Here is a 72,089-nt window from a genome sequence, read left to right as displayed (position 1 = left end):
GCTTGATAGTTTTTATTTACTTTTTATCAGTTTGTTAAGCTCTATTATTTAATATTACCCAACTTATTTCAAATATATAATATTTTGTTTTACAGGAAAAATCCCAGAGGAGTTCTTATATCACCTGGACCTGGTAAGATCATGGTCGTGCAATTGCGATGGGACCCTAATGTTTTATCGTAATTGTATCAATCTGCTACATAACGCTGGTGCGGTGGTTCCGGTGGTGTAGGGCGGATGACGGAGTGGTGGATTCCAGTTCCAGTTCGACTGAGAAGGGGGTCTTGGCTCATTAAAAGAAAAGCTAAAAATCTTTGGGATACTGAGCAGGGTAAAATATATTGTTGCGGGAAATGAAGAGCCCGCCGGAGAAGATGACCGGAAAACATGGGGGTGTGGGAAAGATGAAGCCTTCAAACTTTGTAAAGTGGGTCCCACCTTTAATTGTTTTGATTTATTTTTTAAAACAAAATAACTAAGGTGAAATACCAATAATACCCTTGCATTAAATAAACTTAACAAAATTATTTAACTCAGTTTGGTGTAAAGGACATAAAGTGATATAAACATGTGTTTTTTGGACATAAACTGAAACTAAAACTTTTATAGGGCACGTTTCAAAATTCAGGTAATACGAAACTCAGTTTGGTATACTTATTCCCTTTTTATTCAATTCCTTTCTTCTTTAATTACACATAATGAACTGTTGGGCTGTTTAAACCAAAAACTCATAACTTAGTAACAATGGAGTTTTGTCTGCATACACAATCCACTTTTGAGTTCTCTCAATCCAATGCAAAATTTACACATTTGAGTTTGTTGTTAATGAGAAGGAAATTTATTATAAATATGAACTTAGAAGTTCTGTTCTTATAAATTTGAGTTAATGGATTTAAACACCCCTAACTATTGTCATTTGGTCGCTGGCACTCTCAACTTTGACTTTGGCTCACACCACTCCCAACTTAACATTTGGGTTGCTGTGTCACCTTGTCGTTAAATAAACACTAACTGGATTAATTATTTTTGCTGACGTGACCATTTTATCCAATGTGGCATGATGACATGGCCTGTTTTTATGAGGTGATGTATATTTTCAAATTATTAGCAATCAAAAGAACAAATATCATCTCCTTCCTCAACATTTCACCACTGCCAACATCAGCCAACATCATCTCCTTCCCCCTTTCTCACCACCGCCACAATCAACCCAACCACCACCTCCTTCTCCCTTTCTTACCACCGCCACAACCAACCCGGTCATCTTCTCGGTTACCGGCGACGAAACCTCCGACACCCACACACCCCCAACCACCTTTCACCTCCACCTTCATGTTGCAGATCGGAAGGTTATCAATTCAATAGCGTTGCTATAGTTTATGTGCTCCGTAACACCACTGGCATGTGCAGCAAGGTCACGTGCCATCATCGTTCGTCTTCCCGCACCACCGCCACTGTCCCCACCACCACCACCGTTACTAAAACAAAGATTTCTCCACCGGATTCGAACGTGCTTTTGGGTATGGAAGACTTCGTCGAGAATGGCGTTGATTTGTTTGTCACTGAATTTGACTCTAGGGTTTACAAAGACAACGAGTTCAGCCATTTTGTGTCGATTGAGACCATCGTCGTTGTTTGAATCGAATTGGTTGAAGATCCTCTTTACCTTTTTCCGATCTGGTTCCTCTGGTACCCATTTGGTTGTTGTTATGCGATTTTGGGTTTGTGGGTGTTGATAAAGATGAGAACTTTAACTGCAAGAAAGGGATTTAAGGTGCTGATTTGATGGATGAAGATGGGTGTTTTGAGATTTAGGTGAAAAGTAGTGTATTTTAGGGCAAAAAGATCAAGATTGATGGAAGAAAAATGTGTGAAATTATAGAGGAAAATGAGAGAGTTTTATCTCTGAAGCTTGTTCTTGTTGTTGAGTTTGGTGTGAGGATGGAGATGGGTGAGTAAAGTGATAAAATAGCAATAGATATTTGAAAATAAAAAGAAAATTACAAATCAACATGTCACATCGGATAAAATAGCCACGTTGGATAAAAAACTAACTGAGTTAGTGGTTGGTTAACTCCGGGGTGACATAACGTACGAAATGTTAACTTGGGAGTGGCAGGAGTCAAAGTGAAAGTTGAGAGTGCCAACGGCCAAACGCCAATAGTTGAGGGTGATAAAATCTATTAACCCTATAAATTTATTAGAAACAAGGATTGTAATGTTCCTAGTTATATGCGTAACATTGCTTGTTACATACTTTATTATGTATGTAATTATGATTGTTACATATGTAAGCATATGTAGGCATAAATGTTAAATGTATGTACATCACCAGTACCATATTTATTGATAAGTTTTTGAATCAGAATATGTTATAGAAAGTTTGGGTAAGGTTTTTTTTTTTTTTTTTTTTTATGGTTTCCTATATCAAATATGAAAGAAAGCATACATTTATTTTATTCGAGTGATATTGATGGAACTCTGTCCTAATTCATATACTGTCGGTATCGTTTGCGGTCCTCGGAGTTGCAGGTTTCCGGCGACGGTTTGCACTCTGTGGTTCCCTCGGACTCGGAACTGTGGTTGTGGTGGTGAATGGAGGTGGCAGAGGTGGCAGTCGTTGGAGAATATGACGGAGTTGCAGGTTTCCGGTGACGGAAGTAGTGGTGGTGTTATATATGAAAGGGATATTAAGTTGTGGTGGTGGCTAGAGGTGGCAGTGGTGGTTGTGGTGGTGAATGGCGGTGGCAGTGGCGGCAGCGGGTAATATCACAGGAGTGCACAAAACACAGGGGGTAATATGAAAGGGCATTATAGTCATTTCAAGTTATAGTCAACAGATTAGTCAACAAATTTGAAGCCGGGGGTAAGGTTGCAACACAACAGCAAACAGGGGGGGGTAAAATCGCAATTATTTCCTTAGGGGGTAAGGGTGTCAATGACCCCTAACCTTAGGGGGTAAAATTGCAGTTTACTCTATAATTAGTTATATATAAATATGTACTCGGAAAGAGTGACAAAATTTACAATTTACAATGATTAAAGAACATAGAAAGCTTGGTTTTGTTTCTAAAACACATCAACTTTGGATCCCAACTTTATACAAGCCATTTTGACAACTACCAAAAGAAAAACAAAAACAAAATCAAAATCAAAACCTTAAAACTCAATGTTCAACTTCAAAGAATAAAAAAAAAACAACAACCTGGGCTCCTAAAAACCTTAAATCTTCAATCAAATTAGCAGCACCCAATTTCACAAAGCCTGAATTGAAAAACAACCTCAATCAATCAAAGAAAACCCACATTACATAAGGAAGAACTGAGAAAAAAGTAACTAACCCTAATTTCTAAATTTGACCCAAATAATCAAACCAAACCAAATAATAAAAACAAAATGCAAGATAAAAAATCAAAATCAAACAAAACGTTTTAGAATAATTAGGGTTCAGGTGAGTCTTACCCATCATCATCATAACCACACTTTTGTATATCTCAGATGATGGTTACATCATCCTCATCGATTTCGCAAACCAAAAAGAACCCTGATGAATTAGTGTCATCATCATTGGTTCAAGCAACAATAACTCGACATCGTAGCATCGAAGCAACCCAAAAAATCAGGAATTTCAAGAACCATCATAATAAAACAAACTTAATCCGGCGGCCACACAGAGGCTACCACCAAGGCTTACATCCAAGAACAACATCGATTATACTTCATCGAGTATAACACAAGAGAGAGAGAGAGAGAAAGAATGCTACACATGTTCGCCGCCGCCATAGACAGCCGGAAAGTTGCCGTTAACAGCAGCGTCGTTTCTCTCTCTATAAACCCCGTATTCTCTCTGCAAAATCAGACCTTAGTAGGTCCGTAAATGGTCGTTTGTCGGAAAAAAATAGACATAGGAGAACGCACAGGTGCGTAGCTGCCATGGACGGCCGGAAAGCCGCCGAGAACCAGTGGCGGACCCAGGATTTTTTTCCAATGGGGTCCAGTTTTTTCGATACTTGGATTTTTTACACCCAAACGATAGAATTTTCGGGTCGGCCGTCGTTTGGGTCGGGTCGGGGTGATTTATTGAGCTTGGAACCTTTAAAAAAAGATAAATAAATAACAAAACAACACATGTCTAAGCACAAAGGCATAAATTGCGTAAATTTTCATTCATTTTAACATTTTAAAGTGTATTTTAACAAAAAATCGGCTGGTATTAGACTTGAACCCGTGACCTCTTTGTTAGCAAACAAGGGATTAACCACCACAACAACTTTGCTTTTGATACTATGGGGTCCAACTAAATATTTTTATGGGGTCCTTACAAAAATTAATATACCAAATCTACTAATTTTTTAAAAAAGATTGGGGTCCGTGGACCCCGACCCACTCAACGTGGGTCCGCCCCTGCCGAGAACATCAAGACAACCCCCATCTCTCTCTAGGAATCCCATCAACACGCGTAAAATGATCAGGCAAAAACTCGTCGAAAAATGTCTACAACTAAGAGAGTTTCAAAGAGAGATGTCTGGGTTTTAAAAAGCCAAAGGACAGATGTCAAACAAATATAAATGCTGGATAAAAAACAAATACATGGCTGGCAATATTGAATCGGAACACTGGTATTGCAACGTGAACAACTCGCGTATGTGTATACCTGTTGTAACTTACTAAATTATTTAAGATTAACCTGACATCAAAACTACCTTTTGATCCTTTAAACTAAAAACATGATACATTACATATGACCTATGAAATAATTGCTTAATTTCTTTAAGTTCTTTACAAAAGAAATACATGATAAAAAAAAATATTATTGTGAAACAAATGAAAGATAAATAATTGAGAATTAATTTTGTCACAATATGTAATTTGCATTTTGTTAATTTATTATGTTGATATTATATAATAGACTAAATTGCATAAATCAACCTTTTATGTTATAACTAAACTGCATTGTGAACCATGGCGAGATCTCATCGGTACCATCGTCATGGTCACTGTCGCATCCTCCGGCACATAAAGGTTGTAGAATCATCACCGCCGCTCGTCGAGTCGACCGCCTTAAGGCTCTGTGCGATGAAATCAACAGATTACGTGTTTCCGATACTCATTCAAACCGAACTCAAACCATAAACGATGACGTATTAGCGGTTGCAGTGGAGCTTGACGTCAGGGGTATTAATGGTGCCTGCGTCGCCATGTACTAATTTATTTCGTTTTCTTCTCCTTCACGTAAGCAGGGGCGGACCCAAGTTATGGGGTGGGTGGGCGGCCGCACCCCTTGAAAAAAAAATTTAGTGGTATTTTGCGCGAAAAATCCAGACCGCACCCCTTGGAAATTTTCGTCCGCACCCCTTGAAAAATTCCGACCGCACCCCTTAGTAAAAAAAATTGTGAACACGGATTGAAACCCGAACAAATTATGTAAAAAAGTTAGCCTACTAACCCCTTTAATAAAACTTAAATTCAATCCATCAAGCCCAATAACTTAATACCCATTCAAGCCCAACCCAACTACTAGTTTTGTTAAACAAATCAGTCCACATAATAAAAAAAAAAAAAAACCCAAATCGCTGCCACTTGCCAGCGACTCTCGCCCTCCCTCTGCCTCACTTCAGCGCCCAGCGACATCATAATTCCGGCCGGCGACTACAAAATTTCGGTTGCAAAGTGGTTAATTCAGGCCGCCCCTGACAAGTACATGTTTTTTACTCTGGCTTATATGTGATAGGATTAGGAATGAACAACGAGTAGGGAACTTATGCCGCGATTTCTTAAGAGGAAAGGGGTTGAACCACTTTTTTTTCGCCGGATTATTCTAATTAAAGACCAAGATATGTTATAGATAAGTTTTTTTTGTTCTTTTATTGAATGATTAAGAGAAATAAAAGTAGGGATAGTTTGAACTTTGATGTTTTTTTGTTTGTTAATGTGATAGGAAGTTATGAACTAGGGTTTGATTGTTTGAGAATTGAAATGGACCCGACCCGATCTGATTCGACCCGCTATGAAACTTTGTTTGTTTGTTTTTACTTGTTTTACATGACCCGATCCGATCCGACCCGATATGAACCGATTCTTTTATATAGCTAGGGGTCTAAAATCTTTAAAAAATTTCTGCACCCAAAAAAAAAAAAATCCTGGGTCCGCCACTGCACGTAAGCCTAAATTCTGTTACATCACTTAATCGGTAGTTTTGTAGTGATTTTATTCTGATTTTTATCATTCAGATTCAACTGTTGCTAACTTATTTCAACTTTGTTTCTTCACGTTTAGATCTTTTTTACTTCGTCAAGTAATAACTTATTTCGTGTTTTTTTCTCTTTACATAGACCAAAATTCTCCCCCGATTTGCAACGTTGTATCACTTGGTGTTTAAAAATTACTATAAAATTTGTTGATTTAGAGGTTTTCGTGTAGATTTGGTTATTTCAATTTAGTTTAGTTCGTATCAGTGTAAACAAGATTTTAAACTGTTTTCAAGTTGTACAAAACCTCAAATTCGTGTAAGTGTGTAAACGAGTAATTTTAAAGTTGCCGATGTTCTTGATGTTTTTGATCCAGTTCAAGGGTGGAGGTTGTTACGTGTTGAGTAGAAACCATCATTAATGGTGCCTGCGTCGCCGTTCGTTTTTTTTTAAGAACTTGCAATATGCTCCCTTATTTATAGAATACTTACCATTTGTAGTTTATTTAAAAAACCAATTTTAAAAGAAGTAAAATGACTAAAAAGCCCTCACATGCAAAGTATGTGACGTAACTTAACTGAGTTTTTGGACGACGTTAGTTGTAAAGGTTATAGAATATAACAAAACATGAATATAAAGGTTGGGTTTTGCCGATTTCATAGTTAAAGGTATAAAGTGCAGTTTAGGTATAACATAAAGGTTGATTTATGCAATTTAGCCTAATATGAAGTAAATTCGTTTTTGACTTCTAGCATTTGCAATCGCTTGTTTTTTGCGTTACAGACAACAAATGTAGAAACGAGGGGGAAGAGACGCTGCAAACCTGAAAAGGAGAGAGGGAGGGTGTGATTTATGGCCATAATTATCTTTAAGAGACGAAGCCAATTTACATAGGAGGGGAAAGAAAGAGTAAGTTACATACGTGTTTGTGAAGGGGGTGGGGGGTTGCAAACGTTTTGAGGAGAGAGTGAAGGTGGATCCATAGATCGTAACTATGGATTGTCCATTGGAGAAGAAGTCAAATATCGTAACAGAGGCTAAAGTAATAGAATATGTGTATATTAGGAAACGATTGTAAATAGTTAATTGTAAATATTGCCTCTAGTTTAGGCGATTTTGTTTTGTACCTTATATATTGGATTGGTGATAATGAGAAAGTCAAGAGATTAAGATTCTATCATGGTATCATCCTTCCTCTCCTAGATACTGACCTAATTTTTACTTCTCTTCCCTGCCGCCATCCTCAAAGCCGCAGGTCCCACCCCTCTTTCGACTTCTTCTTCACCAATCTTCTCTCATGGATTTAAAACTCCATCCCGCCCTCACTGTCTCAAACATCAAGACCCATTTAAATTCTCTTTTAACCGAGCCAAGGTTCACTGCCAAATTTATAATGTCCTAGATCACCTCTCCCCAAAACCCCCCGTCGGTTCTTCTTCCTCGGACACAACAGCCGCTGACAAGGCCGAAGCGGCGGCTGCCGACGCCCTGTGGTCCCGTCTGGATGCTCTTGTACTCTAGTGGATTTACGCCACAATATCCCCTGCTCTTCTGCATATTATCCTCAAACCCGGACAGACTACTCATGCTGCCTGGACTTCGGTTGAAAGCGAATTTAACGACAACAAGAATACCCGGGCAGTTTTCCTAGGCCAAGAATTTGCTAACCTGTGCCTTGAGAATTTTCCGTCCATTGCAGACTACTGTCAGCAGGCCAAGCATCTGGCCGATCAACTCGATAGTGTTGGCTCATCGGTTGATGATCGCATGCTTGTTCTCAAAATCCTGACCGGCCTCACTGAGCAATACGACGGGATATCTACAGTGCTCCAGAATCGTGGCCCGTTACCGGACTTTAATGAAGTTCGCTCTCGCCTGACCATTGAAGAAAGTAAGAAAAAGAGACAAGCCACTCGGGCCGCTCAGTCTTTCGCCACTGCCCTTGCCGCCACTTTTACCACTAGGGTTATAAACGAGCCAGGCCGAGCCCAAGCTCGACCAGGCTTGAGCTCGGCTCGTTAGGTTTTTATGAAGCTCGAGCTCGAGCTTGGCTCGGTTCAAGCCTACTTCTTTGAGCTCGACCTCGTCTCGCGAGTAAAACCCAAAGCTCGAGCTCGGCTCGAACTATTTTGAGAACAACCTTAAACGAGCTAAAAGTTCGGCTCGAGCTCACTTCAACTTTGCTTAAACGAGCCAAAGCTCGGCTCTAGCTCGGTTCATCAATGTTATCATCATTATTAATATATTATATTAGGCTCGAGCTCGGGCTCGATAACAAAACGAGCTCTATTTCAGGCTCGAGCTCGGGCTCGGGCTCGTTAAAGCTCGGCTCGTTCGAGCTTTTAACCGAGCCGATCACGAGTAGCTCTCGAGCCTCTGGGCTTGTTTACACCCCTAGTTACCACTCCTACACAAAGCTCCACTCAACCGGCCTCCTCCTATGCCTCATCCGATCATAGCCGCGGTCGGGCTCGAGGACGTGGACGTGGTCGGGGCCGTGGTTCTTCCACCCGTGGCCGCGGGTATGCTCAGCAACCTCACAACCCCTCTCACCCCTACATTGTCTTTCCCAGCAGTTGGGCCGCCTCTCAGTGGGCCGGCCTGCTACAAAACCACCATACACCACCCTCATCGGCCCAACCCCTTGACCTTACCCCTCTAGGCCCAGTACTACCAACTCACAAGGCATCCTTGGCCCATGTCCTGATCAGGCTTACAACACGGGTTACACTCTCACAGACATTGAGCAGACTCTCTACATAATGGCTCTAAACCCCCCGGATCATGGCGTCATGGACACGGGCGCAACGACACATTCAGAATGAGCAAGGTATATATTCCCCGTCTAATTTTAATAAATGCACTAATAAAAATATTATTGTTGGTAATGGCATGACTATCCCCGTAGTGGCACAAGGCAACCAAGTTTTACCACCACCGTTTCCACCTTTAAAACTCAACAATGTCTTGTTTACCCCAAATATTATCATGAACCTAATCTTTGTCCGTCGCCTTACCACTGATAACTTAGTTTCTATTGAATTTAACACATTTGGTTTTCTTGTGAAGAATCTCAAAACTCGGGCTCCTATCCTACAATGCAATAGTACCGGCGATCTTTACCCGCTCACTCAACCTCTCCCGCTCAACCTCAATCAACCTTCTACATTCGTTGCTGTTTCTGAAGATCGCTGGTACCAACGCTTGGGACATCCCGGCAACACTTTATTGCATTCGTTAAAACATCTTCTTTTATTGATTGTGGGAAAATTAATAAAACTCGTTGTGAACCTTGCATATTTGGGAAAAGTATTAAATTGCCTTTTTATGATTCTACTAATTGTACTCACTTACCGTTTGACACTATTCACAATGACCTTTGGACCTCCCCGGTCCTTAGCACCGCGGACCACCGCTACTACATCCTATTTTTGGATGACTTTTCCAATTTTTATGGACCTTCCCCATCTTAAATAAATGACAGGTCTTTGGCATATTTGCTAAATTTCATAACCTTATCTACACTCAGTTTGAACGTAAAATTAAACGATTTCAGTGTGATAACGGTAAAGAATATGCCAACCAATGTTTTTACAATTTTTGTAACCACAATGGCATGCAATTTCGGTTTTCGTGCCCCTACCCCTCCTCCCAAAATGGCAAAGCCGAAAGAAAGATTCGCACCATCAATAACATGCTCCGTACCCTCTTGGCCCAGGCGTCCCTCCCCCTAATTTCTGGCACCATGCTCTCGAAACCGTCACCTACCTTCTAAATATTTTACCTAGCAAAAATCACAACTTTCGCTCCCCCACCTCCTTGCTATACCGTTGTATACCCGAGTATGATCACCTACGCGTACTTGGCTGTCTTTGCTACCCTCTCATACCACCAACCACCATAAATCGTCTCACTTTTTGTTCCAAACCTTGTGTCTTTCTCGGCTATCCTCCCAACCACCGCGGTTACAGGTGTCTAGATCTCTCCACACATCAAATAATTATTTCACGCCATGTCCACTTTGAAGTGTCCATATTTCCCTACAAAATTCAAACCCCAACACCCCCACCCTCTTATGATTTCTTAAATTCTTCCCTCCATCCACTGTTTTGGGACAACAAGATAACCCCACAATTTCCTCTCGGTCTCGCATCCACATCGCCCAACTCCACTTCCTCTAGCCCAACTACAATCACCTCTACAGCCCACCTACACTCACTCCCACTTCCGGCCCAATCGACCCCTCGGCCCAACAGTCCTTCCCTCCCACTTCCGGCATCAACCCCTCGGCCCAACAGTCCAACCTCACTAATCCAAGTACCTCGAACCCTCCCCAACCCACCTCCTCACCACCCGCCCACGGTCCAAACCAACCTTACCCCCACCTCTTCAGCAATTCCTTCCCATCCGTCCCCACCTCCTCCTCTCACGACTCGCACCATTCACACGAGATCTATGAGTGGCATCACTAAACCTAAACAGCTCTTTAACTTGCATACCACCACTATTGTCCCTGTTCCCAAAAACCCTCGGGTTGCCTTATCTACTCCGGAGTGGTATAATGCCATGACTAACGAATTTAGTGCACTTATTAAAAACAAGACCTGGGAACTTGTACCCAGACAACCCAATATGAACATAATTCGTAGTATGTGGTTCTTCAAGCATAAGTACATGTCTGACGGCAGTTTGGAGCGATATAAAGCACGGTTGGTTTGTGATGGTCAAAATCAATAGACTAGTATCGATTGTGGTGAGACTTTTAGCCCGGTGGTCAAACCGGCCACTATTCAGATGGTTCTCTCTCTCGAGTTAGCCAAATCCTGGCAGATCAATCAGCTGGACGTAACCAATGCCTTTCTACATGGTAACTTGGAGGAAACTATCTACATGTACCAACCCATGGGCTTTCATCATAAAGATTACCTAAATCATGTTTGTTGCCTAAAGAAATCCCTGTACGGCCTCAAACAAGCACCCAGGGCTTGGTACCAGCGGTTCACTGATTTTGTCACTCTTTAGGGCTTCCGCCAAAGTAAATCCCGACTCTCTGTTCGTCTACAAACATGGACATGATGTGGCGTATCTTCTCATCTACGTTGATGATATTATTCTCACCATCTCCTCGGATGTACTTCGACATCGGCTTATGTGTGCTCTATCTGGGGAATTTTCCATGAAGGATTTGGGTTCTCTGTCTGATTTTTTGGGTATCCAGGTTAAACGGGATGACAACCACATGTTTCTCTCTCAAGACGCTCATGTTCGTGATATTATTCATCGTGCTTCTATGGATTCTTGTAAGCCAGTTGCCACTCCCGTTGACACACAGACGAAACTATCCGCACCTCTGGCCCGTTACACGATGATCCTACTACCTATCGGAGTTTAGTCTGGGGCCCTACAGTATCTGACCTTCACTAGACCAGATATATTATACGCGGTTCAGCAGGTATGCATGCACATGCATTCTCCTCGTGTTGCACATTGGAATGCTTTAAAACGCATCATACGATACATCCAAGGGACTTTCAATTATGGTCTTCATCTTGGCCCGGCTCAGAATTTTCCTCTGGTTGCTTATATGGATGCGGATTGGGCAGGATGCCCGGACACTCGTCGTTCCACCTCGGGCTACTGTGTGTATTTGGGTGACAATCTCATCTCCTGGTCCTCTAAACATCAGTCCACGATCTCCCGCTCAAGTGCTGAAGCCGAGTATCGGGGCGTCGCTAATGTTGTTGCAGATATTTGTTGGATTTGGAATCTTCTTCTCGAATTACATCACCCATTGTCTCGCGCAACTCTTGTTTACTGCGATAATGTGAGTGCTATCTATCTCTCAGGTAATCCAGTACAACATCAGCAGACTAAGCACATCGAGCTGGATATACATTTTGTTCGTGAACAGGTTCAACGCGGACACATTAGAGTTCTACATGTGCCTTCTCGCCATCAGATCGCTAACATATTCACCAAAGGCCTCCCTCGTGTCCTCTTCGATGACTTCAGGTCCAGTCTAAGCATTCGGCCTCCCAACGCTTCGACTGCGGGGGGTGTAATAGAATATGTGTATATTAGGAAATGATTGTAAATAGTTAATTGTAAATATTGCCTCTAGTTTAGGCGATTCTGTTTTGTACCTTATATATTGGATTGGTGATAATGAGAAAGTCAAGAGATTAAGATTCTATCATAAAGATAAGAGACTATATAGTATATACACAAGTCGTTCTAGTGTCAACAACAAAAATTCAAAGGAAAAAAAAACCGACCAATCGCGAAGTGGAGTCTAGAATGAAATGGAGTGATAAACTATGAACAAAAGATGAAGATGGAAGTCTGGAATGAACGATGGAGTGATGGAAGTCTGGAACAAGTCACGATCGATTGAGTGATGAAGCAGGTTTTGGGGTTTATGAAGATGAGTTGATAAAAAGTAAAAATCCAAACCCAAAAACTAACTGTTAGGATCTGAGGCTGTCATGATTCGTGTTTGTTTGCATAAAACGAATAAGTTCAGCGGAAATGAGTAGCAAACTTTGTAAACACAAACAAAGGAAAGTATAGATTGATAAACAATTGCTTTTCATTGATTCAAATGATTTACATAAAAGCAAAAGATTACAGTAAAAGCTTACAATCTGAACTCCCCCTCAGCCTGATACACCAGAGTTGGTTGCACAAGATGAAAGGATGAATTGAGGAGAAGAACTCACTCAAAACGATCAAGTGTAACAGTACAGAGTACTGTCATACTTATAGGCAAACCAAACTGCTGATATACTTCAGCTGACGTCACCATGATAGTGACATCTAACGACCTAACAAACTACAAATACTGTCCTATACAAACTACTGTTATGTAACATCTGATATTCACTAACATACAAAACAAAATGAAAACTACTGCTTCACGTTCCACTGTTGTAGCCTTAGCACAGATGTTGAGTCTTCAATGCTTTCTTCAAAGGTGATCAGTCTTTGAGAGGGCAGTGCTTGAGTCTTCAGCAGCACTTAGGAAACAGCAGTAGATAGAGCAACAGAGTTTGTCTTCAGCAGTTGTTAGGTAATCATTGTGATCAGTCTTTGAGAGGGCAGTGCTTGAGTCTTCAGCAGCACTTAGGAAACAGCAGTAGATAGAGCAACAGAGTTTGTCTTCAGCAGTTGTTAGGTAATCATCAGAGTTTGGTTTATCAGTTGTTGTAGTTGAGCAGCACTTAAGATTATCAGTTGTTAGATAACCACTGTCAAGGGGAGAGATTAGAGTAAACTGCTGCTTATTAGAAGTCCACTGATGGGATCCGGTTTTGGCTTTACATTATCTGTTCCTCTGTTAGGGTTCAATCCCAACAATCTCCCCCTGGAACAGATAATGCCAAAACCCTTCCTTATTCAGGACCTTTATTCTTCATCAGAAGTTCCTTTGCTTTTCTTTTAAATTCTTCCTCAAAATCCTTGGAACTTGTGTCATCCTCATCCCTGCACAGTGTAAGCTCAAGGAGATCCTGTAGATCTTCAGCACTTAGGCCTAGTGCCTGATTCCTTGATATATGCTTCACATCACCATTGAATCTGAGCAAAGTCAATACGTGGGTCTTTTGATCAGACATCCACTTTAGTATTTTTGAACTCAATGGGTTTCTTGGGAGAGATTTATTATCTGATGAACTTGAAGTGATTGGCCTGAAGAAGTGAAGAGTAGCATCATGAGCTTCAGACACTCGTATGAATGCTTGATCAATGATCTTGTTGGCTTCAGCTATATCTGCTTCAACTTCTTTGTCAATCAGCTCACTGTTTGTGATGCCTGCTGATGACTTTTGGCTTACTACTTTAACCTTTTTGGCAAGGACTTGTAGTTTAGCCAATCTTTCTTTATCTGAAGCTATTTTCTTCATAGCTTCTTCAATCTGTTCAGCTTCTTTGTTCTTATCTACTCCAGCAGACAGCATTTCCTTCTTTTCTTTACTCAACTTTGTGATAAAATCTTCTGCTGTGCTGATCTGTGTTTCGAAAAGTTTGACTTGTTCTTGAAGCTTTTTGTAGTCAGACTTTTTGGGAGGGTTAGAGGCTTTCATCCTCTGCTTCTCAAGTCTTTCATAAGCTTCATCAGTTTGTTGCCTAAACCATTTTGCTATGGCTTCAGCAGTGCCTATCTTAGCATCCACCAACTCCCTTTTCTTTCTTTTATACTCAGCAGTGAGATCAGCAATGAGTCTTTTGTACTTACTCCAGTTTGGAGCAGTTTTCTTCTTTGAGTGATCATTTTTGACCTTTTGGATCCTTTCAGCCTCATGCTTCAAAGCTACTAATGGCCATTCTTTAAACTGGGATTCTTCAGCTGGATAGAACTTTTCTTTCATGATGAAGGCTAGAAGCTGTTCTCTCAATCTCTTCTTTTGATCAGCCTTTTCTTTGTCTAGCTCTTGTGCATATTCTTCCATCTGCTTAACCTTTGCAAGGTAGAACTCCAGTCTATTCGCAATGCCTTCTTCGCTTAGTTTTTCTTTCTCAGTGTCAACCTTGGCTTTAACTTTAGCTTGCCTTGCCTTTATCTTGAGATAATCATTTATATCTTCTGGAGCTATATAGCCGATGAGTGAGGAGAATTTTCTTTTTGATGGGTCTGCTTCTGTATAAAACCATCTCATCTCATTTTTGATGGCATCAAGCTCTAGTGGATATTTTTCAGCATTTGGATCATGTATCCCTTCATCGGCAGTAATTGGCTTTCTTTTTCTTTTTAGGAGCTGTGGTTGTGATATGGGAAGAGATATAGGAAGAATTAGGGCAGTTGTGGATGTCTGAGTAATAGTGGTTGAAACAACTGGTGTCTCAACTGCTGTTGTCATTACAATTACTGATGTATCAGTAGTTGTCTTCTGCTTTTGAGTAGGGGATGGAGAATGGGAAATGATATTTGAAGGTGGTGATGGTGGTGACTCATCATCAGGAATGAAGACCTTTCTTCTTTTTGAAGAGGAGACTGATGATGTTTTGGGTGGATCAGTGGTTTGTGATTGTGATTAACTAACAGTGGTTGAAACAACTGGTGCTTCAATCACTGTTGTCACTACAGCAGATGTTGTAACATCTGCTATCTTCTGCTTTATGGCAGGAGGCAGTGGTGGTGATGTGATTGTAGATGATGATAGTGGTGATTTTTGTGTTATAGACACAGGTGGTGGTGGAACAGTAGTTGTGATGGTGTGTGATGAGGTGGTGTGTGTTGAAGGTGTGTATGTTGATGAGATGGCAGCTGTTTGGCTACTGACAGCAGTTTTGTACACCCCATCTTCTATACCTTTCTTTTTCAACTTGGTTTTCTCCCCCTTTTTGGCATTATCTGCCAGGGGTGTGTCCATGAAGAAAATGGCAGAAGGAGGTTTCTCACTTTGAGCATTCTTTTGTATGCTGGCCTTTATAGCCTTGATGTCCGCCTGAGTGTCTTTGAACCGATATTCCACCATGTTGGTCAGCATTTTTACTTGATTTGCGTGCTGTTTAGCAGCCAATTGTTGCTGATGTTCAAGCAGTGGTTGGAGAATATTCCATAGCTCATTTGCAGCAAATGCTTGTGGAGCAGGTGCTTGAGCAGGAGGAGCAGAAGATTGGGCTATTTGAGCTTCTAACAGCTGCTGCACCATATCTTTTATTTCTGCAACTGAAGATTCCAGGTTTTCAACTCTGGCCGTCAATTCATTATATCTTGAATCATCACCTGAATTAACAGGATCATCTGAATCCCCACCAGCAGTGGTTGTATCAATGTTTGACTTAGGAAGTGAATCCCAAATATCATCCATTGATGCCCCTTGTTCTTGGTACTGGGGACTTCTTTCTTCAGCAACCGATAGACCTTTGATGGTACCAGTGGTTATATTTAACTCACTGGTGGTTACCGATGTTGCCATGGAAGAAATTGCCTTCAAGGGAGTCTTAGTTATGAAACAACTGTCCAACTGAAGATCTGTTGATCCATTAGTTGTAGTTGCTGCTACACTTGAACTACCACCAAGAGTTACTTGTAACTCAAGGGGTGTAACCTCCTCAACTGTTGCTGGGATAGCAGAGGTATTAACATCAGACCCAGTCACTTGTGGAGGTATGCTCTCAGTAATAGGTGATTGAGAGGAACTGGTTTTTGTCTGTGCAATATCAACTGCATGCAACAGGGGTATTATTGATTGTGGCATTATTATTGGTGAGGGTGTGGGGGTAGAAAGAGACATGTCCTTGGGATCAGGACTGTGGAAGATGGATCCGAGTGGATACAGAGCTTCATAATGTGGTGTCCCCGTGCTTACAACCTGACCCTTTTGTGAGGATGCAGGAGGAGTTTTAGGCTGGGGTTGAGATCTTTCTTCCAACTGCTGTGAGGAAGTAGCAGCAGTGGTTTCTTGTGACTTTTGTGTTGTCACTGGCATTAACTCTGGGATCTCATCTTCCAGAGTTGCCTTTGGTGTGGGTTTGGTGGGTTTTCTGGATGGTTTTCTTTTGGTCTTTTTGGTGGCAGGTGTTGGTTTCAAAGCAGTGGGTGTGCTACTTTGATCACCTGGAGCAGTGGGCTCAGCAGTGGTTGCTTCAGGGTCAGTAGCAGTTTCTAAAACCTGCTCTGCCTCTTTTGTTTTTAATTTTATTGGTGCCATCATTCTTGAAAAAGTTTCTTTTGTTAAAAAGTTTATTTTGAATGAGACACCTTGTTTGGGCAGTTCTGCTTCTTTCTCTACAAATGTTTGTTCAAAGTAATAGCTTAGAAATCTCGAAAAGAGCAGAAAAGCTTTATTATCAACGTTCTTTACCAAATCGTCAAATATTACCTGGGAGTAGTTAAAGTTTTTGTCGTTTAAAATTGTATACCCCAGACATTGGATTTTTGTTGGTATCTCATTGAAGGACGTTGTTTTATTTGAAACACACATGAGCAGTGTGTGAAATAAAAATCTGGGTGCAGAAGGGAAGTAACCCTTTTGTAGGGTATCTACCTTTGGTTGTTCTGCATAGCCCCTGTTCATGAAATCCTTTACCAACTCGTCTTTTGTAAAAGAAGTTTTTCCATTTAAATCATCGAGTTTAAAGGTTTCAGAGATGGATTTCGGAGAGATTTTTACCTTCTTACACTGTATCGAGGAGTTGATGGCGGCGGTGATATCTCCTTGTTTTTCAAGGGTGGCATTTTTCCAGAACTCTCTCTGGGTATCAAGGTAAATAGGAGCGTCTGCTGTTATCAAAGTTTTGTACTTTGATGCAGAAATGATGTCAAGGATGGAGTCGAATGTGTGGTTATCGGTGGGTTTTGTGAGTATACCCACATAATTGTGTGGCGCTTTGTAGCGTATCTCCATGGCTTCAGCGACAATTTCAGTGGCTTCTGCTGTTTTGGAGGAAGATGATGAAGGTTTTGTTTTTGATTTCGATTTTGGCTTCGTCATTTTTGATGATGAATATCGAAGAAGATTTTTGGAGTTGTGAGAGGGAAACTGTTTTGTGAAGAGAATGTATGGAATTCAATTCGACAGTGTAATCCTCTGTTTGGATTTAATCAGGGTTTTATTTAGGGAAAAAGTGATTGCTGATGTGGCAGCGGTTATTTTGATCTGAAGGCTAAAAACTGACCACGTGTCAAACATCTGAGGAAATGGAAAATGATGGAAGACAGTTGTTTTGACAACTACTGATGAATCAAGCATCAGTAGTTACAACGGTAATAAAATGAAACAGTGGAAGAAACAATGATTTTGAGCATCAGTGTTTTTGAAGAACAGAGGTTGACACTTTAGCAGTGGACAGACTTTAGAGAGCAGATGTTAAGGCACAACAGCATTTTAGATACAGCAGTGGATAAAAACAAATGAGGGTCATATGTTTAGCAACTGTTTGTGCAGCAGTGTTTTGACTTTTGACAAATAATTTTAGCATCTTGTTGATTTTAGATGTAGATATTGATTTTTGTCTTTGTGAAAACACAATATCTTATCTATCATCTGTTGTTTACAGAAATGCTATTCTTAACAGGATACATTTTAGATGTATCATATCAAGATTAAATTGTCAGCAGTGATTCTTAGAAATTTTGTTCAAGGTTTTGCCATCTGTCTATTTTTCAGACAGTGGTTTAGCATCCCACATGATGAAGTCTTGCTCTACTCAGAACAACTCATTTTATGTCTAATTACTAGAACATGAGTGTCTTAGTAATTCACAAATGAATTTACAATCAATTTCTGATCCGTGACAAACTAAACTTGAGCTCAACATGACCTTGATGTGTGAGTCATTTCCTTTTGACCAGTTTTAAGGATAGTAATTTCACACAAAAAAAATAAGGAGATTACATCCTGACCAGAGATGAACTTTCACTATTAAAAAGAGTAAAAGTTCAAAATACATTTTATAGAAATTAAAATGCATCTGGTTTTATTAAAAAGAAAACACCTTAAAAAAATTAAAGGATATTTTGGAGCTAATCAAAAGGATCTGACACTCTTTTCAAGTAAATGATCAAATTATGCTCAAGTTATTCTGACCATTATTATTCATATGTTCAGAAATACTCACTAGGAGATTTTATTTTGAACATACCTTGTCCATAATCACTTTGAAGCAATGTTTTAAGAAATCTGACCATGTTTGAACATGTTTTAGTTCGGATTTCTCATTACTTATGATTAGGACAGTTTTGACATTTTATTTTTCTCAATAGGTGTTAGACAAGGTTGATTTGGTCCTTTTGTAGGCACTCAACATGCCTTTGAACACATGAGAGATTTTGACTAAAGTTTTTCTCCCTCTTTCCGATATCAGCAGTATGCAGGTGTTTTAGATGAACACGAGTTTTGCTGATCTGAGGTACATACTTTAGTGTTTATTAAAAAAACATCACAAATATTGAAACAACAATTGTAGTTCATTTTGAAACATTTAACGATCTCATAATTTATCAAATATTTTGCAAATCTGAAAACTATAAGTGACATATGTATGAAAACATTTGTTGTGTGAGATTTGTGTGTCATATGACATCTTGGTTGATTTACAGAGTTTTTGAATAACCATTTTGATCATGATTTGCTCATTACTCTGTTTTTCAACTGAATGCAACCAACCTTAGTATCAATGAATTTTGAGCTGAACTGTTACGTCAAATTGATTGTTAGATCGGATTTGACTGTCCAAGCTCTGATACCAATTGTTAGGATCTGAGGCTGTCATGATTCGTGTTTGTTTGCATAAAACGAATAAGTGCAGTGGAAATGAGTAGCAAACTTTGTAAACACAAACAAAGGAAAGTATAGATTGATAAACAGTTGCTTTTCATTGATTCAAATGATTTACATAAAAGCAAAAGATTACAGTAAAAGCTTACAATCTGAACTCCCCCTCAGCCTGATACACCAGAGTTGGTTGCACAAGATGAAAGGATGAATTGAGGAGAAGAACTCACTCAAAACGATCAAGTGTAACAGTACAGAGTACTGTCATACTTATAGGCAAACCAAACTGCTGATATACTTCAGCTGACGTCACCATGATAGTGACATCTAACGACCTAACAAACTACAAATACTGTCCTATACAAACTACTGTTATGTAACATCTGATATTCACTAACATACAAAACAAAATGAAAACTACTGCTTCACGTTCCACTGTTGTAGCCTTAGCACAGATGTTGAGTCTTCAATGCTTTCTTCAAAGGTGATCAGTCTTTGAGAGGGCAGTGCTTGAGTCTTCAGCAGCACTTAGGAAACAGCAGTAGATAGAGCAACAGAGTTTGTCTTCAGCAGTTGTTAGGTAATCATCAGAGTTTGGTTTATCAGTTGTTGTAGTTGAGCAGCACTTAAGATTATCAGTTGTTAGATAACCACTGTCAAGGGGAGAGATTAGAGTAAACTGCTGCTTATTAGAAGTCTACTGATGGGATCCGGTTTTGGCTTTACATTATATGTTCCTCTGTTAGGGTTCAATCCCAACACTAACCTGGGCCGGTACCGGTACAGAGGTTCAAACCGGTATACGGTACAGAGGTTCAAACCGGTATACCGGCAATACAAAGTCGATGCCATTTACCCTATTTACCAGGATGTTTCGTAGTGTATATACATCCGGCGTCAGTTATACCGATACAGCTAGTCGACATTTACCGGTTTTTAAAAGTGGTTCAACAACAAGAATCCAAACATCCCGGAACATGAACTTATTTAAAAGGGGTACAAAAGTCATTTTCACTTCAAGCCGTTTTCAAAAATTCCAAATCAAAAAATAATCTTAGAAAAATAATAAAGAAAGAGAGATAGAATTTGCCTATAAATACCCTTTTGAACATCCAAATGTATATCCCTCTAAACTAATAGTTCAATCATGCAAGAAAAACACCATAATCCTTTCGTTCTAAACTTATAGTTCATTCATGTAAGATAATGTTGGTTCAAGCCCCTCACAAACACACACAGTTGCAACGATTTTCTGTATATTAAACCGCAAAAGAGATTTACAAGTGATAAAATTGAAACTACCCTCTACTCTGCTTATATAGTAAATAAAACAAACACATTAAACAGCCCACGTAAACTGCATGACTTATTCCTCCTGCATACTCGGTCAAGTCACGTTCATTTTTCACATGTGCTTCCTTGAAACTAGGTCAACCCTAGACCAATTCCATACCAATTCCTTATCCACAACCCGTTAGTAGATGTGTAACATACGAAACTTTTCTAACCCTAATATAATAAATACGATATGTATTATGACATGTTATAATGTCGGATATTATGTGATCCTAATATTAGTTGATTCTTGTAAATTCTAAAACCGTTAAAAAATGTAAAAAAAAATAACATTAATAACAACATTAAACTTATTAAAACAAATGTGTATGTACAGGAAATCATGTTTAGAATTCATTGTGTCTATTTTGGATAGCCGATAAAATATATATATATATATGTATATATATATATATATATATATATATATATAAATAGAGGTATATAAATAAGGAGAAAGATATATGATAATATAATAAATTAGTCAAACATTCATATCACTTGCACTCAAATTCTCAATCTTCGATTATTGAGACACGGTTTTCCTTTTTCTAGCATCTCCAACTATGGCAACATAATCTTGGCAATATGTATTCCCTCGCCAATAGCCATTCTTTTAACCGAACCTCAAAAGCCAATTCAACCCACAAGAAAACCTTCTCGGAACAACCACCTCCCCGCAGCCACTCACCGTGGTGATCCAGGCCACACAACCCACCGGTACGCCTCCATCTACCGCCACCGTCTGCCTTTTTGTGTCCGCCGTTTTGCGAATAGCCGCCACTCGCCGTTGCACCCCTTTGAACCACCATTACGGTGAGAATCCAGCCGTCGCTGCTATTTGAACCACCGGAATCGCGAACCAGTCATCACCACCTTTCTACCGGATACTCCCGCAATCACGCCATTTTAGTCGTCCTCGCAACCATCGTTCGCCACCTTCTGTCATCACGAACCGCCACCACCGTTGTTTCGTTCTTCCGATCAGGAGAGGTTGGCAATATATTTAAGGAGGAAACGGTTTTGGATTTTTGCTTTGCTTTGCTGAATCAAGGTACGGATTCCTTGGTCTTCTCATCAGAGTATTTTTTATTATCATATCCGTTACTTTGCAGTACGGATTTTGTTTGTTTCCGTCAGTTGCTTCATTTCGCATTTATTATTTGAGAAGTTCATAGTAGCATGCAATAGACTTTAGCAGTTGTAATCATTGTTGCATGTTCTCGTTAGCTTTAATTGTTGTACTCTGTCACCCGAGCATGTTTGGTTTGGTTTGGTTCGGTTTGGTTTGGTTTGGTTTGGTTTGGTTTGTGGAGATGGAACAATGGGTGTACACCGTACTCACCGTTTCATAGGTGCATGGACTAGCTAGCTGTGTACCTGTTTGGTTGTTTAGGCTCGTGGGTGATTCCGCCTCACGCGACTTGGTTTGTTATTATTTGTAGTCACGTATTCTGATATCTGTGTCTGATCTGTTATGTTTATAATATTGCCTGGTATGCTTTGTATGTCTGAATATGTTCTTCCTCAGATTATGATCAGTTTTTGTTCAAGCGTCAGTTTTGGTTTTGTGTTTATAAAAATTTCTTATTTCTTCTTTATGTCATTTCTTTACTTGTACTATTTGATTTTTCCGTTACTGGGCAACCTTTGGCTCAGCCGTAGTTTTCTTTGTTGTGCTTTCTTATTTGTTGACAGTTAATCCGGGAAATGTTGGGAACTAGTGATGATGAGAGTAAAATGCGGTTCAAGAATAAAGACTTTTATTTATTTCAACATTTTGAATTAATTAAAACTTAGGATTCTGGGTTTGTTTTAAGACTTTGTTTATCTTTCCAATTCAACTTTTCTTCGTTAAATGGATTGCGTTTGGTTTTTGATATCTATCATAGTGACACGTCAGCCCTATCCGGGTTGGGGTGTTACAGTTATGGTATCAGAGCCCAGGCTCCTTCCTGTAGAAAACTTTAACATTAATAATTAAACGTGTGAGTTAATGGGTAGACATCGGGTTAGGATATCTCTCTTTCTTCTTCACGTAATTTGAAATTTTCTCCTCTCACACACATATCTCCTTCCAGATGCCTCCTAGAAGAAGTGTGAACAACCGACGTAACGAGAATAACGACATCCCTATTGAGACCCTCATTGCTAACGCTGTCAATACGGCTATCGCGGGTTTGGTTCCTAACTTGTTGCAACAGCTTCAGCAAAATAACAACAACGGGCCACCAGGAGGTAATAACAACAATGGACCACAAGGGGGTAATAACAATAACGGCCCTCAAGGCGGAAATGCTAACCCTCCTGTTGCCATTCATGATTGGCTTGATCGCTTCCAAAAGTTAAAGCCAAAATCGTTTAGTACCGCTGCTACTCCCGTCGAGGCGGAAAACTGATTACTCATATCGAGAAAAATTTTGAAGTGTTGGGTGTGAATGACGAATTCAAAGTCAGGCTTGCTAGTTACAAATTGGAGGACGACGCTCATAGGTGGTGGAAGACTTTGAAGAATGCTCGTGGAGGAGATAATTATGCAGCCACACTTCCTTGGAATGAGTTTCGTACATTGTTCTATCAGCAGTATTTCACTGATGCTGATCGCAGTGAATATCTAAGAGAGTATTCCTCTATCATGCAGGGGGACGATGAGCCTATTATGGAGTTTAAAACTCGTTTCTGTCGTTTGGTCAATTTTCTAGGTCCGACTACAGGTACGCTAGAGCAGCAAACCAACACTTTCAAGTGGGCTATATGTGACCGTGATAGGAAGTTTATTCTGAATCTTCGTTTCGCTGATATTAATGAGATTGTTGATGCGGTCAAAAACTTGGATAATGATAAGAAGCATCGCCAGAGGACGTTGGATGACAATCGTAAGCGACCAAGGGAAGATAACCAGAGTAATTTTTCTTTTCAAGGTGGCAATGATCAAACTCGAGACCGTAGGCACCGTTCTGACAGGAATTACGACAATCAGATACAGCAAGACAAACAAAACCTGCCACAATATCGTGACCCTCCTTGTGCCACTTGTGGGAAACCTCATAGCGGGGTTTGTCGCCGAGCGGAGCGTCTTTGTTTCAATTATGGAGATGCAGGTCACCTGGTTAAAGAGTGCCCTAAGTTTAACCCTAGAGCTAATACTATGGGAAATGCCAGACTCGCTGCTAACGATGCAGCTAATACCCCAGGTACGATTTCTGGTTAATTACATATTAGTTAATGTGATATGCATGCTCTAATTGACACTCTTGCAACAATATGTGATATCACTACTAATTGCTAACTACTTGATGACTAGGTTACTAGTTTAGAATACATTTTGATGATACCTACATTATCCAGTTCGAATAGAGTCTGTTATGCGTTTCATATCATTTAGTTAGACTTGTTATGTAGTCTCACCATCCGAGTCCGTTCGCTCCCAGTATCCGAATCTATTCGTGTCTTAGCTCTTCGTAGTCCCGGTTAGTTGACTTTATATTGTTCTATTTTGGGTTGGTTGACTTTATGTTGTTTGCTCTTTTGTCTGATCCGTTTCGGCATCCAGTGATATGCCATCTCAGAAACCTGTTTATATGGTTATAAGATGTTCAGAGTCCACTATGTTTGCTTTTCGTGTGTTATTTGTGCTTACCAATTTTGAGGACGAAATTTTTTTTAGGGTGGTAGAATTGTAACATACGAAACTTTTCTAACCCTAATATAATAAATACGATATTTATTATGACATGTTATAATGTCGGATATTATGTGATCCTAATATTAGTCGATTCTTGTAAATTCTAAAACCGTTAAAAAATGTAAAAATAAAAATAACAATAATAACAACATTAAACTTATTAAAACAAATGTGTATGTACAGGAAATCATGTTTAGAATTCATTGTGTCTATTTTGGATAGCCGACAATATATATATATATATATATATATATATATATATATATATATATATGGGGGCTGCTAGAATGAGAACCACCCCGAGTTGTAAGAACCACGAGAACTACACCCCACGGAGCGCCGTTCGCCGCGATTTTTTTTTTTTACAAGTAGATGTGTGCATTATAAACACGGCCGTAAAAAATCACGGCGAACGGCGCTCCGTGGGGTGTACTTTTTTACACCTCAAGTTTGGTGTTTTTTAATTTTTTTTCTTTTTTCTTTTTTTTTTCACCAAACTTGAGGTGTAAAAAAGTACACCCCACGGAGCGCCGTTCGCCGTGATTTTTTACGGCCGTGTTTATAATGCACACATCTACTTGTAAAAAAAATCACGGCGAATGGCGCTCCGTGGGGTGTAGTTCTCGCGGTTCTTACAACTCGAGGTGGTTCTCATTCTAGCGGCTCCCATATATATATAGAGGTATATAAATAAGGAGAAAGATATATGATAATATAATAAATTAGTCAAACATTCATATCACTTGCACTCAAATTCTCAATCTTCGATTATTGAGACACGGTTTTCCTTTTTCTAGCATCTCCAACTATGGCTACATAATCTTGGCAATATGTATTCCCTCGCCAATAGCCATTCTTTTAACCGAACCTCAAAAGCCAATTCAACCCACAAGAAAACCTTCTCGGAACATGTTGCTGACAGTCTGTTGCTGACAGAAGCCGTTGAAGCTGAAGCTATCCAAAGACCAAAGACAGTGCAAGATTACTTGAAGATTGCAAGAAGACCGAAGACAAAGTTTTGACTCAAGACAAAGTTTTTATGAAGCTATTGTCAAGGGGGAGTTTGTTGGTGCATGTTTGTGACAACAGCTTAGATTTAGTCTTTGGATATCTTGTAATTAGTTAAACGATAAACGGTTAGCGGGTTTAGCTTTGTATTAATGAGATTATAGAGTTTGGGCTAAACTAAACCCATTTGGGTCAAGGGGGAACGAATTGGGCTTTGCCCATGTAGGAAACCCTAGCCCAGTTGTGAACCTTGTGTTATATAAACAAGGTTAGACATTAGGGTTTAGGTTAATCAGCCAAAACAGTAATTAGAGAGCAATTTCGTGAGAACATTAGGGTTTGGACGAAATTAGGGTTTGGTTAGGGATCTTGGATTGATTGTAATCAGATTGATAGATAATCAATAAAGATCCAGTTTGAAAGTGAATTGCTGTTTCAGTTTCTACACGTTTTCTACTAATTCTGATCAAGAGGATTCCGCACTCTTGATTGGAAAGACGATTCTGTGACGATCCATACACATCAAGGGGACCTACAATTGGTATCAGAGCGTTAGGCTCTTGATTGCTCGGTTCAGAATTGTTTGCTGCAGAAAAAGGGAAGAATTTTCGAAAATTTGAAACCTGAAAAATTAGGGTTTTGAGATTTTCGAAATTTTTGTGTGTTTTGATTCTGATTTTTGATTTTTGTTGGCTGTTTTGATCTTCTGGTTTGTTTGTTTGGTGGTTTGCAGGTTTTTTTCTGGAAAGATTTGGCTGATTCTGGAAAAGTTTGTGGCTGATAGACTTGAAGATTCGAAGACTGTTCTTCGTGTTCTTGAGTTTATTCAATCTGTTCTTGATAAATTTTCGAAATTTTTTGCTGATTTGCTGCTTTAATTTTGCAGGAAGTTGTTAGAGAATCAGAAAAATCTTCAAATTTTCGAACAGATCAAGTTTCCAGATTTATCCGGCGAATTTGACCAATTTTGCTGACTGACCAGCGAATTTAAAAGTTCCAGCAAAGTTACCGGCGAAGTTAAATCCAAAGGCGACTTTGGTGACCGTGTAATTCTCCACAGCGAAATTACCACGGTTTTCGACGAATTTACTGGTCGTCGTAATAGCGAAGTAAACCAGCGAATTTGTCTAGCGAACCTTTAAACTGTTGAGCGAATTTGAACTGGTGAGCGAAATTGAACTGTTGAGCGAAATTGACCTGACAGCATAATAACCAGCGAAATTACAGACATCTCAGCGAAATAACCAGCGAAATTAAGCATATCCAGCCATATCCAGCGAAATTAAGCAAGGACTTAAGTGGTGGAATTTTCGTTGGCAAGCGTCGGAAAAATTTCAGTGTTTTGAAAATAGAAATCGATCCGTAGCTCGTTTGACAGAACCGTTTGGACCGTTGAACTCGTGCGATTTTTAGGACAAAGAAAAAAAAAAGTCTGGAAAATCCGGAATTCGGTCTTTGACATTATATATCATTGGATTCGTCTTTTCGAGACGATTCTAAAGGTGTAATTTGGTAACCACTGTTTTCGGAAAAATTTTGTACGGTTTTATCAGTCTGCAACGGTTAAAATGTCGAACATGAAGAGTTTGAATGCTCCTAAGATGATGAAAGTGGAGAACTATCTTACTTGGAAAAACAGCTTCAAATCCTTCATTAAATCTCAGGATGCAAGGATGTGGACTTGTATGATAGATGGATATGTTGCTCCTACACGTCATGTTGAAGGAAGAGTGAAAGTGATCTCTTATGATAAGATGGATGAATCTGAGAAACTTATGGTTAATGCTGAAAAGAGAGCTTTAGCTGCAATAAAGACATCCTTACCTGATAGCATCAAACATACCTTTACGAAGTACACAAATTCAAAGGATATGTGGGATGCATTACAAAAGAGATATCAGGGAAATGAGAGTGTCACTCAGGCATTCATGGCAGAGATAGTGCCAGTTGATGAGGCTGAAACTAGTGTGAGTGATGCTGAATCTCAAGTGGAGAATGCTGAAGCAAAAGTGGATGCTGAAGTAGGGAAAGAGAGTGAAGCTGAAAAGGTTGATGCTGATGAAACTACAGAAGTTCATGAGAAAGAGGTACATTCTAATTCTGTGTGTTTGAGGTGTCGTGAACTACAGGGTGAGGTTGACAGGTTGTCAACTCAAAATCAAAGTCTGGTGAGTGAGATGTCTAGCATAAAAGAGTCAAACTTTTTTGCTAAAAGAAATGAATCTCTATACTTGAAGAAGATAAAAGGTTATGAAAGTGAAATCGAAGCCTTAACATGCAAATTAAACGAAAAACTTCAAGTAATAGACTTAGCTCACGAAATGATGGCTGAGAAAACAAAAGAGAATTCTGAAAAATGCAAAGAGTTGTCAGATGCACAACTCAAAATCATTGAACTTGAACAGAAATTAAGTCAATTCAGAGATTCGTCTTTTGTTATGAAACACATGATGGGTGGGTTAAAGAAGAGTAATGACAAGACTAGTGTGGGATATAATGAAGTCCCACCTCCTCTTAGTCATGACTATTCTTTCCTCCCGGATGAAAATGAGCTAGCAGCCTATATGTCAACTGCACCAAGTAGTTTCGGATCGACATCAAGTCAAGGTGAAGGGTCTAAGAGTGGTGATGCCAGGAAGAACAATAACAGGGAATCTTTGAAAAATAAAAATTCACCTCCTAAGGGCAAAAATCAAACTTTTGTTAAAAAGATTAATTTTGTTCAAGGTAGTGATATGAAAAATGAAACTGCTGTTATTGAAAAAGAATCAAATGTAGAGTTTGCAAAGAATAAGAACATAGAAAAATCTGAAATTAAGCAAACTGAACATAATTCTTCTAAGGCATCATCACCATCTGATAAGGGATCTACCTCAGAGACTCCAGCTAAGAAGTCTTTGAAAAGGAGATCGTGCTTCAAGTGTCACATAAAGGGACATGTAGCTAGCTGCTGTCCTAACAAAAATGGTGAAGCACAAATGAGTGACAAACAGAGAGGGAAATTACCAGTGAAGAGTGGTGATAGTGAGGAGAAAGGTTCAAATTCTCCAAAGAAATCTGCTCCTGAGCAACCAGAAAATGTTGCTGCTGGTGTAGATAAGCGAGGAACAGGAACTCCACAAGTTCTACGTTTTCAGAGAAATCAACCTAGATTTCAGCCTAGATCTCCACCAGGCAGATATCAGAGACCTAGAAGCAGTTCACCTAGAATGAACAATTTTAATTCAAATAATTTCAGAGGTCAAAGTCAATATCAAAATCGATACCAGAATAATGGTAGTCGAAATTTTTATAACAATGGCTTTAGAAATTATAACTATAATGCTTCTTGGAATAAAAATCCAAATTTTCAAAGGTCAAATAGTCCAAACACACATAGGAACCCTCAGGACCAAAGACCTAGTGGAAGTCAAAATAAATTTCCAACAGGTCTAAGATCCAAGACTCCAGTTAGGAGTAATGGATATTGGATGGACGTTCCAGTTGTTGGTGAATTTGGATGACCCAAGACCATTAAGGCTTGGGTCCCCCAATCTAACTAATTTCTTAAGTTAGTGTGTGCAGGAGCTGCTAAGGAGGATTATCAACTTATGTTGATAGTGGCTGCTACAGGCACAGGACGGGGGATGTGAGATTGTTGATATATATGTATCTTAAATGATTTAAATTGAAGTTCAAAGTGCTGATTTGACACAGAGGATAACCTGGCAGATCTTTATACTAAAGCATTTGACAGGGCTCGCTTTGAACACTTAGTCGAACTCAACGGGATGAGGAATCCTGAATAACTGGTTTTTCATAAGAATTTTTGTAAATAGTTTACTGCTTTTCATAAAAATCAAAAACATAAAAAAAAATATAGAAAATCAAAAATGAGATATCACTGTGTGAAAAGGAGAAATGATAGTACATCAGCAAGTTAGACTGTCACACTGAACTTGAAATTAAATTGCTTAAGTGTGATAGCAGCTTCATCATATGATGTACCAGTAGGCAAAAAGCATGAAATAATCAACTTACCTATGTGATATAAACTTAAATGAACTGAATATGAGTGGGGAACATATCAGTGATGTATGGTTTAATGGCCTTAATTCTTGCGTTGATAGATTGCCAAAATCTGAAGTTTTGGGTCTTTATACTGTTATTTTATCTAGGGATATCTTGGCTGTCTGTCTGTTAAAACTAAAATTGTACATGACCCCAGGAAAGATAGTCACTTGGAATTAGCTCATTTCTATTTGAATGTCTGTATATTTCCCGATACACACAATTTTGATCTGATTCTGAAATCTTCTCTGAAAAAAGTCGTGTACCTCCTCTGCTGCATCCAGATATATGCTGACCTGGAGGTGCTAGGCAACGACAGCTTCTGCTGCATCCAGATACATGCTGACCTAGCTGTTCGTTGTCGCGCTATAGATCTAATACACCCGAAAGAGGCCCTCAAGTGCCCAAAAGAAACCCAAGAAACCTATATCAAATTGAGAAAATCTCATTTGATTTGTATATTATACCATCTCTACTAAAGATCTATTCTGTTCTCTTCTCAATCTATTCCCAGTTAAGATTTCAGAACTCTGGATTGGACTTGTGAAATATGTGGTAGGGAAGATACTTGCATGATAGAGTGTGTTGTTTATATTTCCAGGATTTGATTTGTATTTATTTGGGTGTTCATAGTTAAGAAATCAAAACATGATAAAACAGTTTAAATGCAGACCTAGACACAGTCAGGATATCTTAAAGTATGAAATCAGTATACTCACCTACTACGATGAATCTTTGTGCATACCTTGATCGTGGGGGTATATCCTGAAGTGGGACACGCTCGTATTTCAGAAAATAAAATTACCTTAACGTATCATATGGTAATGGTACTTGAAATGTTCATGCATTTTGTTTAAGAGGACAAACATACTGGTAATCGTCTTGAACTGCTTTTCACGAAAAATTGAATAAAGAATTATATGATTGTGTGAAACAGTTTGCTTGTGCTGATATGATCTTCTTACCAGTGATTCTCACAAAAATAGAGTGTTTACTATTTTTGTTTATTTACTTGCTTTCAGAAAAATATAAAAATCCAAAAAATAGTGTCATTTTCTGTTTAAAATTCTTAACGTACGGAAAACTGTTATTCATGGAGGAATTGTTACCGATAGGGGGAGACGGTGTTAGAAAGTGAGTTCAAAATTTTCAATCAGACAGGTTGTTCTTGTGTGTTGAACAAAATGTTTTTGCGTGTTGGTGATGAATTTGAAAAAGCTTAATCTGTTATACAGTTTAACTAATCTCGTGAAAAATAATAATTTATTTAACTTATGTTGAAAAATTCTTATGGTTTCTCGAGATGGCAGAAGTTTCTGCTGAAGATGTTCATGCAATGACCACCGGTCTGAGTCCATCAAATTTATGGCAGAACCGACTCGGACACATGAGCAAAAAGGGATTGAAGATGTTGGCTCAGAAAGGTAAATTTACAGACTTGAAGAAAGTGGAAACTGAATTATGTGAACCTAGTGTTCTTGGAAAACAAAAGAGGGTTACTTTTGTGAAGACATGGAGGACACCGAAAACTCAGAAGTTAGAGCTTGTTCACTCAGATGTATATAGACCAACCTCATTTTTATCTCTAGGAGGCTCAAGATATTATGTTACTTTCATCAATGATTCAACACGCAAGGTATGGGTATATTTTCTTAAGCATAAATCTGCCGTATTTGATGCTTTTAAGATATGGAAATCTGCTGTTGAAAATGAAACTAACTTGAAGGTAAAGCGCTTAAAGTCTGATAATGGTGGTGAATATATAAACAAGCAGTTCACTGACTATTGAGCTAAGGAAGGGATAAAGATGATCAGGACAGTTCCCGGAACTCCTCAGTAGAATGGTGTAGATGAGAGAATGAATAGAACTCTAAATGAGAGGGCTAGAAGCATGAGGCTAAATGCCGGGATGCCCAAGACATTCTGGGACGATGCAGTTAGCACTGCAGCCTACTTGATCAACCGTTCACCAACTGGTCCTTTAGATTTCAAGTTGCCTGAAGAAATGTGGCAAGGAAAGGAGGTAAGTCTCGAACACTTACGAGTCTTTGGTTGTAGTGCTTATGATTTGTTAGAAGCTAGTGACAGGGATAAGTTAGACTCAAAATCCAAGAAGTGCACATTCATTGGTTATGGGTCAGAACAAGTGGGTTACAGGCTTTGGGATAATGAAGGCAGAAAAGTAATCAGAAGCAAGAATGTCGTCTTCAATGAAAATGAATTGTACAAAGATAGAAACACCAAAGGACCAGAAGTTCAGAAAGACTATGTTGAATTTGAAAGTGGTGAAACAAGAAAGGAAGCATCAGTCGACATTCTAGAAAATGGGAATGAGTCAATTGACAGTGGGAGCTCAGGGGATGATTCTAGTAATGATTCTGCAGAAGAAGAAGAAGAAGAAGAAGAAGAAGAAGAAGAAGAAGTCGCTCCTCAAATTCCAGAATCCCCAGAAACTCTTCAGTTTCAACCAAGAAGATCCTCCAGAGTCGTTAGACCACCAGACAGATATTCACCATCCGTCAGTTAGATACTTTTGATAGAAAATGGTGAACCCCAGTGTTACTAAGAAGCCATGGGGTTGAAAGATTCATTGCAATGGGAGTTAGCAATGAAAGATGAGATGAAGTCGCTTGAGAAGAACAAGACCTGGAAATTAACAAAGCTTCCAGCTAGGAAGAAGGCTCTTCAGAACAAGTGGGTTTTCAAGGTCAAAGATGAACATGATGGTACCAAACGGTACAAAGCAAGATTAGTGGTTAAGGGATTTCAGCAGAAAGAGGGAATTGATTTCAATGAAATATTTTCTCCAGTGGTGAAAATGACTACTATCAGACTTGTTCTCAGTATTGTAGCAACAGAAGGTTTGCATCTAGAGCAGCTAGATGTCAAGACAGCTTTTCTATATGGTGACCTAGAAGAAGATATCTACATGACACAACCAGAAGGTTTTCAGGTTAAAGGCAAAGAAAACTTGGTGTGTAAGTTGAAGAAGAGTTTGTATGGTCTGAAACAAGCGCTCAGACAATGGTATTTGAAGTTTGATAACTTCATGGGAAGGGTCGGATACAAGAGATGTGACAATGACCATTGTTGTTACATCAAGAGGTTTAAGGGTTCTTATATCATTCTACTACTATATGTGGATGATATGTTGATTGCAGGTTCAGACATGACAGAGATCAAGAAGCTGAAGAAGCAGATGTCTGAAGAGTTTGAGATGAAAGACTTCGGAGCTGCAAACCAAATACTCGGGATGAGTATTTTCAGAAACAAAGAAGATGGCTCTTTGACACTCTCTCAAGAGATATACATTGAGAAAGTGTTAGAAAGATTCAGCCTTATAGATGCCAAGATTCGAAGCACACCTTTGGGAAGTCACTTTAAGCTTTCTAAAGTTCAGTCACCCGGATCAGATGAAGACAAAGCAGAAATGGCTAAAGTTCCGTATGCATCGGCAGTTGGTAGCCTTATGTATGCAATGGTATGCACGAGACCAGATATAGCTCATGCAGTGGGAGTTATTAGTCGGTTTATGTCTAATCCAGGGATAGAACATTGGGAAGCAGTTAAATGGCTGCTAAGATATTTGAAGGGGACTTCAAAAGTGGCATAGTACCACATGGGTGGATATATAGGTATCAAATCTGCCGAATTATTTATCGTAAATGAGTGAAGCATTAAACATAAGGGGAAAGATGTTATTCTGAAGGGTTTTGCGGATGCTGACCTTGGTGGTTGTAAAGAATCTTACAAAAGCACCACCGGATATGTCTTTACAGTAGGAGGCACTGCAGTAAGCTGGATGTCCAGACTGCAGAAAAGTGTTGCCCTTTCAACCACAGAAGTAGAGTGTTTGGCAGTGGCTGAAGCAAGCTAAGAGCTTATATGGTTGAAGAATTTTCTCAAAGAGCTCGGCAAGGAACAAGTTGATTGTGCACTATTTTGTGACAATCAAAGTGCAATTCATCTTGCAAAGAATCCTATCTTCCATTCGAAGACAAAGCACATACAGCTGAGATATCACTTCATCAGAGAACAAGTTAGTGAAAGCACTCTGAAGTTGAAGAAGATCAAAGGAAGTGAAAATCCATCTGATATGTTAACTAAGGTTGTCACCTTAGAGAAGTTGAAGCTTTGCATAGCTTCAACTGGCCTTCAGGATAATTGAACAGAAGGCCGGGTAACTAGGAATGTGTTAAGATCAAAGTTTTACAGAGATACTGATGCACAGTTGAAGCACAGGTGAAGATTATCCCGTGGCTTCAAGTGGGAGATTGTTGAGTGTGAAGCCAAGCCACTTGACAACTTGATCAACCTGAGGTCAGCAAAGCTGATCAAGTTGATAAGAGAATAAAAGTCTTGGTGATCCAAATTTCATGGATCATGTTTTGGGACATTCTTCTCTTTCCTCAATCTTATATATATGAGATTGTTATGTATCTGTAAAATTTGTACCGAACTTAATAACAAATACTCCTAGTTACCGAGAGTGGATGTAGGTCTGAACCGGACCGAACCACTATAAATATCTGTGTTCTAAACAGAGTGTGTGTGTGAGTTATGTGTTGTGATTGTGTTCGTGTTTGACCCGTTCGATCCCCAACAAATACCACAGACGATAAACCCTAACCCACGATCCGTATTCGCTCGGCACCCCATATAAATGCAAAAAGAAAAATCCTAATGCTGATCAACCTAAATTACACCTAATTTACACAAAACAACTACAAAAGATTAGAAGAAAAATAAGAGTTTACAACCATCTTCGTTCACAATTTCATACAATACCGAACTAAAAGAGCTTACATGAACTATAGTTTAAATTTACCAAAACAACAAACAAATATAATAACAAAATCCAGGGAAAACAAACAAGAAAGAAGCCACTTCACATCAAAAATGACTTTAAACATCAAACAGACCCCCTTTTTAACTTCAAAATTGGGAATTTAAACTTTTTCTAGGTCAATTTCCTAACTAAACTTATAAAAACCAATGTTGATAACAATTTAACAAATTCACCCAAACAAGTTTTTCACCCTAACCCTCAAATTCAACAATTTTACCTAAAATACACCTAATTTACGGATGAAATACATACAAAATTAGAAATTATTGAACTTGGGTTGAAGAGTTACTTGTTGTATACTTCAAATACGCTAAAGATACCTTATCGTCGTATGTTCCCGCTCGTATGTGTGTGTATAAAGCGAGGGGTTATATTGAACAGCGTAGGGGTAGAATCTGGGTTATACGAAGGCATCTACGCTGTGTATAGATCTATATGCAGCGTATATTAGGGATGACAAAAATATCCAAGTTCGACGGGTATACCTGAAACCCGACACAAATGGGACGGGTATACCCGATACCCGATGGGTATTGGGCCAAGTATGGGATTAGTTTTAAAAAATTTCGAGGGTACGGGTCGGGTATGGGATTATGTGATACCCGGCCCGATTACCCGAAACCACATACCTGTTTACCTTACCTGAACTATATACCCGATCTTATACCCGATTTTTTAATTTTTATTTTTATTTTTCATCGACATTTGTCTATTAGTGATTTATTTTAGTATGTTCATAATGTGAAAGAAAAAAATTCTTTTAGTGTATGTTTTTGATAATACTATTTATATTTTATATGTTATGAAGTATATACATATAAGTGTATAAGTATTATAAAGTTATTATTGATTTATGATATAACTTATATGTATGTAATGTACATTTTTTGTTTATAATAGTTGTTGTAAGTATAAGTATTATAATAGTAAAGAAAAGTATTTGGACATCCCAACGTACAACTTTTAACAAACTAATGGGTATACCCGACCTGACGGGTAATTACCCGACAAATACCCGATGGGTATTGGGCCGGGTATGGGTATGGGATTACCAATACCCGATCCGAACGCGACCCACTGCCATCCCTAGCGTATATAAAGGTAACCATAGAGTCTATTATACCCCTGGATCTAGCTGCGTATAGACCCCTTAGAGGGGTAAAATGGTAATTTTATAGAAAGTCAGATATGCTTTGACTCTGGAAAATTACCGTTTTACCCCTGGAAGGGGTCTATACGCAGATGGATCCAGGGGTAGAGTAAACCTTTTACTTACCTTTATATACGTGTATTACGCTGCGTATAGACCTATACGCAGCATAGATAAATGTAGTAAAAGGTCTATTATACCCCTGGATCATGCCTCGTATAGACCCTTTCCAGGGGTATACTGGTAATTTTCTAGAAAGTCAAAGATGCTTTGACGCTGGAGAATTACCATTATACCCCTGAAAAGGGTCTACACGAGGCTTGATCTAGGGGTATAAAAGTAATTTCGAAATTCCAATTTTTTTAAAAGCTTAGCCTTCCGCCATTTATATACGCATCATACTGGTCCTACGATGCGTATATGAAGTGCCAATTTACCTATTTGCCCCTCGTTTGAGGCTATACGCAGCCTGAGTTAGGGGTAATTTGGTCTTTCTGGAATTTCTATACGCTACGTAGGCCTAGGGTGCTATACACAGCGTATATAAAGTTTCAGTTTTGTATTTTTTGATATTTTTTTTTAATTACAAAAAAACAATATAATTTATATTGTTAATAACATAAATTATAAATGTGTTTATATTGTTAATATTAATAATTTAAAAATAATACAAATATTATAAATTATTCAAATTCTACAACTAACACAAATATTAATAAAAATACAAGTTTCCATTTAATTTTCGATAACATTTATACTCGAGTCTTTGTTTGAGTCTGATTCAGGGTTCATTATCTTGGTGTAGAGTTGTAACAGCGGCCTATACATTTCTTCCTACTGTTCCACAGCTATTCTTCGGTGTAACGACCATAGTTGGTTTACTGAAGACATGGGGTAGTCTCCTTCCAACTTAACATGTATGAAGTGTCCCCTGTTAACATGTACGAGTGTTATCGCTTGTGGTCGTGGCTCTTCAGGGGCATCCAATAACGGGTAGAAAGTACAACTCCTTTGGATGCTTATCACGTGGACGACGATATTATACCTTTGTGATAGGAGACGCCCTGCATGGGGCATTTCCATCCAGTGACTTTGGGGGCAAGGTTTCACTGAATGCCAAGGGATGCTCCTACGTATCTGGTTAAATTCCTCTTCGCCATATGCTTCGAATGTAGGCCACCATAGCGATACGTTATGATCAATCTCCAGTACTAAATCATTTTGAACACAGGGCCATACGTGTTCCCCAAAACCTAACGCGACAGCCGCAGACCGATACCCACAATGATCGCCTGGCATCACATCTTGTATACACGATATGTAAGGGTGTAACTCCAATGGAATCTGTCGCTTAAACCTCTTAATAGTCAACAATTTTCCCGTCCCCCTTTATTAATGGAAACTAGTTAGTGGCAAGTGGGTATCGAACACAGGGAGTTTATGGAATATGTGTTATTTCAAAGTTTGATTTGATTGATTTGAGTTGTAAAACTAGGATTACTATTCTAATTTGCAAAATGAAAGTTTTGGTTTGTAAACAATTTAGAGACAAATGACCATCTTTAGTTTTCGGTTTGCTTCGACGTTTGTGCTATCCTTCCACTAGAAAGAACTACATAGACATAGTTCATGTGTGATTAATTGTTGTGATAAAAGGGAACTAAGTACTCAGATTCCTAGAACGTGAGGCTGTTACCCGATGACCAATTAACCCTTACCCAATCCTAATTCTACCCATGATATCTCGATTGCCAACGGCACCAAGAACGTATGGTTTTAAATTAGATTAACATAAGAATCAATAATTTACAAACAATCAATCACACACCATAACAAATAAATCATAAAGATAAAGGTTGTTATTCTAGAAATAAGGAATTCAAGCACACAGTCTTACATAACCTTCAACCAAAGATGATTATAACAAGTTTAGCCACTCATCGCTCGAACAAACATCATCAACAAAGTCTTGATCTTCAAACAAGTTAAAAACATGAAAACAATGAGTAAAAGATAGTCTTCAAGCTACCCCGAACCACCAAAATTCGTCTCTAAGTGAATGATAACCGAATGGGATTGATTGGAAATGAAAAGACACCATAAATTCGCATTAAAAGGTGGAAGTTACACATTTACGCAGGTCAGCGCCGTAAGCTACGGTGGCCACCGTAGCTTACGGTGGCTTGGAATGGCTTACGGTGGCTTTAAACTGTCATACGGTGACAATTTATGTCAGGGACCACTGTAAGCTACGCCCTCCACTGTAGGCTACGGTGGGCTTCAGCATGAAATTTTGTTTTCAGCATAACTTTTTCATTTCAACTCCGTTTTCTTCGCCGTTTTCGCCTACGTTCTCGTAATTTCGTCCTCTATCATGTTATCTTTTTAATTCTTCAATTCCAACAAATTATTTTTTTCATTTATTCTCCGTCTTTCAATCTCCAATCCAGTTGCGTCTATTTGAAGCTTTATTTCCAGACTTTTAAGCCCCGAATGTACCTGAAACATAAGCAACCGTAGTTATCTAATTCAAAATAAATACATGTATAAATGCGGGATTAAATTATACTTTATAACCGTTAAGGGTTGTCCTGCGGACTACGCGTTAGAAACCATTGATCATCCCGTGTCTCCTTCTTTTTAGAACTCGTTGGATGGCTTCGTTGCATTTTAGGTTTTTCAGACTTTACAAACGAACTAGTTCCACGAGAGCCCTATGACAGTACGTATGGGATGTGTCGGGGTAAATCGTACCATATACTTTGCTTGCCTCACCATAGGAGCTGTTTCTCGCATCTTCGTCGACCCTCGCAGCTTCTTCCAACCATTGTTGTACTTTCTTTTATGTAGCCCGGCCGTGATTATCTTGCTTGACAATCGGTGGTTTCTTAGTTGATTTTGTTTGGGACAAGACCGCTTTTATCTTTGAAAGCAAACTTTTTTCTGAGCGGGGGATTGTGACTCTAACTGTTGCCGCACAATATTGAGCTCTTCTACAACATCGACTTCCTCATCTATTAGTTTACACGTTAGTAAGTCAAGCTTATGCTCTGGATAGTTAAATCAATACGGTGTATAACCTGCTAAAATTGTATTAATAACAAAAGGTTTGTATATTTAAGATTTTTTACATGTGCGTTTGTACTTTTCCGGCGTACAAGCACATGGCAACCCACAACTAAGCCACATATGGAAACCACATGATGCGTTAAATTTATGCAACACCTCTAGCTTCCTCATTAGCTCTCCTTCTAGCAAATCAAGTGTTGTATGGGAAACCTTTCCACGTAGGTTGTCCAACAGTGGTTGTCGTCTGTGGTGGTTCATCGTTTTTTCGATGCTTTCGGTGAAACTTTTTTCTATTTCCCCTATCTGACTTTCAACTATATCAATGACACACCCCACAATTCAGTCCAGGAAACTCCTGTCTTGAACGTATCTTTTCAAATTTGCGTACTGACTCTTAACTATGTTAGTGGCTCTCAACCGGCAAAGAAACCTAGACGCGTTTGGGAATAATTTAGCACACGCGTTAATTAGGGCTAGCTCTCTATCCGTGACTATCACACGCGGCGTCATACATTCATGCAACATTGACTTAATCCTTTCGAGCACCCACACGAAGTTATTCCTCTGTTCTTTGCAAATAACTGCATGTGCGACACAAAAAGACTTGTTGGTCGATGTCAAACCCACAACCTGGACAAATGGCATGTTGTAGATGTTTGTTTTGCACGTCGTGTCGATCAATAGCACGTGCGGGAATGAACGCCACATAGTAATCGAATGTGGATGAACAAAGAAAATCTTTGTTACGACATTTGTTTTGGGTTCATATCGGTGTCGTAAATAAATTGGTTTTCATGCAGCATGTTTTCCAATGCCAGTATGGGAGTCTTTCCGTCCGTCTATGATGCTCTAATTTTCTGGACCGCATTTTGCACGTCTTTCTGAATAAGGAGGCTATCGGAGAAATGCCTTCTTAGGGTTTGAAATATGTTACGTGGCTCTATGTTTTGAGCTGTCAGCTGCTCCACCAGCTTGTATTCGACTTCAGTAAATCTTCACACAAACGCGTGGCCCAACAGCACTACAAAAAAAATGACAATTAGTGGCATACAAAATGTGCTACTGACAAACAAAAACGTGCCACTAAAGACCTCTTAAGGAATGGGTGGCACACAAAAGAAATGTCACTAGAAGCGCTGACGCTATAGCCTTTTAGTGGCACTTTTTCAATCTGCCGCACAAAGATTTTAGGTTTTAGTGAACTTTTTTTTTGCCAGAATATAAAAGAAAGACTTTAATGACACAATTTTTGTGCCGTTAAAAAGTAGTCCTATTTACAATCTATTTTAATTTTAGTGGCACTTTTTTGTCACAATATTAAAAACCTTTTATGGCATATATTTTGTACTGGTGAAAGTTATTTCTAGTTAGATATACGTCTTATTGAGTAAACTGCCATTTTGGTCCCTGTGGTTTGGGCACTTTTGCCATTTTAGTCCAAATCTCAAACTTTTTACATCTGGGTCCCTGTGGTTTGCATTTTGTTGCCATTTTAGTCCAAAATCCAAAAACCCTCTATTTTGACTATTGAAAACTGATTATTTTATCTGTTAGGATCTGAGGCTGTCATGATTGTGTTTGTTTGTATAATTTGAACAAATCAACAGAAATGAACAGAGTTTAAGTGCAGCGGAAATGAATCAAGAAACTTTGTAAACACAATCAAAAGAGAAAAAATAGTTTTGATAAACACATGATTTGCATTAGTCGAAAGATTACAAATCAAAGCAAAAAGATTACAAAGCATGCTTACAAAACTAAACTCCCCCTCAGCCTGATACTCCAAGGTTGATTGCACAAGATGAAAGGATTGGACTGGAGGAGAAGAACCCACTCAGTCAATCAAATGTAACAGTACAGAGTACTGCTCCATTTATAGGCAAACCAAACCACTGAGGCCTCACAGCTGACGTCACCATGAAAGTGACATCTAACAAACTAACAAACTCTATTTACTGTTCTATAACAACTGACCATACAGACACTGATTACATTCTAGACACTAATGTATAACCACTGATTCTTCATTCCACTGATGTAGTCAACCACTATTGTTTGAGCAACAGTGCTTTCTTCAAAGGGTGATCAGTCCTTGAATGGGCAGTGCTTTAACTCTTCAGTAGTGCTTGGATTCCGTCAGTAGATTGAGCTTCAACCCTTAAACTTCATCAGTGCTTTGGGTTGACAGTAGTTTATAAGATCAGTAGTTGTTGATAAGGGCAGTACTTGGAGCATATCAGATGTTGGAGTCACTGTCAAAGGGAAAGCTTCTTGTAAACTGCTGCTTATGATTAATCCACTGTAGTGATCCGGTTTTGGCTTTCATTATCTGTTCCTCTGGTTGGGTTCAATCCCAACAATCTCCCCCTGGAACAGATAATGCCAAAACCCTTCATTATTCTGGATCTTTATTCCTTATCAGAAGTTCCCTAACTTGTTTTTTAAGTTCACTGTCAAAGGGAAAGCATAGTGTAAGTTCAAGGAGATCCTTCAAATCTTCAACACCAAGACCTAGTGCTTCTTTCCTTGATATGTACTTCACTTCACCGTTGGATCTGACCAAGGTCAATACATGGGTCTTTTGATCAGACATCAACTTTAGTACTTTTGAACCCAATGGGTTTCTTGGGAGAGATTTATTCACTGATGAGTTTGGAGATATTGGTCTTGAGAAAAGTTGTAAGCTTTCAGACATTTGTTTAAGGGCCATTTCGATGACATTATTTGCTGCAGCTATATCTTCTGCAGTCTCTTTTTCAATCTGCTCTTGTCTCTTTTGTTGATCCGGCTCAAAGTATGATATTTCTGCTGAGTTATTTGGTGATGCAGGTTTGGTTAATACCTTTTTGGCAAGGTCTTGAAGCTTTGCTGATCTGTCTTCTTTTAGATCCATTTTCTTGATGGCTTCTATGAAGTACTCAGCTTCCTTTTCTTTCACTTCTTCACTGGTCAGCAGTTTTCCTTTTTCTTGGTTTTCCTCAAGGATAGGGTTATCTGCTGATGTGACCAGTGATTGAAGAGCATTAATCTATTGTTCCCGCTTTTTGTAGTCAGGCTTGACTGGAGTGTCTGAGACTGTTATCCTCCTTTTCTTAAGCCTTTCATAAGCCTCATCAGTGTACTGCTTTATCCATTTTGCTATGGCAATGGCAGTGTCCACCTTTGCATCCACCAGTTCTTGCTTCTTTCTTTTATACTCAGATGTGAGGTCAGCAATGAGCTTTTTGTATTTGTTCCAATTTGGAGCTGTCTTCTTCTTTCTTGGATCATTTTTAATTCTTTCAATCCTGTTTGCTTCATGCTTTAAAGCAACTATTGGCCATTCTTCAAATTGTTTTCTTCAGCAGGATAGAATTTTTCTTTCATGATATATGCAAGATATTCTTTTCTCATTTGATTTCGTTGATCTGTCTTTTCTTTGCTTAGATCTTGTGCATAGTCTTCCATCTGCTTGACGTTAGTGAGCAAGAATTCCAATTTTTCAGAGATGGCTTCGTCACTTTGACCTTCACATTCAATCTTAGCTCTTATCTTGGCATGCCTTGCTTTGAGCTTGAGATATTCATCCATATCTTCTGGGACTATGAAGCCTATGAGTGAAGGAAATCTTCTGTTTGAAGGATCATCCTCAGTGTAGAATTGCCTCATCTCATTTTTTATAGCTTCTAGTTCCAGTGGATATTTTGCAGCAATAGGATCATGTATGTCCTCATTGGCCGAAATTGGTTTCCTTTTTCTGGTGTAAAGCTTTATGGATGAAGGGGATTTTGGCTGTGATGTAGGAATGGTGAGAGCAGTGGTAGATGGTTGACTAACAGCAGTTGAAACAACTGGTGTTTCAACCACTTTTGTCATTACAACTACTGATGTGTCAGCAGGTGTCTTCTGCTTTTGAGCAGGGGTTGAAATGGCAGTGATTTGAGTGGTGGAAAGTGTCTAACTAACAGGTGTTGAAACAACTGGTGTTTCAACCACTTTTGTCATTACAACAGATGTTGTAATATCTGTTGTCTTCTGCTTTTTGGCAGGAGGGGATGATGGGATGGCAGTTTTTTTGTGGTGAGTTTGGTTTTGGCAGTGGTGATGTGATCATAGATGATGATGATGGTAGAGCAGTGGCTATGGTGGTGTGTGGTGATGTGGTGTGTGTTGATGCAACAGCTTTGGTTTGGCTATCTTTTTCAGGTTCAATATAGATACCATCTTCAATTCCCTTTTTCTTCCACTTGATCTTCTCCCCCTTTTTGGCATTATCTGGAAAGGGTTCATTCATGAAAAGGACAGTGGGAGGAATTTTTCCAGTGGTACTTTGAATGTGAGCCTTGATAGCTTTGATGTCTGACTGAGTATCTTTAAACCTTGACTCCACCATGTTTGTCAGCATCTGTACTTGTATTGCATGCTGCTGATCAGCCATCTGTTTTTGTTTTTCCAGCAGGGGTTGGAATACATTCCACAGCTCATTTGCAGCAGGTGCAGGTTGCGCATGTGCTTGAGCTGGAACAGCAGTGGATTGTGCTTTTTGAGCATTTAACAGCTGTTGCACAATCCTTTATTTCAGTAACTGAAGTTTCAAGATTTTCAACTCTACCCGTCAATTCCTGATATTTTAAATCATCACCCAAGTTAATGGGATCATCTGATTCCCCACCAGCAGTGGTTTTATCAATGTGTGACTTTGGAAATGAATCCCAGAAGTCAGTCATTGATGCCCCTTGTTCTTGGTACTGGGGACTTCTTTCTTCAGCACTTGAAAGCCTTTTGAGGGTACCAGTGGGCATAACAACCTCACTAGTGGTTCTCAAAGGTGCTATTGAAGAAATTGCCTTCAAGGGAGTCTTATGAATGTAACCATTGTCCAAATGTAAACCAGTGGGTTCAACATTTGTAGTGGCTGCTCCACTTGCACTACTGACAGGAGTTACTTGTAACTCCTGCAGTGTAACCTCCTCAGTTGTTGCTGGGATAGCAGAGGTATAGACATCAGCCCCAGTCACTTGTGGGAGTATACTCTCAGTGATAGGTGATTGAGAGGAACTGGTTTGTGTCTGAGCTATATTAACTGCATGCAACAAAGGTAGCATAGATTGTGGTAATGTGAGTGGTGAAGATAATGGCGTTGAAAGAGACATGTCCTTGGGATCAGGACTGAGGAAGATGGATCCGAGTGGGTCCAGAGCTTCATAATGTGGGGTCCCTGTGTTTACAACCTGATCCTTTTGTGAGGATGCAGGAGGAGTTTGAGGCAAAGGTGGAGATCTTTCTTCCATCTGCTGTGAGGAAGTAGCAGCAGTGGTTATTGGTGACATTTGTGTTATCACCGGCAGTGGCTCTGGGATCTCGTCTTCCAGAGGTGCCTTTGTTTTGGGTTTTGGGGGCTTTCTGGATGGTTTTTCTTTTGGTCTTTTTGGTGATAGCAGGTGTGGGTTTCAAAGCAGTGGTTGTGCTGCTATGATCACCTGGAGCAGTGGGCTCAGCAGCCGATACCTGAGGAGCAGTTTCATCTGCTAAATTCTGCTCAGGCACCTCTGCTTTTGTTTTTGAAGGTGTTAACATTCTTGAGAATGTCTCAGGTGTTAAACCATTTATTTGAAAATAGGTACCTTGTTTGAGCAAATCTTTTTCTTTTCCAAATTTTTGTTCAAAATAGTAGCTTAAAAACCTTGGAAAAAGCATAAATGCTTTGCTATCAACATTTTTTACCAAATCATCAAAGATCTCCTGGGAGTAATTAAAATTTTCATTATTTAAAATAGCATATCCTAGGCATTGGATCTTTGATGGTATTTCGTTAAAAGCAGTCGTTTTGTTAGAAACACACATCAAAAGAGTGTGAAATAAAAACCTAGGTGCAGAAGGGAAATAACCTTTATGTAAGGTATCTCTTTTTGGTTGTTCTGCATACCCCCTATTCAAGAAATCATTTTTCAATTCGGTTTTAAAGAAAGAAGTTTTACCTTTCTGATCATCGAGTTTAAAGACTTCTGAAATGAATTGTGGAGAAATTTGAATCGCGTTACCCTGTATCGAGGAGTTGATGGCTGTAACAATGTCTCCTTGTTTTTCAAGGGTAGCATTTTTCCAGAACTCTCTCTGGGTTTGTTGGTAAATGGGAGCATCTGCTGTAAGCAAAGTTTTGTACTTTGATGCAGATAAGGTGTCGATGATGGAGTCGAAGGTGTTGGTGGTAGTGGGTTTTGTGAGTATACCCAAATAGTTGTGAGGGGATTTGTATAGTGGCGGATCCAGCCAGTTTTTTCACTGGGTTCCTTTTTCCAAATCATACAAGGTTTACACTACAAAAAACGTTTTTTTTTCCAAATCATACAAGGTTTACATTACAAAAAAACGCTTTTTTCCAAATCGACTGGGTTCCTGGGAACTGGACAGACTTTAAGAAACAGATGTTTGGCCACAAATGTAGTTAAGGGAAGGACAGTGGAAGGCAATGGAAGACCATTTTATCAAATTTGAACTTTTAGGTGTGGGAATTGATTTTGCCTTGTGTAAACACAATATCATGTCCAACACCTGTTAATATACTTCTGTAGAAATGCTATACTTAACAAATTACATTTTAGATGCAAATTATCAAGTTTAATTTGTCAGCAGTTTTTCAGGGATTTATGTTCAAGGTTCTATCATATGTATCCAGATGCTGAACATTTTTTTACTAAGGCTACTCATTTTGTGTCTAATTATTTGAGTTAGAACATGAGTATCTCAGTGGTTTAAAGTTTGTTAGCAATCAATTTTTGATCAATGATAAAAAAAACTTGAGTTTGATATGACCTTGGCACTAGTACCTTTTCCTTTTGATCAGTTTTTAAGGATAATATTACCAACAAAAATAGAGGTTCTATATCCTGACAGGAGATTGATACTTTCACTATCAAAAATAAATAAAAGTACAAAATATATTATTTATAAAAAATAATATATCTTGTTTTATTTAGAAAAACCTTTTCAGGAAAAATTAATTAAAGGTTATTCTGAAACCAATCATTAAAAAGAATCTGGTATATTTTCCAAATAGGCTCATAATCACATCATTCTCAAGTTTTAAGAAAATGGTCAATGAATTTAAATACATTGTAATTACCATTGTTTGGAACCATCTTCTTATTAATTGATTGCAAAGTCCTCTTATATGTTCAATCACTGGTGAGACTATTTTTACCTGAACTTCCCTGAATCTATGAATGCACAAAATTGCTTGATGACCACTGTTCACCCAACTTTGGACTCCTAAGTGTTTTATATTTATACTCCTTTCTTTTGTCTTCAAAAGTTTTGAGATAAACACACTTTCGAGTTTTGTTAATTTTCTTCTTCCCTTTTTACCCTTCCCATTCATAAGCACAAAAATACTTACTGGGAGGTTTTTATTGAGGAGATATCCAGACCAGAATCATTTTACAGCGATGTTTGGAGAAACTTGAACATTTTTGCATAAGCTTATGTCAAATCTCACATCACGTATGATTTAGTCTGTTTTTCATCTGATTTTCTCGATGTGTTCTTAACAGAATTGATTTGATCCTTTTTAACAGGATTCTCAACCTGTTTTTCAACACATAAGATTTAATAACTAAAGTTTTATTTTCCCTCCTTTTATGTTAACAAAAATACTATTGTTTTCTGAAACTAGGTTTTTGTTGACAGGAGGTTCATACCTTAGCATTAATCATGATGGAAACAGCACAAACTTCACATTAACACTTAGAAATCAATTTCGTAAAGGAAATGATTATACCATAGTTATCAGACATATTTTCAGATCTGAGCACTATAGGTGTTTTATGCATGATATCACTTGTTATGTGAAGTTCGTGTGTCTTATGACATCTCGGTTGTTTTACAGAGTATCTGAATAATCATTTTGAACATGATTTCTCGTTACTCTGTTTTTTACTAAATACAATCAATCTTAGTATTAATGAATTTTTGAGCTGAACTGTTATGTCAAATTGATTTTTAGATCGAATTTGACTGTCCAAGCTCTGATACCAATTGTTAGGATCTGAGGCTGTCATGATTGTGTTTGTTTGTATAATTTGAACAAATCAACAGAAATGAACAGAGTTTAAGTGCAGCGGAAATGAATCAACAAACTTTGTAAACACAATCAAAAGAGAAAAAATAGTTTTGATAGACACATCATTTGCATTAGTCGAAAGATTACAAATCAATGCAAAAAGATTACAAAGCATGCATACAAAACTAAACTCCCCCTCAGCCTGATGCTCCAAGGTTGATTGCACAAGATGAAAGGATTGGACTGGAGGAGAAGAACCTACTCAGTCAATCAAATGTAACAGTACAGAGTACTGCTCCATTTATAGGCAAACCAAACGACTGAGGCCTCACAGCTGACGTCACCATGAAAGTGACATCTAACAAACTAACAAACTCTGTCTACTATTCTATAACAACTGACCATACAGACACTGATTACATTCTAGACACTAATGTATAACCACTGATTCTTCATTCCACTGATGTAGTCAACCACTGTTGTTTGAGCAACAATGCTTTCTACAAAGGGTGATCAGTCCTTGAATGGGCAGTGCTTTAACTCTTCAGCAATGCTTGGATTCCGTCAGTAGATTGAGCTTCAACCCTTAAACTTCAGCTGTGCTTTGGGTTGACAGTAGTTTATAAGATCAGCAGTTGTTGATAAGGGCAGTACTTGGAGCATATAAGATGTTGGAGTCACTGTCAAAGGGAAAGCTTATTGTAAACTGCTGCTTATGATTAATCCACTGTAGTGATCCGGTTTTGGCTTTCATTTTCTGTTCCTCTGGTAGGGTTCAATCCCAACATTATCCTTTAGTGCAGGGGCATTTTGGTCATTTTTTAAATTTCATTTTTTTAGCAATAAAACCCAGATCAAAATAATCAGCTCTCTCTCTCTCTCTCTATAGCACCACCACCACCGCCACCTCCTCCCTCTCTCTCTCTTCTCTCTCTCTGTAGCACCACCACCACCGCCACCTCCTCCCCCTTCTCACCACCGCCACTGCGCGTCGTCCCATCCAACAGTCACAAACCATTTTCTTTATTAAAAAACCCACATAATAAATACCCCCTTCCCAATTACATCATCATCTTCAACCCTTTTTCAAACAAACAAACAAACAGACAGACATTTCAGTGCATATTAACTTCATTGAATTTGAAGATATCGAGGTAAATTCGTCACAAATTCCACTGAATCACATAAAAGTAATCCGAATCAGCAATTGAAACAACATAATTCTACAATAACTCACAAACAAATAGAAATTTCAGTGCATATAACTTCACTAAAACTGAAATTGTTGAGGTAACTTCGTTACGATTAAATCGCAAACAAAGATACATTTCCTAGCAAATTAATTAGTATATCGAAGTACCTGAGAAAAAAGCCTTGAAGTACATGGCAGCTTACAGTTAATCACCGAATTAGGTCTAAAACGTGACCTAATTTGAACCGATGATGCTTCGGTGTACTGTCTACAGACTGAGAAATTCAAAGCCGCTGTTGACATTTGGAACTGAGAAGCACTACCACCTGCCACCACCCTCTCGCACCCCCCTACAACCACCGCCCCCCTCTCCATCTCTTACATCACAACACCATCACCTCCACCTCCACAACTGCCACACCAATCTGGTGACCAAAATGGCTTTCCGATGAACCTGCAACTCAATCCGGTGAGCACCTCCACCCAAAATTCGCCCTAATCTTCCACTATTCTCCACCATCATCGCCTTATCCCACCTTAAAAACCCTAATCGGTTTACCATGTGTTCTTGAGGTGGAGATCTGTGTTTCTCATTCCGGATTCATCATCATCGTCTTCACAATCTTGAGGCGGAGATCTGTGTGTTCTTAGGGTTAGGGTTTTCGAGCGTTTGAGCTTCGATTTGAGCACCAGCAGAAGACGCCATTCGTGCCCTGCTCGTTGCACAAGATGCCATTCGTGGTGTTGGCGGCGGTGGGATGGTGGTGGGGATGATGCGATGGTGGGGGTGGTGGTGGTGTGGTGGTATTTTAGAGAGAGAACAGAGTTGTATGTTGAGAGAGAGAGATGTTTGTATGTAGAGAGAGAGATTTATTATAACTGAGTTATAATAAAGAGATAATAAATCTAAAATGACCAAAATGCCCCTGAGGGTAAAGACAAAATAGCAGGTCATTAATGGGAAATTTGGTCAAATTTGAAATTTAGACAAAATGGCAACAAAAACCAAACCATAGGGCCCTGGATGTAAGAAGTTTGAAATTTGGACTAAAGTGGCAAAACTGGCCAAACCACAGGGACCAAAATGGCAGTTTACTCCGTATTATTTTTAGTAGCACATAGTTTTACCACAAAAGTCAAGTTAAATTGAATGCCATATATTAATTTGATTATTATTTATCTAAAATATAAAATAAAAATGAAAACATATATTCAGTTATAAGTTCGAACCATAACATATTTCAATTATTAGCCAACAAATGCATAATAAGTTTCAAACATACTTCAAAAGGTTACAAAAGAAGTCAAAATGTTCTTTTGAGTGAAAATCATACTGTATAAAAAACTTAGCTACAAACAATCCATAAATCTTGTTATCTCTATTCCTCCAAGGCTTCACATGTTGTCAACTCTGCCATCAATATTGTGACTTTTTGAAGATAGATAATTTGTTACTAGACGAGATAAAACTTTGTTTGGGGCTAAAGAACCAATGCTAGAGACCTAAAAAGTGTAAATAAAGATAAATGTTAATAAGAAAGATACGTAATTGTAAAAGATCAAACAGTAGTCATGTATGTAAATACCTGTATGTTCATATTGATAAGAATTGTAGATAACTTTGCTTGGAGATGTGTTCATCATAACATTAACAACACTATATAGCTGATGAATAGTTTGTGAATTAGTCAAAGAATCACAGTTACTTTTTGTGGTCGGCATTTTTCCAACTAATAGAACACACTTTTAATTTTCGATCATTCATCATTTGTAAAATCATCTAGATCTTCAGGTGTGCTTGCACAGTCGCTTGCAATTGCTTTTAGCACAGCCTAAATACATAATAATATAGGTAAGCTTAATAAAGTAAACAAGTGTATGATATACAGGAACATTTTTATAAATAAAAATAAATTACCACCACGTAAGCAACTTTATCATCAACTATAATTTCCATCTTTACAAGTGCAGGTTGTTATATACATTTCTCCTCATGTTAGGTATACAACATCATTGTTTGTCGCCTAAAGTTTACAAATTCAACCTAAAATTTGTTCCTTCAAAATAGAAGAAAAACATAAACCCTTACCATCAAATACCATCTTCATATATCTTCTTCACAAAAGTGTAAGCATTCTCCTATTCTATACACAAGATTATGCGTACATGCACTAATCTAGTGATAAAAGCTAACATATGTATACCACTTGTGGGTAGGGGTGTGAATTTCTGACACGACACGAACCTAACACGAAATTCGCAGGTTTAGGTCTAGTCTAAACGAGTTCGGGTCAGTTTAAGGTTGAACCCGCAAACCCGTTTAGCTAAATGGGTCGGGTTGGGATTAACCCGACCGGGTTAACGGGTTGACCCGTTTAACCCATTTATATTATACTAGGTTTTTACCCGGGATTGCTTCCCGGGCTCGGGAAACTTAGTTATATCAATTATTACTTAAAGAACTATACTTTAACACCCAATGTGATCGAGCAAACAGACGTTGACCAAAAGTCAAACAGTTGTTGAACAAAAGTGAAACAGATGTTCAACCAGATCCACTGTCTTCTTATATTTTAGGACTGTTTTCCTCTTCAAAACACTGTTCAACCTAACATGGGTTTCCATGAACTGTTGACCTAAAGTCAAACAGATGCCAAAACCACTGTTTGAGTTATTCAAACGTCTGTTGAATACTAAATGAGATGTTGACCAAAAGTCAATCAGATGTTGACCAAAAGTCAAACGGAGTATACTGTCTTTAGTTCACATCACCACATTGTTTCCGTTAGACATGGACCTAATAATTTACATGTACATATATAGTTTTAGAATCACAACTTCAAAACTAAACAAACAAGTCTAGTATCAGTTTCGAAAAGCAAACAACTACAACCCAAAAACTTGGTTCCATGTATCCTTCTGCATTTGCCTTCTTCAACTCACGAACGTTCATCCGAACATAAAAAGCTTTTTACCTTTCACAAAGTTAAGTGAAAATGCTTGACCTGGAGCCATGCCTTTATCTCTCACAAACTTTCCCATTCCTTGCAGATAATATCTTGGTTGACCTCGAGATGAACCTATAGCAGCATGAATATTCCAAACATCACCTGCCACGTCCACAATCTTCAAACCCATCTTACGATTCAGTCCAAGATCTTCAGCCTATTTTTTAAAAAGGCGCTGTAACAAACAACGAACAATTCAATAAACAAAGAATTAACACATCTTTAAAATCTGACTAAAGTTTTATATATTAGTAAACTCATCATCACAAGCTTACAAAATGACCGTCCACACGGAAAGAAATAGGTACGATCTGATTATCTTCATTCCCAACAACCATACGACTCTCATTGGCATTAACGATGTCCTGTACAGCTTCAATATCTGAACTCAAGACAATCTCTTCTATCGCCTTTTGTTTAACAACAGCACAAACCTCCGGTGGAAGCTTTAAATCACAGGTAGCACAATTGAAAATTGTGATATGAAAAGTCTGAAGATCTATCGTCTCAAAGACAATGAGATGATCAGCAGTTAATGACAACTCATTCTTTATCTCCTTCCATCCGGTAATTATGTAAAGTTCATTGTTGATATCTTCCATTCCTACAAACCAGTTCTAGTTTTCAGATCCTTTAATAAGAACCGGATATGAAGGAATAGTGTTTAACATCTTGTGATGAACAAAAGAACGATTAATACTCTACAATCAGAATAAAACACATTATATAGTACATTAGTAAAAATATATCAGAAAATTAAGTAAAAAAATAAAACACAAAATTTAAACAACTGTATCTCCAAAAAAATTACACGATGAATAATATTCGAAGTTACATACCACACAATCTTCGTTACCAGATGGTTTGTAGTAAAACTCTTCACAAGGAGCAAGAGCAATGTCTTCATAAAAATACAATATTCTGAAACTTTCTAATGCTTCTTCATAATCAAATATCAACCATGAATCTGAAGGTATTTTCAAACTGTCTACCAACTGACACCAACCATTATAGAAATAATATATGCCATTGCTTAAAGGATAGATCTTGACTTTAAAAACATTTCCAGTTGTGGTCCGGATCTTTGTATTTCCAATTGGATAATTAAATTGTTGAATCCAATTTTGATACTGTTTTGGCGAAATCTAAGCATAAATAAAAGAAACACTTTTATTGCTAAATATCATACCAAAAAATTAAAATTAAATGTTAAACTAAGATCGGATAAAATTACTAACCAAACATTTCCTTTTACTGTTTTCACGGTAACACGGAAATCCATAAATCATTCTCACATAAAACTGTAACGGTATCAATCATATAGAATCAAAATCAATAACATTAAGAAACAAATGAATACAATCCGTTAAGGTATGCAATACATCTAAATAAAAGATGATACAACTAAATAAAAGTGAAATCCAATAAAATCAACAATGGATAAGACAAATGGTAGACACAAGAAATGCAGATCACTTTTTTAGAATCATATATGTCTATCATAACATGCATAATAACTACATAGTAATCGGATATACAAAAAAATTAGGACTATCAGAAATTGTTCCAGTATAAGCCGCAACAATAAATGCAATCATAACCGACAATAGATTGAAAAAAAAAAACAGGGAGATACATGAATACACCACCGTCGATTACAACTTCTTCATTAAAATAGCAAGAACCATAATCGGCTATAGAATTCAAAACTAAAAGAATAAACATGAAAAAAATACAAAACAAATAAGATAATTTAACAATACCTTTATTATTATACAAGATGATATTGATGAAGATCGGAAGAAATCGAAGAAGATGACAGAGTTTGTTGGAGAAAGTGTAGAAAGAAACGTGGAGAGAGAAACGAACCGAGATTTTATGAGGATCTTTAAAAAGTTAGAAGTTTAAAAATATCCCATGTAACCGGGTCGGATCATCCCATTTAGTTTTTCGTCAACATCTATTTGACTTTTGGTCAACCGCTGTTTGAGTTTTGGTCAACATCTCATTTAGTATTCAATAGAAATTTGAATAAGTCAATCAGTGGTTTGAAAATCTGTTTGACTTTTAGTCAACAGATGAATGGAAACCCATGTTAGATTGAACAGTGTTTTGAACAGATGTTTAAACATCTGTTTAGACTTAAACAGATGTTGGGGCTTAAAAAAATGTTTGGCGTTTTATATCAGTTGTTTGGACTTAAACATATGTTTGGCCATAAACGGATGTTTGGCAATAAAGATATGTTTGGCCTTAAACAAATGTTTGAAGTTAAACAGATGTTTGCTGATCGATGTCGTAAGGTCAGTCAAAAATAAAGTAATAGTGTCCTATTTACCTTTTACTAGTAAAGGGCAAGTAGGGTGTCGAATCCACGGGGAATCAGTGGAAAGTGTAAAAGTTCGTTATTTTAATTATCATCTATTTCTAAACTAATTGCTTTTTGCAGTTTGTGAAAGTAATTAGGAAAACAAATGTAAATTGTAGTTGTAAACAATTGTGAGAAAAAGGACCAATCTCCGGGTTTTCAGGTTATGCAGAAAATCAGGTTACTTAGTTACTACCAGTTGGAAATCACATAGACATGATTTGAAAACTTGTTTTGATAAATAATTAACGGACAATATATTTGATTGCAATGATCCACGATCGAAACCGAAGGATTGATGCAAATGAATAGTAGTCCAATTAATTACCAATTTCAGATTTCATAAACATTAACCGGTTCAATGATTAAAGGTTTAAAACAATGACATCCTAGAATTTAATCCGGGTTGTTAATGAACAAACCAAATAATTGATGAACAAGAATGAATACGATAATCAAATGCTGTTTAATCAAAACAAAAACAATAGGAACGACTAACCGAAGGTTTAACCGAATCCTAATCCAAAAAGTCGTAACATACGCAAACCCAACATTTCAAACATAAACCCTCTTCCCGGAGACGGTCACGGGACGATTAGCCGCTCATGCCGTTCATGCGATCTTCGATAGCTTGAAAGAGAGTTGAAGACATGATCGGTTCGGATGTTGCATGGAGGATTGATGATGGATGTTGATGATGTTCGTGATTATGAGAGCTCCCAATAATGTCTTGGCTGCTAATGCCGATCGTATCCCCCCAACTAGGGTTGTAAAAACCTTTTTAAGTTCTCACCCACAAACAACACGTGCGTCTCTTTTTTTTTCTTCGGACCAACGTAAACCACAATTAGCAACCTTAAACCCCAACTCAATACCTCTGTTCTTTTTGTGGGCGCCTACTAGAAACCGTAACTTACGGATTTAAATCCGTAAACCTCAAATACAAGTCTCTGTTTCTTTCATTTGTGTTGGACCAAAAGTAAAGCATGCACTTAGAATTTCCTCCAATTCCATCCTCCAACATGTGCACATGTATTAAATGATATTGTGATAATCTCTTGCATGAAAAATCAAGCCACGTGAATATTGATAATGAATTCTCAAAGAAATGCCCCAAAAATCCACGTGTTAATTGTGTCGGCTGCTCCTTTTCTCTGCGATGATGATGATAATTATGTTTTATATTTTGCCTTTTCATGTGTGCACAACCCCCAATTCTCCTAAGAAGTCCATAGAATTGTATCTTGGCTGCCCAATATTCGATGATGATGATAAGCTTTGAAGCCCCCCAAAATTAATTAATCTGCTTACAACATTTGCCATGCATGTGGTCCCTCTCAATTAATGCCTCTTTTCAATTAGTAACTTTTAAACAATAAGATGATGACAATTTGATGAAGATACCCTCCTAACTCAAGCTTTTATATCTCTTGCACATTAAAGATGGTTTATGATTCGAAACACATCTCAAACATCACCGTTTACCTTGCTTTCTCTTTAAACTCCGTAACCTCACCAACTTACGCGTTTTACCTGTAAAAGCACAAACACTCGCAATTAACATATTCCAAGCATATCATCACGTAAAACATATTAAATCACGTAAGATAAGCACGTTTAACACCCATGTTTTGCACTCTCCATCATTTGCTCATAAAGAGATATTTGGCCTGAAACCAAACATCTACTTAAGGTCAACATCTGTTTCACTATTCGCCAACAGCTGTTTGACTTTTGGTCAACATCTGTTAACATATAAACACTGTTAACATAAATTACAAACAATTAGCTAATAGACAGCACACAATTAGCATCTTAAATCATCAAGACCCTTAACAATTTGACCATATGATTTAATCGTGTGTTTTATCTTAGATGGGACAACTTGAAAAGAAAATTCACTAAAAGGATAACATATTAAACGGCTCAAAAAAAAGCTCAAAGTGTATTTTATTACAAATCACGATTAACAAACAATGCCAACAGTCAAGTCAACCATGTTTCTTTCACATTTGACTTTCAAAGTCAATTCAGTTACATACCAAATTCACAAATACATAAAATTTCTTATATAACCGCAAACATTAACAGACCTAATAATCTTAACTCTGCTATAAACTGTAAAACACAAACCCAAATATCACATTTCCCTTGTAGTATTAAAGAATTCACACCAATTCAAAGAAAATTACAAAAATAGACATTCTTATACAATAACTTTCAAATACAGACATCCCTATTCAACCTTCACCAAAGTAGTCAGGCTCATTTCCATCAATGATGTCTATATTATGAATCTTTATTGCCTCATCAATAATTCCCTGACTTGCCCTTTGAATTGTAATTCAAAGTCCAAGGAATCTGTATTATCCTCATCCCTGCACAGTGTAAGATCAAGGAGATCTTGCAGACCTTCAACACCCAGGCTCAGTGCTTGTTCCCTTGATATTTTCTTCACCTCACCACTGGATTTGATCAGAGTCAATACTTAGGTCTGTTTGTCAGATATCCAATTTTAAATTTTTGAATCCAGTGGGTTTCTTGGGAGAGGTTTTATCGATGATGAGTTTGGAGATGGTGGCCTGGTAATGACTGGCTGAGCAGTATTTGTAGTTTGTGTCAATTCAAGTTTTTCTCCTATCATCTGCTTAAGGCCTATTTTTACAACGTAATCCCCTGCTGCTTTATCTGATTCTGTTTCTGCATCCATCTGCTTTTGTTTCCTTGTTTGGTAAAGGATGGCAGCAGGTGGAGCAGTGGATCTCCTGATTTGTAGCTTTTGTGGCTTAGCTGGAACCACTGCTTCAGGGTAAACATGCTTTTGTGGAACATTAGGATTTTTCTTTCTTAATTCTTCCAGCTTTTTGTAAGAGGCGAACACTTTATCCTCTTTCCACCTTGCCACTTGGTTCCTTGACCCAAAATTAGCTGTTATTAACTCTTCTTTCATTCTCTTCAGCTGCAGAGTCCTATCTGGTACATTTTTCTTAAACTTTGCCCAGATAGGAGGAGTCTGCTTCACGTTGTTTTTGATCATATCTTGAATTCTGGCTGTTTCACTTTCTAGCTCACTGATGGTCCATTCTTTGTACTGGTACTTTCTCCCTTGTATGTTTTGTAAGCCATGAAATTATCAAGATAATATTTCCTCAAGGTTTCATCAGCTCTTTCTGATCAATTTTGACAGAGATCTTTTGAAAACTGCTCCAAAGTTTTGACTTGGGTTAGCAGATCTTTGTAGTATGTAGGGGTGAGCAAATGTCCATACCCGACCCGACCCTTTGAGAACCCGACCCGACCCGAGAACCGGAAAAGTATAAAAAAAGGAACTGAATCAGTACCCTATATAACAGGGTCGGTTCCGGGTAGTTGCATAATCGGGTATGTCGGTTCTGGATTTAAACATCGAACCGATGAAGGAAAGATCATTTAACAGTAAACAGTTTACAAGCTACAAATCGAAACAATTGCATTCAACTTCAGAATCAGAGGTAATTTGGGATGAGATCAGAATCAGAGCATTCAATTTCACCTTCAGAATCAGAGCACGAAGTTCAGTTGCTTTATCATCCCCTTGAACATATGTAAGATTCACCCCTACTTTGTTCTTGTTATTGTTTGCAGGAGGTTTGGATTATTGACTCCAATGTTAAATAAGTAGGTGTGTACTAATTGATACGAAATTGAAATTATTTCTTGATTGATAGGGTGTTTATGCTTCAATATAGTGTTTACTATCCTTGATTAATTTTGTTGCATGCCAAGTGTTCGATAAAATGTCTGAGTGAAAAAAATTGACCAAATGTGTTACCAAAACATTGTAATTAAAAGCTAATAATTCAAACATCCAAAAATTTCAAAAAGTATTAACAAACTTCAAACATAATCCTAAACAAATGTAAGCAATCCAAACAAAATCCTCAAAGTCCAAAGCAAATGAACTTAAACCGACACTACTTTTACTCCTTTCTCCTTTTTCCGTATCCATCTCCAACCATCCGTTAATCGACATCGATATTCATGTGATCCGGTTCCACTTTATCATAAATTTCTACACGAAAAAAATATAATGATAAATACAACGTAAACAACAAACAAGGATGTATTTCGGTGTATGTCAAAATTACCTTTTCCAATGTCATCGAACTCAACCGAATCTTCGATGTAGATTTTCTTTTTAATTAATGCACGAATCCAATCCTCTGTACATATTAATGCCTCGATAATCGGAGTTGATAAAGTAGTTTGATAAGTATCGACAACTCTTCCGCCTGTACTAAACGCCTCCTTAGAAGCAACACTGGATACCAGGATAGCCAATATGTCTATAGTGATAGGAAGAAAATCTAATTAACACTATCATGTTATTATAAGTAATAAAAACAAACTACTAATTAGTAAACATACCTTTCGCCATTTTCGCTAGTACAGGGTATTTTGAAGATGCAACCTTCCACCAACCCAGAATATCAAATCCCTTGTAATGGGCCTCTTCTCCATCGTCTAGGTACCTCTCAAGTTCTGACTTGGTGTTATAAGATGTAGAACCACCATCCGCTTTAAATTCTGTAAAAAAGTCACTCTCTCCTAGTGATGATGGTTCAGAGTTCTCCTGACTTGGTGAAACTTTATCTGAACCTTGTTTTTCACTGCTTGATGCATAATGCTCATACAAAAGCTTCAATTCATCCTTTATACTATTAACTACAATTTTAACTCGTTTCTTCAAGTCATCTTCTGTCTCATCGTCTTTTTTTTCAGCCCTGAATATTCTCTCAAATCCAAACTGAATAACACGAACCTTTAATCTCGGATCTAAATTTGCAGCAAAATACAGAATGTAATTAAATGATCTGCCAGTCGGTAGATTTCTCCAGTACTTGTCGAACTTCAGGTGAATTTTAGCACCCATAAGTTTACCTTCCAAGTCAGATCCGTCTTTCATCTTCCTTAAATGCTTGTCTATATCCATAACCTCGTTAAAAAATAAATTAACGGTAACTGTTTTTGTAGCAGAAGCGTTGGCAATTTTACGCTGAAACAATTCTAACACACTTGCCAATTGTCTCGCGTAGTTCCAGTCACTAACTCTAGGAGCATCATCACCCATATCATTTTTATAATTTGGGTCATCCACATCATATCTGTTAAACGGCTTCTCAAATTTTTCTTCCTTGTCTAACATCTCCCAAGTCGACTTCCATCTTGTAGCCACATCTATACCTATGAATGCTTTGCTTTTGATCTTTTCTGCCTTAACACATTTTTTAAAAGTGTCTAATCGCTGAGGAGACATTCTAATATAGCGAATTGCATCTCTGATACGATCTATGCATGTTGACCCATCACGTAAGCCGTCTTTCACAATCAGATTGATTATGCGCCATACATCGGATGTGCAAGTATCTCCTGTCGAACAAGAGGTTGTTTAACCTATTTTTTAGAAATTGTATGGCAACATCATTAGCTGACGCATTATCTAAAGTAATGGTCAGCACATTTTCAATGTCCCATTCTTTTAAACAATGAATAAGGGACCTACCTATCTCGTCTCCCTTGTGGCTGAATATTTGCTTGAAGTTGATTATCCTTTTGTGTAACACCCAATTGTCATCTATAAAATGAGCTGTAACACACATATAGTTAACCAGCTGACTTGAAGTCCACGTGTCTGTGGTTAGACACACCCGTGTGCTATTCTTTGCAAAAAATGACTTCAACTTCCCCTTTTCCTCTAAAAATATCTCCCCAATATCCCTCACAATTGTAAACCTGCTTGGCATCTTAAAAGTCGGATTAAAACTTTCTATAACCCTTCTAAATCCCTAATGCTCAACTGTTGAAAACGGGACCTCGTCTATTAACACCATCTCTGCAATGGCTCTTCTACTCTTTTTTGCACAATACTTCCATGCCTTTACCTCACCACTACCGCCCTCGCCATCATCGCCTTTTTTCAAGAAAATATTGCTTTGGTTTTTTAATCGATCCGGATGCTTTTCACATCTCCTACTGTGTTTACTCAACGCCGATGTACCATTTTTATACGGGTCCGCAGCCAAATCTTTCGAGCAATGCTTGCATCTTGCCCGTTGGTTTCCGTCCTCATCTTTATACTTCTCAAAATCAATCCAAACAGTAGATTTTCCTGTCGTTTTCTTCATTGTTGTGGTCTTAATTTTCTTTTTTGCAGTTTCTTTTTCGACATTTTGTGACTTCCTCTTTCCTCTTCCGTCCACGTGAGAATCCTCGCTTGATACATTCTCGATGTCGATATTTGGTGAATCCATCTACAGTTTGTCATAAAACATACAATCAATTACGTAATCATTAAACAGGTAAAGGTATCAAAGATTTCATTTAAATGTGTCACTTTGTTTACATACTTAGATGTCATTAGTTTACATACTAATCAACTGTCATCAAACTTAGATGTCTAGAAGATATATGATTATTGAAGTCAAATATTTACAAAAATATGAGGCTGCAGGCTGCTTAATGAAACACTTTAACTTTTAGTGCTTGTAAGTTAACTGTCACCAAATTTAGTTATGCGGCTGGGGTAACTTAACTGTCATCAAATTTAGTTAACTATCATCAAATTTAGGCTGGGGTAAGTTAACTGTCATCAAATTTAGTTATGCGGCTGGGGTAACTTAACTGTCATCAAATTTAGGCTGGGGTAAGCTAACTGTCATCAAATTAAGTTATGCGGCTGGGGTAACTTAACTGTCATCAAATTTAGTTAACTGTCATCAAATTTAGGCTAGGGTAAGTTAACTGTCATCAAATTTAGTTATGAGGCTGGGGTAAGTTAACTTTCATCAAATTTAGTTAACTATCATCAAATTTAGTTAACTGTAATCAGGTGAATGACTTTAACTTTTAGGCTGGGGTAAGTTAACTGTAAGTCAAATAGAGAAACAAACCAACAACACAAAATAATTAACATGCCTCAAAAGTAAATCACGAGTAGTATAATCTGTTTACAGGAACTTCTGTATCTTAAAACTTTTAAATATAATCTGTTTAGAGGATAAATCGTATCATGTAATTGTTTTTTTTAATATCAAAAATTTGGATGAAAGTCGGAAAACTGGACGACTTGAAGCTGCTGTTCATGCTGCATGTAGAAGTAGGAAGCAGCTGGTCTGCAGCATGTTCGCAGCTGGTCTGCAGCATGTTCGCACTTCGCAGCGAAATCGAGCGTACCTGGATGACTTGAAGCTGTTGTTCTGTCTCTGTCGTAGGAATGTGTGGCCGTATGGCAGCTTTTGAACTGTCAGGTATTCTCAAATCTCACGTATTATATGCCTACCCTACTGATAATCTTAACTCAAAGATATATTTTTTTATAAAATTGGGTTTAATAGATAAGTATATCTTCGGTTTGTTATGTGTTTTAAAAATTCAGATGTATTAGGTGTTTTAAAAATTAGGATATATTCTTAGTTTTAAAAATTCCTGAATTTTGGTGTTTTAAAAATTCCTCTCCCTAAAAATTCAGATATATTAGGTGTTTTAAAAATTCAGTTATTTTTAATGAAATAACTCTGACGATTCATATATTCAGTTATACTGAAAATGAAAAATAAGAAACCAAAAAATCTTAGTGTTCAATTTATAGCAAAGAAAAAACAATAGCAATAACCGTATTCTTATTTTTTTTAATCCACCTTTTTTCTAATTAAAAAAATCAATAAACGAGCCGGCTCTAGTTTTTCTAATTAATTAAATAAATAAATAAACAAGCCGGCTCCACAAGTCACGTGTTGGCTTGAGCTTTTGAAAATCCAAGCCTGAGCCAAACACTTTAGTTCAATAAAACACTAAGGTTCGGCTCGACTCATTTATAATCCTACTTTGTGAATATAATACCAGCATATCTTCATAAGATATTACACTACCTTGTTTTTGTCACACCCTGGCTTTGCGGAAGCGTGGTTAATTTGGTGTGACTTCTTAATACCATAGCTTAACCATAACAAAGCTATATGAAATAAAACCATGCAAGATCATCCATTTAATTATGTTTTAAAAACCAAATACAGTAACATTGTCTTAACGGAAACACATCCTAACGACATAAACATTGTTCAACAAACACAAACATCAACATGACATAAACACAGTTTAAGGACTGTGACTTGTCCAGGAAAGAGTCACATTCCCTAAACCCGGATGACCTCGTAACTAGTGCAGCGGGAAAACGTGTCATACCGCGCCAGATCCTTTAATTCCCTGAAATACATGTAAGTTGAAAAATCAACAATAATGTTGAGCGAGTTCATGTGTAAGTGAGTAAATAAACCTTTGTATGTATAAGCAATCCTGGTATGTAGCAAATAAGGGAATTGAGATCACCAATGGTTTGTAAGGCCATTGATATGTGTGAAGTGCAAGTAGGAAGACTCAAACCTAGCAGATTTCGCGATGGGTACACAGTCACCACCTGGTCCATTAGGCGGGCTCAGGGGTTGGGCTCGCTACACCCAGATTAATGGCCTACCCTGAGGATTAATGGCCTCAAGTTTCCGCCTACCCACTCACATGATCTAAATAGTAAACCTCCTTACGCTAACCATACCATGTATAAAGTATTTGTAATCATAGTAACATGTATTTCACCCCCGCAGTTTATAAAACTGAAAACAGTTAAGAGAAAAGGGGGACATGAACTCACAGTGGGGCGTCTCTACCAAGTATGTCTCCTGATCAAGCAGCTGTGTGACGACCTACACGTACTAACTCTATTAGACGGACGGCCGTGCCTTAGCTTTATGGTTTAAGTTTTTGGGAAATAGTTAGACAACTATTTCGTGTTTACTTTCTGTATATACTTGGTAATCCTTTTCCTTCCCAAGGATGGGGGATTTAATACATGTGTGTTCGAAATATATTATTAAGTCTCACTTAAAATATATTTTATTTCTAACTCCAAAATATAAATATTCTTCTCAAAAATATTATATTTTCTATTACATAAAATTTTCCAAAATAATATCATGACAAAATACGCTTTGAGTCATATTTTCTTAATAATGCGTAAGTTACGTTTTAACGATCGAGTGGTAATAATAATTACCGGTGTAACTTATATACTTAACGTAGTGGCGTTCATATTATTTTGGATTTGTTAACATTCGGTAATATTATTTTTACCCTAAAAATAATATTTGTACATTTCACAAAATAATCATAAACACATATCAAGTGACTTTATGAAAAATATATATACTAAATATATATTTACCAAGTTTTATTTTGTGAAATCCCACCTCCGATATTTTGTAAATAAGGTCGTGGCGAAATCTATAATTTGAAAACAAGTCGAAAAATATTTCTAACACTTGTGGTGAAAATGATTCTAAGTGTTAGGTTTTTAGAAAAAATTTCGCCAGCGTTTCCTCTGTAACTGGAGGTGGCCACGCTTTCAAGCGTATCATTTTCTTTTATAAATCAAATCAACTATTTTCTTATTTAATCGAAAAAATATTCAACGCATCAAACTAGTCAATAAACATGTAAATCGCAAAAATTACATGAACTTGTGATTTACTCAAAATATGAAGTAAATCCCATTATATTTAGTGGATCTTTATATAAAGCAATCCGATTTCGTAAAAACCTTGTTTTTAAAGAAATTCCATCTTTACAACTCCTTGCAGATTTTTACAAAAATAGTTATTTTGTCGAAACTTTGTGTTACACATGCGTTTACACACTTGTGTGTTCTAAAAATCATTCTTGTTAGTGTAAGATCCGTCTTTAGAACACATGGTTTCTTTGACACTCGGTCTTTTGAAAATACCGCTTGTAGATCCGTAGATCTACTAGTTTTAAACACTATTTCGTAAGTAAAATTATTTTTACACAAGTTCAAGTTTCGCGTGTGGTGGAGTTTCATCATTTAACCCTTGTTACACTTAAACAAGCTTTATGTCATAATCCATGATCATGACCCATCCGGGTTAAACGATGATCCGAGCTACCACAACATAGATCGGGTCCAAATAACTACACAAATCAAATACTACAAGATTTGCACAACAAACAAGCTTTTAACCATCACTTTTAGCATTTTTAGTAGACTTTTATGCTTCATCTTGCATGTTTACGATTTTTAACCGTTACATATCATTTTAACCATCTTAAAATAGTTCGAGAAGGTGATTCAAGTAACTTACTACTAGCTCGAGGCTAGGGAAGAATCTAGACGCAAAAAGAGAGGATAAAAGCAACGAGAAGAGGTCCTTCGCCTTCCGAATGCACCAAGCCTCCTTATACGTGATCCTTAACGCTTGAATGATCTTGGAATGAGATGAACTAAACTCGAAAAATTGATGGGTGGATATAGGGGGTTCGGCCGAGAGCTCTTGAGAGGGAGAGAGTGTGTGTGTGTGTTGGGTGAAAGGTGATGAATGTTATGAAGGTTCTAAGCTTGTTCTTATAGACATTTCATAAGTGTATTATCCAAGAGTTCATGTGTAGGCTTGATACTAGACAAAGGAGATTAAATTAATCATCAAGTACACAAGGAGGTCACAATGTGACCGAGTTCGGTCAAGGGGGGGGGGTAGTTTAGTTCAAATCCTACCATTAGTTAGTTATTAGTTAGGTTAATCTAATTAGCTAGGGATTAACCCGGTTACTAGTGTGTTGTGTGTTACAGTGGGTGTTAGGGTATTCGGGGACCCTAACTGGCTCAGAAAAAGATGAATAATGTTAATGGCAATATTTTTATGTTCCGGGTATAGTCCGGTTGTTCGGTTGGATAGTAATCCGTTAAAGCGCTTAACAAAGCTTTAAAGTGTCGTTAATATTAATTTTAGTGACACAACTTATTCCCGACACTTTGGAAAGTGTCTAGTAATATTTTTCTCATGTTTTGGCACTTTATTAGTTAATCAAGTGCTGAATTTTTAGTTAATGTGCTGAATTTTGTGCTTAGAGTACGTTTTGGCACATCCGATCACTGTAACTTATTCCTAGAGACGCAGTTCTACAACCCTTGTATCCCTACACTCACTATTGGTGTAGTAAACTATCTTGGGCTCATATAGGCCTTAGAGGCAGTATCTGCCTGATGCTGGCTTTATCAGCATGTTCAATAGGTTATCCGTTCATAGTGTTACTGTGCTTTTGGTGTATCAAGGTTGTCACAAAGGTGCTGCAAGCAAAACATGGAGTGACAGCAAGTAAAATATAATGTAAATAAGTACATTTATCAGCATTCAAGTAGCAGCTTATCCATAACTTCAAGCAAGCACAGTAATTATGCAATAATCAATTATTAATTAAGTCGTACGGAACCTGGTTTAGTGAGGGTTGTCACATTCTCCCCCCGTTAAAGAAATTTCGTCCTCGAAATTTGTACTACCTTAACTCCTTTTGGTCACGTCACACAAGTATAACATCGAGGTAGATAGTCATCAAACCGCATCAAAGCTTACTCACACTTGGTGGTTCCAAGAATATTTAACAATCCACACCCTAGGGTTAAGAAGGTGGGTGCTCTTAGCAGTTGATGTTAGAAGTACAAAATGTGCTTTACGTATAGCCTAATGTATTCCAGCTAGCAGGGGGGTCCACAAGAGAGGAGTTTCAACTAATAAGATCCTCAAATGTCCGATCGCAGTATCCAAGCGTGTTCTCACGAAACATAGCACCCTCTATATAAATTCAAAAATTTTCATCTCAAATGAAATGGTAAAGTGATCTGTCAACTCCCAAGTAGACAAGTGGCAAGGTTCAGTGCGTTTCACCCTTTTGAACTGTGAGGATACACCGAATGAATACAGACGAACCTGGTGTATCCTTGCTTTGATTTGTAGTTGCATCAGGAATATGTAAATGACAAGTCAACAAAAGTTTATGTATTTTGCGTGGAAGGGTTGACCATGATTAGCACAAGCTACAAGTTTGTAATGACACCACAAGGTATCGTAATGACAAGATTCGAAATAGCGGTGACTGAACAAAATCACCGAGTTTGGAACCAGATGAAGGTGTACTGAAACAATATGAAGGTTTGACTTATGCCATGTTATAGAGTTTCCAATTAAGTACGGAATATCAAAGAACCACTGTTTCCACTCGAAGATGAAATGTAATAAGCATCGCAAGGCATTTGATTGACAACGAGGGAATCGTTAGGAGGTACATGGTGCTTATGAATATATGTACCATTGTCTTAACACACAATTGTGTTAAGACCGCTTTGTTTGTGAAGATCGCAAATGGATTGTTAACAACTAAATAGGGAATTGAATTCGTATACGAAGTGAGTAACCAAATTAGCGCAGGCTTCAATTTTGCGAAAATACCACCGCGAGGTATTGAAATAGATCAAACGTTTTAGTGGAGTCGTAGACCAAATAAGTCTACTACGACTTGAAACAAAAGAATCTGTGCCGAAGTATTAGGATATGATGCTCTCAATGCATCATATGGCGTCTCAAATTAAACATGTGAACTGGATAAGTTCAAGCAGTTGAACCTAGTTTCAATGTAACCAAACAATAAACGTACATATCAACAAGGAAATCTTGACATGATAGCAAACATGTAACTTGTAAGCAGGTGGTTTCAATAAGTGTGTTGACTTGATAACAAAAGAGTCAACAATGACCAAAAATGTAGGTTATTCGAATCGCGAACTGGTAATTTGATTTGACAACGTAATATCTGAACATTCATGAAGCACTCATTCGAAATGAAGCCGCATGCGTAGCAAATGGCGCATGGGTTATATATAAGTTTTCAAGAAATGAAGCGATGCGTTCTTACTAAAAACGAAGAAGTGATCAAATACGAAGCAAACGTGCGTTCGCTCTCAGCGAAGGAAATCAACGTGATGCAACTACTTTGAGGGGAGTAGAAATGCAATATCTACTCGTTAGAAGTAAGATTGAAGATTTCAACGGAAGCAAATTTAAGTACTTTCAATCTTTAAATGTCACACCCCCAATTTCCACGTGTCACCGGTGGGCCCGGTGTGGGGTACAGTGACGTAGTTGGCATCGTCATAGACAATCAACACAATATAATAATGCACAGCGGAAGCAGAATAGAAACATTTCAACTTTTAAATAAAGTGTAATAATAATATCACAGTAGTTGAAATGGATCCACAGGCGGATCAAATAAAAATAGAAATAAATAGTTCAACAGATAAATGTCGTCCGAGTTTGCGAGACTATTGTGGACGCTCTCTAGGAAACAGCCAGCCTATTTCCGTATAGTACCTGCACTTAATCTTTTGGAAAAATACGTCAGTTTACACTGGTAAATACAAATCGACCGACTCATTTTGAAAATGATTTAAAATTTATTTAAATGCACAAGGCATAAATATTTTATTAACTTGGGATAATTATAAAATATAAACTTGTGAACGATTTACATGCACTTATATCTCTGGTGGCCCGGGATCTACTGTCCGGGCTAGAGATTTAATTGACACACCACATCAAAGAGTTATACACGACGGGTGTACGCCTACACCCCGTGCTCTGGTCGTGGCCATCTCGTAAGATAATGCCAAGGATATCCGGGACATGGTCAACAACCCCCCAAAGCCTTTAAGTAAGACAAAACTGTTTAAACGAAATCACACAAGCTATTCAAGACTGAACACCCATAGGGAGCAGGACTTGTGCGCCCGATCAAGCGGTATTTTAAATACCGTACCCCAAGCCCGTATAGGGAAAATAAGTCAAAATGTATTTACCTGAGCAAGTATAAGTCACAAACGATAAGTGGTGATAGCTTTTACCGGGCTTCCTAATCTGGAACAAAGGTTTATAATTAACCTATTAGATTCCTAACGGCCTTTTATTTAAGCTTAAGCTTTGACCGGTTAGTTTTAGGAGTGATACGGTTTACGCACGATTAAGCGAAAGACCGGATAGAATGTGATTTAGACCCGACAAGTTTGAATACTTGTATAATATGGGTATACTAAATACATTCTGGATTTTGAAGCAAAAACGATATCGTTTGACCCGTTTCGGTCAATTTACGCAAACTAGTTACGTAAACCGAACCGAACGCGAAAAGGGCGATACGGGTAGCCAAAAGATTCAAATGCAAGTTCCCTGAATTAATATGCTTAGAGTATGATATTATATCAGTAAGTTATGTCCTATATTGCCCGGGATAATTTTAAACTCAATTTATGCCTTAGAAGGGCATTTTGGTCATTTAAAAGATAATAAAAGGGTAAAATTAGAAATCTGAGTTTCGGGTCTGGTTCATACAGTAATTATACTTAATATAACATATTATATTAGTAGGGCATGACCCATATGTCAAATATATCATTTAAAACCAAACTATGCACCATAGGGGTAATTTAGTAATTTCACAAGGGCTAAAAATGCCAAAACTGGAAACCTGAGTTTAAAATATCATACTTACTGTTATTATATGAAAATATGTGATTTACATCAGTAGGTATAAGTTTTATAGGTTTAAAACAAGTACAACGCTTACTATGCGCTTAAAATGCTAAAAATACGATTTAAGGGCGTTTTCGGGTTTTCACAGTAAATCTGAGATTTTTATATTTCCAGATGTCTTATAATAATTTATTCATCATATAAAATCAGTAGAAAAAGGTTTCGGGTCAAACGGAGGTGTAAAACTCTTTTTATGGCTAAAACGGTCAAAACCGACATAAGCCGAAATGGCTAGGTGATCGAGGATCCGTTCAGCCAAAAATTAATTAAAAATCATCAAAATTCCCAGAATATTATATATAATCAGTTGGTAAAAAGTTTTGTACCAAAACGTGGCCAGAAACGGGTTCTACGCAAAAAGGACCGTTTATGTAAATTTATTATATAGTTTTACGCTAATGGCCATAACTCACAATCTGGACCACCAACTGATCCGAAACTTTCGGTGCAAGTTTATATAATAAAAATAAAGATCTCTACTCTTTTACTTTTCCAAAAATCCCGTTTTAACTCAAAAAGGGCAAAATAGTCAACTTTATGCATAAACCGGAACATGCATTCGAATAGGCTAAACATAGACTCAATCAAGGAAAATTCCAGAAAGTTTAACTAAAATAAAAATAGTCAAAAATACTTTCCAATACAGATCTCGAACATGCATGTACGAATCCGAATCGATAGTCTACGAAATAACCGTTTTACAAGACTTTCGGTTCCGATTCGTGGCTATACTATAGATCGTCGAGTTGATGATGATTAAAACACATTCTTATATGTATTACAAGTTATTTTTAATGATCAATCAGGTTGCATGTCATCTATACCATTAATCATGTCATTTTCCACAAAAATCACTTCTGTTGACTTTTTAGAACCATGTTTGACTCGACATTAAGCATGCATGTAGTGGGAATCAGTTAGTACCCTTTAGAGGGTTTATTTCCCACATAAATACTAATCTATAACAAGTTTCAATTCAAGAAATTACTGAAAGAAATCCGTTTAATCAGAAAGTCAAAGGTTATGAACACCCAGTTTGACTTTTACTAATAATCAAAGCATAAACGGATTAGAGAACGAATTGAATGCTTACAAGAGTCCTATAAGTGTTAAATGATCACTAGGAGTCGGCCTTGTTGATCAGAATTCCTCCAGAAGGCTTGCCTTGAGAGTTCTTGAGAGCTCTTGTGAGAATGTGTTCTTGTTCCCAATTGAAAATGATCAAAAATGGTTGCAAGAACTGATTTAAAGCTGATTCTTGAGGTGTACTGTTGGTGTAGGCATGCAAGGGTTGCTATTGGTGCAAAAGGAGGCAAGAGACAACTGTTTTCAACTCAAATTCGGACCCAAATCAACCCAAAACGAATTTTCTGGTCGCTGGCAGTCCCACGCGGCCCGCCTGGGCATGTCCAGGCGGGTCGCCTGACCCTTCTGATCAGCCAAACTTGTTTCCAATTTGGCAGAAATGGTCCCTGTGCTTGTACGTGATGTTTCGGCTACTTTTCTCGACCCGTAAACCCCCAAACTTGGTTTTTAAGAACCTTAGGACTTTTACCTACATGGTAATGCTCTCGGATAACTTTGCGCTCAACCGAAAAGCCCTGAATTCGACATTGACGCTTCTAGTCCCTTAAGTACGGTTTTGGCCATAACTTTCTCATACGTTGACGAAACTTCATGAAATTTTAACCACATATTCTAGTGAGTATATTTTAGCTATACAAAGCTTCGGGTCTGCCAAAAGTTCACTCAGAGGTATAAATTAAACATGTTGACACTTTTGGCCCCTATAGTTTACAATACTTCACTTTTAGGCAATTTCCGCGTCGTATGATCCATGAACCATCCGTTAAAGGTTATAAACATTATGTGGGGTTATCATAGAGCCTATTTCTCCATTGTCGACACTTTGGACCCTTACGTTCCATAGTTTTCACGGTTTGTCACTTTTAGTCCCTTTAAAGTATGTTTTCACATAACGGAACCTTATGACACGTGTCAAGACATTATTGGACGAAATTTTTCGAGGTGTTACATCCTCACCCCCTTAAAAGAAATCTCGACCCCGAGATTTAATCAAACAAATGGGGATATTTTTCTTTCATCGTGGATTCCACTTCCCACGTGTATTCGGGACCTCTACGGGCATCCCATTTGACCTTTACAATAGGCACGTGCTTCCTTCGAAGCTTCTTTACCTGTCGATCCTCAATCGACAAAGGTTTTTCAACAAACTTTAGACTTTCGTCTATGTGTATATCTGTATGCGGTATAACCAGTGAATCGTCAGCGAAACACTTCTTTAAGTTACAGATGTGAAACACATTATGAATGGCACTAAGCTCTTCAGGCAAGTTTAACTTGTAAGCGACTGCCCCGACACGTTCGATTATCTCGAAAGGTCCTATGTATCTCGGGCTCAGCTTGCCTTTCTTTCCAAATCTCATCACACCTTTCCAAGGTGATACTTTGAGCAACACTTTTTCACCCACATCAAAGTGAAAATCTTTGCGCTTAGGATCCGCATAACTTTTCTGCCTATCCCTGGCAGCTTTCAAACGATCACGGATCTGAACGATCTTGTCTGTCGTCTCGAAGACGATATCTGGTCCAGACAACTGGACATCTCCAACTTCTGCCCAACAAATGGGCGATCTACACTTTCTACCGTATAGGGCCTCAAAAGGCGCAGCCTTTATGCTGGAATGGTAGCTATTGTTGTAGGAGAATTCAATCAGTGGTAGGTGCTTATCCCAACTACCACCTAAGTCGATCGCACATGCTCGAAGCATGTCTTCCAAAGTTTGAATAGTACGCTCACTCTGACCATCGGTCTGAGGATGATAGGCCGTACTAAAATTCAAACGAGTGCCCAACGATTGTTGGAAACTCTTCCAAAAATGTGACGTATATCTAGTGTCTCTATCAGAAATAATAGATATAGGTATACCATGTAGCGCTACTATCTTATCAACGTATAATTGAGCTAACATATCCGAGCTATACGTCTCTTTGATGGGTAGAAAATGAGCTGACTTAGTCAGTCTGTCAACTATGACCCATATGGTATCATTTCCCTTTTTCGTCTTTGGCAACTTGGTGATGAAATCCATTGTCACCATTTCCCATTTCCACTCGGGAATTTCAGGTTGTTGAAGCAAACCTGACGGCTTCTGATGCTCAGCCTTGACTTGCGCACAAGTCAAACATTTGGCCACATACTCGGCCACGGACTTTTTCAAACCAATCCACCAGTAGTTTGACTTCAGATCCTGGTACATCTTATCCGCTCCAGGATGAACGGAGTATTTAGAGCTGTGGGCTTCCTGGAGGATAACATCCCGAAGTCCTCCATATACTGGAACCCATATTCGTCCGTTTAGTCGTAACATTCCATCTTTGTCGTGGGATAACTGCTCCTCAGTTACTCCCAACTTTTCTGCAGGATAGTTAGCTTCCAGCACAGCTTCCTTCTGTGCAGCTAACACCCTTTCATTCAAACTATTTCTTATTTCAATGCGCTTGGCATTGATTCTGATCGGTTTAACCCTTTCCTTTCTGCTTAAGGCGTCGGCAACCACATTTGCCTTGCCTGGATGGTATCGTATCTCGCAATCATAGTCATTGAGAGTTTCCATCCATCGCCTTTGGCGCATGTTCAATTCCTTCTGATTGAACAGATGCTGGAGACTCTTATGATCCGAATAAATTATGCACTTGGTTCCATACAAGTAATGTCTCCATAGCTTTAATGCAAATACAACCGCACCCAATTCCAAATCGTGGGTGGTGTAGTTCTTCTCGTGCACCTTTAGCTGGCGAGAAGCATAGGCAATGACTTTGCCTTTCTGCATGAGTACACAGCCCATGCCAGTATGCGATGCATCACAATACACCACAAATTCCTCTATTCCATCGGGCAATGTCAATACTGGCGCATTGCTCAGCTTCTGCTTCAGAATGTCAAAGGATTCCTGCTGCTTAGGGCCCCAATCAAACTTAGTCTTCTTACGGGTCAATGAGGTTAGGGGCGCAGCAATCCTTGAGAAGTTCTCGATGAATTTCCTATAATATCCTGCCAATCCGAGGAAACTGCGAATCTCGGTAGGCGTCTTCGGCTCCTGCCAATTCATGATTGCTTCGACTTTAGCGGGATCTACTTGGATACCACGCTTGCTAACAACATGTCCAAGGAACTGGACTTCACGAAGCCAAAATTCACACTTCGAGAATTTGGCATAAAGCTTCTCTTGATTCAGAAGTTTGAGAATACAACGAAGGTGTTTCTCATGATCAGCTTGGCTCTTCGAGTAGATAAGGATGTCGTCAATAAAGACAATGACGAACTTATCTAAATAAGGCTTGCAGACGCGATTCATGAGATCCATGAATGCGGCTGGTGCGTTGGTGAGCCCAAACGGCATCACTAGGAACTCGTAATGTCCATAACGAGTCCTAAACGCGGTCTTG

General features: G+C 38.2%; 1 protein-coding gene across 1 annotated transcript; it reads right to left on the bottom strand.

The window, feature by feature from the left end:
• Positions 1 to 57,158: 57,158 nt before the first annotated feature.
• Positions 57,159 to 58,453, bottom strand: LOC118483998 (zinc finger BED domain-containing protein RICESLEEPER 2-like). The gene is made up of 3 exons (XM_035979845.1): positions 57,565 to 58,453; positions 57,285 to 57,503; positions 57,159 to 57,208 (listed from the first exon to the last, which is right to left on the bottom strand). Exons 1-3 carry the CDS (start codon positions 58,451 to 58,453, stop codon positions 57,159 to 57,161), a joined length of 1,158 nt encoding a protein of 385 aa, XP_035835738.1.
• Between the last annotated feature and the right edge of the window lie 13,636 nt (positions 58,454 to 72,089).

Source organism: Helianthus annuus, chromosome 11, assembly GCF_002127325.2.
Source record: "Helianthus annuus cultivar XRQ/B chromosome 11, HanXRQr2.0-SUNRISE, whole genome shotgun sequence".
In the NCBI taxonomy this organism is placed as follows: Eukaryota; Viridiplantae; Streptophyta; class Magnoliopsida; order Asterales; family Asteraceae; genus Helianthus; species Helianthus annuus.
The sequence above is the reverse complement of the archived record's forward strand: the minus strand, read 5'-3'. Positions and strand labels throughout refer to the sequence as shown.

Excerpts from the sequence above, each read along its gene's own strand:
- LOC118483998 (XM_035979845.1), bottom strand. The coding sequence starts at position 58,453 with ATGTCTCCTCAGCGATTAGACACTTTTAAAAAATGTGTTAAGGCAGAA. Across the intron at positions 57,504-57,564 it reads ACTAGCGAAAATGGCGAAAG|ATTTTCTTCCTATCACTATA; the intron begins GTATGTTTACTA and ends AGTGTTAATTAG. Across the intron at positions 57,209-57,284 it reads GTTCGATGACATTGGAAAAG|AAATTTATGATAAAGTGGAA; the intron begins GTAATTTTGACA and ends TTTTTCGTGTAG.